This window comes from Setaria italica, chromosome VII (genome assembly GCF_000263155.2).
Source record: "Setaria italica strain Yugu1 chromosome VII, Setaria_italica_v2.0, whole genome shotgun sequence".
In the NCBI taxonomy this organism is placed as follows: domain Eukaryota; kingdom Viridiplantae; phylum Streptophyta; class Magnoliopsida; order Poales; family Poaceae; genus Setaria; species Setaria italica.
Window position 1 is genome coordinate 20,795,057 of NC_028456.1, and position 70,679 is coordinate 20,865,735.

Genomic DNA, 70,679 nt, shown 5'->3' on the forward strand with positions numbered 1-70,679 from the left:
CCAAATTTACTACCGGGCCGCGCCATGAGGCAGTTGAGAAGAACTTAGTGATGAATTTATTTTTCTTTAGTGAGGTTAGAGTGATGAATTTCTACGAGCAGCTATATTGTAACCTGACAAACATCTAGTATGTACTTAGTGCCGTCTAGTACTGTGGCTGCATGACAGTTTTCCGCTTGCATTGCAGATTTGGACATTTGGATTGGCCACACGTGCTTCTTGAAGCTTCATTGTGATTAACTGCTTGTCCATTTATTGATTCGCCTTTCCTGGAGTGAAGATACTTTAACTAAACAACTTGATTTGCTTGTTTCTGTTATGCACTAAAACTCATTCTTCAGTTTTCTTTTAATATTTTCATTTATGAAATTTTCGTTTTTTCTTTTCTGATTTATTAGTTTTCGTATTTCTATTATACACTCAAACTCATTTCTGATTGTCATTTATGGTTTGATTAGCCATACATTCAGACTTTTAGACTGAACCGTAGAGCAGTTAACAATTATACTAGGGTACTGTTTGGATCCACCAGCTAAACTTTAGCTAGCTAAATTTAACTACTATGAATCCAAAAAGAACCTAGCTAAATTTTAGTTGGATAAAGATTCCTTTAGCTAGTTGAACTTAGCTAAACCCAGCTAAAGTGATAAAAGACTAAACTGCCCCTCCACCTTCCTTGGGAAAAGTATTTAAAGTGGGAGTGAGGGATAGGATAGACAAATAACTTTTTCAACTACCATTTAGTTAGAGGATCCAAATACCCTTTAGCTAGCTAAACTTTAGTTGGGTGGATCCAAACAGGGACTAGATAGAGAAAAATTGTACCAGTTGCAATTGATGTTTTTCAGTGATTACTAGTTTTCAAGATTCCTCTTAACTGAAGATAAATTGAACTGAATCAAGCGAAGGAATTGATCATAGAACACAGAAACTCTACCATCCGCAAGTCCTACTGAGGAGAAAACACAGTAATCCTACTGTTCTGCCGTCGACTTAATGGTGGTGAGTGGTGACGGTGCAAGCTGGTGCTCGAGACGTTGCAACACATGAAAATCTGCCATTACCACCATCATTAATGAAGGCAAACTTAGACTGATAATTTATTTAGATGAAATCTTAAATGATAAAAAAAATGGTTGAATGATAACAAACTAGATCTGCTATAGGGATGAATCTCCTAGTCTCCTAGATCGTTTGTAACTGCAGCTGAACAAAGAGGAAGAGAGAGGACCAGAGATTGCGTGGGACGCTAGGGCTGCGGTGATCTTTGCCGCTATCGAGCTGACGCGGACACAGGTTGGACATCGTTGTTGGTGCCCGACTTCTTCAACAGCACGTACGGCACGGCTTCTTCTTCTCCAACTATTTGGCCGCGCCGGCAAGCAATTTTCCGTGAGACGAGCAGCGGGACGAAGCGAAGCGACAGCGAATGAAGAGACATTTTCCGTGACAGGGAGCACTGCGGATGACAAAGCGACAGTGAGGTGACCTTCGCCACGCCATCTCCATCTCGCTCGACCGAACAGGTAGACACTGACACGATGCCTTGCTTGCTTGGGGAGCTACAGTACGGTAGGACAAGTAGGTACGATATCCTTTTCTGGATAAAGTGATCGACAGAGTCACGGAAGTACAGCATCTATCTGCGACGATACCGACTAGAGCCTATAGAGGACTAGCGCCCGTACTCTAGCTGAGTGTTTGCTCGGTGACTGAGGGCCCTTTGCTTATTTTTAAGCAAGTGTCACATTAATGTTTAGATACTAATTAGGAGTATTAAAGGTAGGCTATTTACAAAACCCATTACATAAGTGAAGGCTAAACAGCGAGACGAACCTATTAAGCCTAATTAATCCATCATTAGCAAATGTTTACTGTAGCAACACATTATCAAATCATGGACTAATTAGGCTTAATAGATTCGTCTCGCCGTTTAGCCTCCACTTATATAATCGGTTTTGTAAATAGTCTACGTTTAATACTCCTAATTAGTATCTAAACATTCGATGTGATGGGTGCTTAAATTTAAGCAAGGGAACCAAACCAGGCCTGACGATGCACGCAGGTTCCCGGGCGGCCCTGAACTTTATGATGCGACGGATCCACCTAGCTTCGTGTGTCACCCCATCTGAAGTCGCCGGCGACCCGCAGCCGGATCGGAACGAATCCAAAGGCCTTCTAAACAGTACGTACCTATCACATCGGATGTTTGAATACTAATTAGGAGTATTAAATATAATCTAATTACAAAACTAATTGCACAGATGGAGTCAAATTCGCGAGACGAATCTATTAAGTTTAATTAGTCAATGATTTGACAATATGGTGCTACAGTAACCATTTGCTAATGATGGATTAATTAGGCTTAATAGATTCGTCTCGCGAATTAGTATAGGAGTTCCGCAGTTAGTTTTATAATTAGCTCATGTTTAGTCTTTCTAATTAGTGTCCGAACATCCGATGTGATCCTGACCCTCCTAAAGTTTAGCACCTCATATCCAAACACCCCAAGACAAGAGCCAACGACGCCGACGTTACGATGAATCGATAAGCGGGTGGCCCGTCAGTGAACTCCTCGCGAAACCCTGCCATCCCTGGTCGCACCCGCCGCGAACTCCTCCGGGGCGACGACGAGCGCGTCACGGACCACGTACGGAGCGCCGGAGGGGCCTCTGCCTCCTGGACAGCACGCGCGTCTTCACCACCTGCCGTGCCGTGCCTTCGTGTGGGATTGTGGGACACGATCTCTCGGCCAATGCAAACTGCCGGAGAGCCTGCTGCCTGCATCATGTCGCAATGTCTTTGCCTGCTTCCATCGTCCGTTCGGGTTGTTGTCCTAGCCCTAATCTGATGAGGAGGGCATAACTAACCTTCGTTTTTGTCTCTCATAGGATAGGCAGCGTCAATATAAGGCATCTTCACAATTACTCCGTAGTCCACGATACAAGAGAACAGGCCGTACGTGTAAACGGCATTATCACGGTGATTTCTATAGCCACCGTTGCTTTGCCGTACGTGTAAACGGCATTATCACGGTGATTTCTATAGCCACCGTTGCTTTTTCCTCGTAATGACCTTGCCACGTTATTAAAATTGTTGATATGGTATGTTATTTAATGATCATAAAATCTTGGATGAAACCAATACTGACATTAGTACTACACAGCAGGTCTAAGAGTATGCCGTTCCAACCGGTAGTAGTCGAGCGGGCAACGATCAAGGCCTACGCTGTTAAAGTGCGCCATGAACTCTTGTGCCGTGACACTCCTGTAGAGCGGGGGGCGGCGGCCATCCGTGATGGGGCCATACAGCCTCGTCGATCTCTTGAGGTCCGTGTTGAAGAAGGACGCCACTGAGACCCTCGCCGGGTCTTTGCTCTTGATCGCCGGGACCCGGTGCTCCACGCTCCTGAACCGGTCATTGCTGACAAGCTGCTCATCACGGGCAAGTTAAGGCATAACAACAACCGGCGTCAGGTTATCACATGTATAATTTGGAGCGAAATGGATAATTCCAGACAAGATGGAGGGTGGATGCCTGAAGAAGGTCGCCGATGTTCACGGTCAGAGAGCCAGGCAGGGGCGGGACGTCCACCCAGGTCCGGCGGTGCCCGCCGCCGCGATCGACGAGCACCTGCAGGCCGCCCGTGCTGCCGTCCTGCAGGAGGACGGTGAAGAAGGCCGGGTCGGTGTGGCTCTTGATGCCGAAGGTGAGGTGCGGCTCCGGGCATGGCGGGTAGTACTGGCACACCGCGTGGAGGCTCTCCATGCAGCCCATCTCGCGCAGGTGGCCGCTGCTCAGGCCGAGGGACTCCGACAGCAGCTCGGACACGCGCAGCCCCAGCTTCATCACCGCGTCGCCGTACTCCATGATCACGTTCCTTTTTGTGTTCAAATCGATTATGTGCTAGCATTGCCTATGAATCAGATATCCATGATCATCAGATCATGTATGCTGCTGTGTGTTCTTCATACCTGAGAACCTCGGGTAGCTCCTCCGGCAGTGGCGGATCCGGAGCCAGGTCGCAGAAGAGGGTGTCGCGCCAGTTGGCCGCCGCGGACTGGAAGAGGTCGAAGTTGGAGCCGAAACGCACCTTGCGAGCTTGGTCCCTGCTGTACAGGGCCCGCTTCGCCTCGGCGGGCCCCTCGTTGAACCGCCGCGCCCCGGCGAGCATGCCGGCCATGAGCCCCTCCGGCACGCCGTGGTTTACCACATGGAAGAAGCCCACCGTCCCGGCGGCGTGCCTCACCTGGGCGACCACGTCCTCGCGCCGCGCGTCGGCTGACAGGTCGACGACCGGGATGGCGAACGCGCCGTCGGTGCAGGAGGGTGGAGACGTCGTGGTGTCCTCGAGGGATTCTGGCGGGTGGTGGAAGATGGACGGGATGGCCGTGACGCCGGCGTCGACGAGGCCCTTGACGCCCGCCTTGGTGTCATCGAACGCCTGCAGCTCGCGCCGGCGGTCGTAGCCTGAGGCCACTCCGGCGGCGGATCCGGTGGCGGACATCGATGATCTCAATTATGCTGTGCCCGCTGCAATCGTACGCGTTAGCAATACCACGTCAGGACTAGGACTAGGAGTGCTGCTCCAGCCGGATATATATGGTCGTCGTTGACGCCGCCATCGGTGATGGGATCACCAAACCTCATGGTCTCCTTTGTACTGTACACCGTCACGTCATTACGGCAGCAGGCCGGTGCGGCATCTTCCTCCGTGAACAGGATGATGAGCCATAGCGTCAACTGGCGCTGCCAGGTGATCTGCACATGCTATCTTCATCAATCTTCATCGTCAATCTAATTTTTCTATACATCTAAATATATATCATATCCAGATATATAGCAAAATCTATGTATTTAGAAAAGCTAAACGACCTATATTTTGAAATGGAGGAGTATTTGCTAAGGAATTAGATATTGTATTTGTCCACTCCTACTACCTTTTTATTTACAGCTAACGTGGGAAAAGGCGGAACTTTGCAACTATTAAGAACCAACGTGAGTAAAGGAAAATCCGAGCCCTCGTGACATGGATGGATGAAGAGATTTAACTAATTAACGTGTGATTTTCCTTTGAGTCTGTGATTATCAAGAAAAAGGTTCAGTTTAGAAAGATAAAGATTTGAGCATGTTTTGTGTCAGCTGGCTTCACACTAATGCATAGTACTATACTTATCATACTTACATGACTATTTCTATTACTTATCCAAAACCTATATATTTCTTTACTGATAGGATTATTTAACATGGAGAAGAAGATTGAAGACTCCTGTGAAGACATTATAAAGTGCATGGACATGGCTAGAGATGGGATATATACATGCAATGCTTATGGTTTTTTCAGCTACATCTCGGTTTTCTCATGAAGATGAGAAAACAATTGAGGCAATTAAAATGTTTTTTGGTGGCACAATCATTGACCACTTGATATTAGTGTTCACAAATGGAGATAGAATAGGGGAGAACAATTGGAAGAAAATGCTAAGTGATGATAATTTCCCAAAGTATCTCCAGGTATATTTCATCTATATATGTCCAATTTATACTACACACAAAGTTTCTTCAAGAAAATACATTTGATCCAATGAGATCATATATATCCTAATGATAGTTTAAGTGTGGTATGCATTGGTTACTTAGTTGCTACTTGATTTGTGCTGTTTTATGCACACAGGACGTGCTCAAGCAATGCAAAAATAGGGCCGTACTCTTTGGTAATGAGACCAATGACAAGAAGAAATGTGATGCACAGCTTAAGGAACTGCTTGATTTGGTTGACTCCGTTGTCTCGATCAAGTGTGGGAAACCATTTTCAAACCAGATGTTTGCTCGCATTAATGTACATGAGATAGGAAAAAAAACTATCCAAACCAGGTGCTAGCCTTTTGTTTTTTCTGTTTGTGGATATTTTTTTCCTTCTCTCATTGTTTTTAACATTCATTCTCAGATAGCACATGAACAGAAGGAGCTCCATGCAAAGGGAAGTTCTACTGAACAATTATCTGAATTAAAGAAAGAGAGATCATATGATGAATACTTTGCACAAGTTACCAGGATGGTAAGAGATTCCTTTAATTAAGTTATAAGCTTGTTCTCTTAATAAATATGTAAATGGAATAATCATGTTTACTAAATTCTGGCAACATGGTAGTTAGCACACTCTTGTGTGCTAATAGCCTAATAGGATGTTTCCACTTGCAGTTTTGACAACTACGACATGTCATCCTCTCTCTTTTTTCTCCCTTTTGAAAGTCATTCTCTAATTGAGAAATATCTACATTTGTTCAATAGTTATTTTATTCTTTTTTAGATGTATTTTTCGTGTTTAAGTGTTGTGTAGTTGTTGAATCGTACCTATGATCCCACCCACATCATATTGACTTCAATCATATGTTAATCATGTCTATATGATCTCCAATAGAATCGAGGTAGGATTATGGTTAGAACATGAAAAGGTCTTCTCATATTTTGTGATGTTGAATGACAGATACACGATAGTGGGTAACGCAGATTTGATAGTCTTGAGGATTAATTAATCCGATAACAATTATCTGATATCTGTAGTGGCATGGTTGTTGAAATCGCTATCGTAGTATTGGAATATGCCAAATGCTGGGTGATCAAAGTTATTTTATTCTATTCAAGAATTTGGCCCTATATGGTAGCATAAACAATGCCACCACTATTTGCAAAACCATTTGCAAAGCCACTATTTGTAAACACATTGACATTACAAGTTTGTAACAGGTGGAAGAAAAACTAAATAAAACAATTGAGATGATGGGAAAACAGCTCCGTGAAGAAAAGACAGCAAGGCAGAAGGCGGAGGAAAAGGTGACAGAAGCGGTGTCCAAATCGCAAGATCAAATGAGAAGACTCAGGTTGAGCCTAGCGAAGGCGCAAGAAGAGAGTGATAAGGTTCGAGAAGAAAATAAGAAATACAGGGAATCAGAAAAGGTTAGAAGAGAAAAGGAGGAAAAGACAAAAGAGGAGATTGAAGATCTTAAAGATAAACTGAACAACATGGAAAGGGAGCAGCAGAACATGAAGAACAGCAATAGTTGCAACATTTTGTAAGTCGTTTTTCAGATGGGAAATTTGCCCCATGGTCAAATGGAGGTTGTTGTGTGCATTGTCAAATTGTCCTTCAGAAAACTAGTTATTATTACCAAATGAACATTTTGCCTAGTGCTACCTATATGCATTGCTACTATCAAGTGTCCGTGTAGTAGTTGAAGACATGAACAATGTCCTTTTGGTTACCCTGCTCGTGCTGTCTTACTATACCTTGAGAGGTCAGTTATGGTGTGTGTATCATAGGTAGTTCCGTAGTTACTATATATGAGTTCATATACTCTGAAAATATATTTTAATTCCTGTTTAAGCAGAATGGGTTCATATGTCTTGACTCATCAAGTATCTTGGCATCGCCTTGTCGCCCACTCTGAATTTCCTTTTGCTGAGTACTGTGTCCAGATGAACTTGCCTAAGAAGTTATATGATTTGCACTGCGGAACTAGCATAATGTATTGCAGTTTTCTTGAGCTGTTACTATGATGCTGCAACCTGACCGGAGGCAGCTGTGCATGAGAACCATCTCCACCGGGGTGGCGAAGTTGTAAGTTGTAACACACCCCACACAGCTGGTGAGTGGTAACAGAAGTTGAGCACGCTAGCAGAAGTGTAGAACATGCCCTACCCTGTACTTGTTCAGGTCGTCGTTGTCAACAGGGCAGCCGCCAGCCGCCGTGACCCAGTTGACTAGCGAGACGAGATCCGAGCTTTCAGTGTTCACCCCTGTGACCCTGTTTACGCATGAGCTGTAGGCGGCCAACGAGCCAAGTCGAGATCCGGAGAGTTGTTATCCTGTTAGGTGATAGATCCAAAGAGGTGGGCAGGTGGCACCTTGGCAGTGTAAAAGGTGAAGCGGAAATGCGTTGTTTACCATCCTCTCACACAACGACATGCTGAAGCTCGTCTAATATTCGATCTGCCATCTGTGTTGTGAACAGGCGGACGAAGTAGTGAAGATCAGTTCGAAAGAATCGCCTGTGATCTTCGCTACAATCAGGTCATATACTCATATGCCGTGCCGTCATCGGCAATTGCAGAGACGTAAAGGTCCTGATGAAATTCCATGGAATGCTCTTTCAAGCTACATATGTGCAATATTCAGTTCTTCTCACATCAAAACACTAGTGCACGCGTAGGCAGAGCTCCTGGCAGCTCTTTTTTTAGAAAAATTAAAAGCTGTAATATGCATGGGTCTGATTCACCAATATAAATGTAGTAAGTTCGGCTGCCAAATGTGTGGAGCAACATTTTGAAATATAGAAAACAAAAAAAAAACTAGTTCTCATTGGCTGACAGGCTGAGGGCAATGGAAGTGGACATACTACTACATTTCACATTTCAGGCGATAAAAACATGAAACCAAGAAGGTACTGAGATGAGATACTTCAAACTTCGACAAATAGCCTTCAAGCTTGAACCATTTCCTTTCACTCTAGATAAATATCTTTCTGCATTTTCCAGAATTTTTGCTGAAACACTATGTACCTTTTGGTGGTAGGAAACAAGATTGATACGGGTGCCAAAATGAAAAGCTTGCTTAACTTTGTAGTTGCATTACAAGCAACCAATAAATGTCCTACGGTACATGTGTTGGCCATCCTCGCACGCGCGCGCGCGCACACTAAAAAATTTTGCACTAGGAACCAAAGCTTTGCATGACGCTATATAGTTTTGAATGAGAAACTCAAGTAGGTGGTCTATTGTTTTTCCTTTCAGCAATAGCTCAAAAATTATAAGAACAAGGAAAATGCAAAAGCACATCCCAACTTCACTGGATAAACAAAAAAAGATTGGAGCAGCAAAAGGCATTTTAAAATCATAATATATGATTCTTCCTGAACCGAAGGCCCTCAACGAACACCAATGTAACAGCCAAGGTCCTATTAGTGCTGGTCTAATAAAAGTAAAATCATGGTATCAATATATACTACATGATGTAATCAATGTTGTTGCCTCTGATGGAAACACATTTGCAGCCAAACATCACAATAATAATCACCAACAGGCCGTCCTAGTTAGTCCATGTTGAGTTTGTCCTTAATTCCTGCATATATAATGGAACAGAGATAGTATTAGAATCAACATGTAGTTGTATTGATGTTTTAATTTCTTTCAAATATTTGTATATTTTCAATACAAATATAACAGCATGGAGTTAATGAGCCCATTGACTAGTAATTTATAGCTAAGAATTGGATAGGAAACTACCTACGCTTCTTGGGTAAGCTGGCAATAAGCACGTCATTTGGATACCGTTTTTCACTTATTTTGTCCGTAAGCTCGATTTAAGCTGTTTTGATTTAAGCTGTTTCAAAAAAAACCTAACTATGACTATGAACAGTGGCAAACAAATCTCAAAATTTTAGATTGGGGAAGATGAATAATAAACTTAGGGCTTGTTTAGTTTGTCTTTGCATGTTACATACAGGACCTTAAAATGAAGGAGAAAACATATGTGCATAATGTTCTTTTAATATATGTATAACTGCAACCATACAATTTAGGCTCAATCTAAATTATGATGGGTGTGTTTGGTTGCTTGGGTTAGTTATAGCCGGGCTAATAATTATGCATGGCCCAATGTAGCCTGTGTTAGTGTAGCTAGAGCCCATCTGTTTGGTTGGGTGGCTAATCTGGGTCAGACCAAGATGAATTCGTGTTTGGTTGATTGGCTAACAGTCCGGCCTGCATAACAATGGGCTTTGCATAATGTTTGGTTGGACTGGCCAAGCCCAGTCACTAGTGTCAAACACACGCCTGCAGTAGACGGCAGCAGCCATTCACAACTGAATACTTCTCACTTGAAATATCTCAATCGCTCAGAACTCAACAGAAAACACCGTTGTCAACCTACTTTGGCTTAAAAGACAAGGAACAAAACTAGCAATTCAGCCAAATCTGGTTCAAGTTGCACGATGATGCTACATGTTCCAAAGAAGCTCAAAACTGAATCATTCTAATGAGTAATAGCATATAGGTAGCACCGATAAACCAAATAACTGAGTACATCGACCGCACAACTGTGTTTGCAAGTGACCAATTGAACTGATGATGAAACCTGAGTGCCAAGGGCCCAGGACATAGAAGTTCAGTTTCACCAGTACGCTATGCCTAGTAAGACTCTCTTTACTCAGGAAGTTTGCCTAGTATTGACTCTCTTTCCTAGCGACACAATAAGCGATTGCTCAGGAAGTTTGCCATTACAGGAGAACGGGAACGGGATGCGCTTCTGCTCCTGGGGCTTCTGCTTGCAGATCTTCCACGAGAAGGCTGCAAAAGAGTTAAATGAACTGCATTTGAACAAGCCATTTCATGGTGTAGCTGAGTAATGAGAAGCTTGGAACTTACAGAAGAGACAGGGGATCGGGATCTAGATAGCGATCTGCAGAAGGTTCCAGAAACAAAATTTGTTACTTGATGATGCGTTAATAGAACCAATATAAAATTGTATCATAACTAACATACCATTTGAAATATCTCGTTTCAATTTCCAACACTGATTACATGACATTCATAGACATTCTTAGGAAGCACACCGTTTTCCAATCACCCAAGGACTTGTCCTTCAGGAAGGGTCTCTAGTGATCACTGACACAGGCTACTACTAACAAAAGTTTATACAGACACAGGCTACTACTATTACTAACAAAAGTTCAGAGGTAAGCAATCACCCAATGACAAGTAGTAGTAGCATATAGCAGCAGCATATAGCATCAATTTTTTGTCTATATCTCTACAAAACATATGTAAAGCTAATAGGCTGCAATTCTTCAGCAACTGAACCTTGGAAAAGGGTGTCATATCTCAAGCTGACAACATGCAGAAAGAACATGTAACACCCTAAAACTGTGTAAAGCTAATGAGTTAAAGCTAAAGCTAAAGCATTATTGACAGTGTAAAGCTAAAGCATTAATGAAATAAGCTAAAGCTGTAGCAATGATGGTGTAACAAACATGACAATGTCTAATGCATTATTGCATGTCATATATAATATACCAGAAATGTAACCATAACAAGTCATATGACAAATATTCAGTGTAAGCATAAGGAGAGTAATTCTCAGAAGATAACTTACTTTAGAACATAGTGCTGGTAGACATTACTGTTGTATCAAAGAAGTTCATCTCCTACTTAAGCTGCATCTTATGATCACAGAAGGTTATTGTCTTCCAGGTAGGTTCTCATCCACAGGTCTCTATCTTCTGGTGACATCTTCACAAACTGAATAGCACTAGCTTTGTTTGCGGTCATGTGGTTCCAAGCTTTCATCAATAGAGGTCTTAGAAAACCTGGAGTGTTCATGCATGCTTCATATGTTCCAGGGTACACTTCAGCATGAGCAGCGTCTTGCACAGCAGCTGCAAATCCCCAGATAGCATCAGTCATTGCATGCATCAGTGAAGCATCGTCTTCGCTTACCATCCTCTTCCTCTTCCCCCCGCCAACCTTGCCTCCAGAGCTTGAAGCATCCTTTGTTCCTTCAGTTGGTGCCGCTGTTGCTGGAGCATCTACCTCCACATCCATTGTCTCAGGCACAACAAATGGTTGTCCAAGGGCTTCATTTGATCCCATTGCAAACCTTCCTGTAGCAACACCACTTCCAAAGATCATCTGCATCTGAACAAAGTTCTTGATTGGGATGTTGAGGTACTCCGCATCCTTAGGGTGGTCCTGCAAATACTAATATTGCTTAAACATTGCTGGCAGTAATGCTTAAATCAGTAGTGTTATCATGTAGACAGCAAGTTCAACAACTCACCTTGATGTGCCCTTTGTAGTGCTCTGGTGCTAGTGTTATCATGTAGTTCTCTTCATCCCAGTTGGACCCGCTAAGCTCCTTCAGTTTGCTGATTTTCACCCATTTGGCCCGCCATTTGCGAAGATGATTGTACACCTGAGTTCCGCTAACCTCCAACCCTGTAAACTCACGCAGATCACTAGCCACACTATTCAGATGTACCTCTTTAAAACCTTTGTCGGTCTTTAGTCCCTCCCCAACCATCTCAGTGAACCTCCTTAGGACAAATGCAGACATTACTTCTGTCCACACTAGTCTTGCAGGCCCCTGCCCACCATTTCCCTGCCCACCACCTCCTTGTCCACCATTTCCCTGCCCACCGTTACCCCCAAATCCCTCAAAGATACCCTCAAAGATACCATCATCCATCCCTGACTATGTAAGATAAGTATGTAAGACATATTGTAGTCAGAGATTTGAATCTAGCAAGAAATGAAGAGTTACAGTTAGAGATTTGAATCCAGCAAGAAATGAAGTGTAGAAATGTAAGACATATTGTAGACATATTGTAGTCAGACAGCTTGAAGTAACTGTTAAGTAACTGGAACTAAACAAAATAGCAAGAGTTACAGTGATGATGATCTACAGAGCACACATTTTAGAATCTAAAATGTAAGACATATTGTAGAAATGTAAGACATATTGTAGACATATTGTAGTCAGACAGCTTGAAGTAACTGTTAAGTACTGAAATGTAACAGATCAAGATAATTGAGGTGTAACAGATCAAGATAATTGAAATGATAAGTGTAGAAATGTAACTAAAATGTAACTGATGATCCTTTGATCAAGATAATAACAGAAAAATATTTTAGAATCTAAGCAGTTGAGGTGTAACAGCAGTTGAGGGAGGTTGGATCATCTCCTGTCTAAGCTCACCAACAGCATAAAGGACCTCCTGAAAGTGCCTGCTAATGGTTTCAAATGACCTCCTAAAGGATAAATTGATTACCCTAAACCTTTGGTTGTGACCAACTACATGCAAGAACATTGCCACCTGCTCTTCCACATTACAGTGCATTGTATCCTTCAGCAGCTCTCTTGTGCGGAGAAGGTCACACAGTTGGAAGAAGGGTGCTCTTTTCATTCTAAGGAGGTCAACACACCTAGTGTCATCAGCTTGATAAATGTAACTGAGATTGTTCTGCCTCTGTTCCTCTCTAGCACTCATGGGGGCATATGTGATGGGTGGTCTGGTGAGACAACGGCGCCTGAACCTAACAAACATCCAAGTTGTGACTACAACAACAAGTGATGCACCCCTCAAAATCAGCCATCGGGCGTCTTTCAGCACCATCCATCCTCTAGAACAAAGCATCACATATATCAGAATACTACTATTTCATCAGTTGTGCTACAACATTTGAAAAGAAATGGATGCAAGTCACGGCTGCGACACCCAGACAGATGCGCCTCCCAGTGACAACCATCAAGAACCGTGCACTGCTACTCAGATAAGTTTAACTAAAACAATCAGCCAGACATGAAAAATTAGAAATTTGTCATCATTGACCTTGCTGCACCGCTCATATGTAGGTAACAAGAGTAACAATTTAAGCATTACTGCCAGATCTACAAAATCAGTCATATTGTACCATTTCATCAAGTAGATCTAATATTTCAAGAACATGAGAGCACAAATTCACAAATCAAGACACCAGTAACAAGCATCAAGAACTATGCACCGCTACTCATAAAACAATCGGCCAGACATGAAATTTATCATCATTGACCTTGCTGCACCGCTCATATGTAGGTAACAAGGTACCAATTTAAGCATTACTGCCAGATCTACAACAAAATCAATCTCGCAAGAATAAGCAAATCAAAAACATCTCATAGGAAAGCATCACACGCAGAAGGGAAACCATGCGGGAGTGACAAGTCTTGAGAGGAACTTGCTCACAAACCAGTCCAAGGAGCCGCTAGGCAAGCGATCTTACCGGATCGAAGAAGCTTTCAACCTTGCTACGGGAGGAGGAAGACGAACGGGAGGAGGAAGACGAACGGGGGGAGGCGACGGCGAACGGGGGGAGGCGACGGCGAACGGGAGGAGGAAGACGAACGGGGGGAGACGAACGGGAGGAGGACCCCGATTGCGGCGCAAATGGGGAGGGCAAGCGGTAACCTAGCGGCCACCTGCGTCAAGGAGCTGCACAAGTCAGGCCATCGATCTGCACAAGTCAGGCCTGGCTGGTTGGAAACGGCCGAATCAGCCGTATTAGCTGGGCCTAGCTATGCCCCCTCGGGTGGCTTGGGCTAGGCTGGCTAAGTCCTCTAGCCAGGCAACCAAACTAGTGCATCTTGTATTGGGCTGGCCTGGTTAGGGGGATAGCCACCCAACCAAACACATTCGATATATCTAGAAAATAAAGTTCCTAGCAGTAAGGTAGCAGAAATTGTCGAGTTATCAGGGGCTGCAACATTACAAAGCATGGCTGGAACCTAGTGACGGATGGACGAACGAAGGATGGCCGCACTCTGCATACATGAGCTTAAAAGAAGGAAACACACGTGCATAACATTCTTCTAGTGGATAACTACAGCCATAAAAATTAGGGTCAATCTAAACATTGAAGTAACATTAAATTATGATGTATCTACACGATAAAGTTCCTAGAAGCATAAACAGTGGAGTGAAGGAAATTTTCGAGCTATCAGGGCTGCAACATCATACAGCAAAATGGCTGAAACCTATTAACGGACAGACGGACGCATGGCCACATGAAAGACCTACGTGGCGGCTTCCACATTATGAAGATAATAAGGATGGTCCCTCCCTCAACATTTTCTTTTTCCTTCCACAACAGTTCCTTTTTTGAGAAAATCAGAATACTATAACTTGGAAAGTATGATAGTGTTATCCTCTTAACTTCGTCCTGATAGCCATCCTGACGTGCGTGTTTCGGAATTAATACGTACATCTCGATGGCTAAATCTCCACAACTCATGAGCTGTGACGTTGCAGAGACTGCCGAGGAGCGCGAACATATTCCTGTCCACGAACCAGAAATATAATCTTCACAACTGACGGTACGGTGATCGATGCTTGCAAACGGGAACCGCCGCCGGCTGCTCCTCCATTCACCGAGAACGCATCCTGACGTTCGTGTTTCGGAAAGATCAGCCGAAAGGAAGCCAGCGCGGGCGCCGTGACAGTCCGCGACACAACCGAAGACGGAGAGCACTGGCAACACTCGATGACCAAGCTCTTGAGAGTGGAGGAGAAGATCTCCTGAAAGATGCAGTCGCATCTCGTGAGCACGAGGTCTTCCAGGACGGGGCACCCTGACCGGAGATGCTCGGCGAAGCCGCCGGCCAAGCGCACGCGGCGGAGGTGCATCCTCGTCAGGCGGCAAGCGGTGGCAGGTACCAGAGAAGGTGTGAACCAATAACCGCAGGAATCTGCCATCGTGATCTCGAGCGCGGCGGGGCGGTACCTGGTCCCGCGGCGGATCCAGCTGTTGACGGCGTCGCCGGAAAGATATGGACCGACGTGTAGCTGGAACCTGTCAAGGATCGGAGCGCCGTGGCTCCCGAACAGGTTGGACATGAACTCAAGAAGCTTCCTCCATGTCACCTCGTTCGGGGACGGGCCGGAGTGACCGGAGGTGGCGGCGCCGCCGCCGCCGCTGGCCGTGGCGAACTCACGGTAGTCGATGTCGAGGTTCGGCGTGGCGCCAGAGGCGCCTCCACCGCCGAGAAAGCACGCTGGTCTGCACGATCTGCCGCGCCATGAGGAGGGACATGATGGAGTGGATGAGCTCGTCGGGGAGGGCGCTCAGCCGGTCGCCGCAGTCGGCAGCGGCGACACTCTTGCTCATGGAGGCCTCAGCTATTTGGTGGCCTTGGCGTGCTCGTCGGATGCGGGTGACAAGCAAAGATGGCCGGCGGCTGCGTGAAGATCCGAGGAAGTTTTAGGGTTGGAGCCTTGGAGGTTTGGGTAATGGGTAGATCTTACTGAACTCTGGAAGAGGTGGGAATGGGATCGCGACGACGATTGCTAGTTGGAGGAAATTTAGCTCTTGTTTCTTAAAAGGATCATTAGAGATTGTAGTTGCTTAATTAGCAAAATAATTATGGCACATGACTTACAATCAATCTTCAATTACCCATTACCCAATTTAGCGGCTCATCTTTCATCTGTGGCAAACAAAGTAGCGCAGATATGTTTATAAGATTTGCTAATGGCCATCAGCCCATCAATCATCAGTCATCACCACAATCAGGTCATAGGCCACAACCGTTCATTTCTAAAAAGTAAAGGTGCTTCTTACGATATTCCACTAGAGTTTTTCCTTTCTTGCAAGAAGCAACACATGCAACATTGGGTACCGAAAAGGGTTTACTTCCCTCCAATACATAGTCACATAGATGTGGTAAGCACGGTTGCAAATTTGACATCTAGAAAAACCACTCAAAACAAGTTGCTTGGAAAGATAGCGGGAGATGATAAAGGGCATGCTACATTTCAAAGAAACTATAGGCCAGAAGCATTGCAAAAGGTACTGGGTTTAGATACTTCAAGCTTTAGTAAGCATGATGGTAGTCTTCTGTAGGTTCCTCCAAATGCCAGACAAAAGGCCAAACAGCTGGTGTACGTCATCTTCTTTATACTTGATTTCGGTCAACTTCAAGTTCGGGCACTGGAAAGTTATTGTGTCATGACATTTTATAGATATCCTCTTTGGATTTTGCATTCTTTTCCTTTTCTTGGAACCTTCTGAAAGCTATTGACAGTGAAAAATGTTCATGGCAAGTTGTCAGAAAGATAGCGAAGCAAGAGTGTGCAACATGGTAGATCAAGAAAGGCAAAAAAAAATACCTTGCAGTGTTCCAGAGTAAGCTTCTCTAAACTATAGCTGTTGTTCAGAAAGCATCCAAGCATCCCGAAGTCATCACTCAGATCACATCCATTGAACAGCAAGGTTCTGAGATTAGAAAATGTTGGGAAAGTATCCGATGTCCCACGAAGTATCGACTGCAACACAGTAACAAAAAAACAACAGAGTGTATCCTCTAATTTTAGGGGATGGGTTTATCTTGATGCATAGCAGGGTATCAATTTAATTTGGTCCGTTTGTACCATATATGTACATGACGATTCTTGGTGTAGATAGGGAACATCAGTACTTCCCTTCATGAATGAGCCATTACAAGTATAAAAAGACTAATATATATAGATACTACAGACAGTTTAAGAATCTATGTTGATCAACAATACAAGAGAATGATCGATACTATTAAAATGATACCATAGGAGTAACAGAAGAAACATACCAATGTTTCTAAACCAGATAACTCCAAATTTCTCACGTTAGTCAGACTGCAAAGAAGCTTGCATGGTCCTTCTGGTGAGCTGCTTTCCAAACAAACCTTTGCTTTTACAAGGGCTGGCATCTCATTCACCAAAACACCATAATCCGAGTTCCATTCAACAACAGTAATGACCAGGTAAAAAGAAACTAGCGCTGGAGCTGTGATGGTCAGCACACGACCACTGTAAGTTGTACAACCCGTGATTATCAAGTTCTTCAGGGTGTAAGACTTGATTTCTGGAGAATGAAGATGGCATTTGTTGAGCTCCAAATCTTCTAGGACAGGGCAGCCAGAAGGAAGCTGCTGAGTGAAACTCTCGTCCAGAGAAATAGCAACAAGATGCAGCTTTTTGAGGCGACAGGCACTGGAACCCAAATGAGGTAATCTATGAAAGAGACCACTAGAAGAGTATATCTCCATCACTGCAGGGCAGCACTTCATTGCACGGCGGATCCATCGCTCAACGACTTTAAACTGATAGCCGCATGCAAAACGAAACCGGAACATATCCAACGATGTGGCACTGTGAAACATCAACAGGTTGTTGACAAATTCCTCAAACTGACTACCTCCCCTTGCCTTGAACTCCGGTTGATCGATGTTGAGACATGGCATGGAGCACCAGAGGTGCTCCCACCTTCGTGACAGCACACATGTCTGCACAGCCTGCCGCACCGGGAGGAACGACATGATGGCGTGAAGGAGGTCGGTCCGGCAACGAGCTCAGCCGGTCTCCTGCAGCCACAGGAAACCTGCTGGAGCTCCTCCCCATTGGTGGCCTTGGGGCCATCATCTCTGCATTATCAGTCTATCACGATGCACTGCAGAAACATAAGCACAGACAAATTATCAGTTCTAAGCTGAAAACATTGAACCATTAACAATACTGAGCATTGAAAGAGGCAGGCACACAACCATTAAGGCATTAACACACCAGATTAAGGGTTGCTTGATTTAGGGGCTCACCAGTCGCTGCCAAAATTTGGAGGTGCCAAAGCAATTTGATCTAACTGTTTGGGGTGTTTGCAAAACTTGGTACTACAGTACTTCCCAAACTTTGATATGGCCCCAATCCAGGACAACTAAACTACACCAAAATGTTAGCAGGCCCCTCTCTTGCATCCGCCGCGGAGGTCAAGAGATCACCGGGGGAAAGCCCGCAAAGTTCTAATTTCTAAACCCAAACTCTAGCCTCGCCGTGGATGGTGAAAGGGTCTCGGGTGAAACGTGAGGCGTTTGCGTAAGCAGATGAGCCCAGGGAGGAGGTGGTCGGCGGTGAGATTACGTACCTCCCGTCCGTTTCTGGTGGGGGAGATGGCGATCGTCGGGTGGGGAAGACCGTACGGACTGCGGAGGTGGGGAGAGCCAGAGCCGCTGGATGTGAGTAGGCAGAGCGCTCTCGAGCGAGTCAAGTGGGGTGAGTGAGAAGGGCGGAGGCGGACAGGATGACACGCCACATGTACGAGTCCGGCGGAATGGCGAATGTTCTCGATCCCTGTTGTGGCCGAATCGCAAGCCCGGCCCACAACTCATCTATATCTACAGTTTGACTTACCCATACTTGGGCTCATTCAGTTTTTTCATTATTTGTACTACTAGTTCTTACCTCAGCTACTACTGAATTTCATGAAGAAGAAATACTCAATGTCGAGGGGCAAGAACCTGCTTAGAACATATACCCGAGGCTAAAAAACGAGGCGGACAAAACTTGTATATGGCCGATTGTAAATTGCAATATATGGTGCAAAACGCGTAAATCACTTTGCGTCATTTTTAAGTTAAATGCGTCATTAGTATATAAACTTGGTAAGTGGGTGCACTTAGCTAGATACACCATTTCTCAAATGCTCATTCGGGAACAACAAATTTAGCAGCTAGGATGACACGTGGATATAAAAATACCATGCAGGCTGTGACATCCTGGTTCAAGGCTTAATAGGATTGATAGAATACTCATGCCAACAAGTTGCAACTTCTTTTCCGGAAGCTCATCCTCAAAGAACTCCGGGATTAAGCATGCTTGGCCCAGAGCAATTTTAGGAGGGAATTCTTAATATCCTAGATAGCTGCCAGGTATAAGCGGGCCCGACCTGAGGGGCGGGATGCCACACAGGCAGCTTACACGTAGCCAATGTTCTTTTTTTAAAAAGAAAAAAAGAATCCTCGCTAATCCTACCATTTATTTAAGTTGCATTCGTTTTTAGTTTTGTTCCCACTTCTTTTAGCTCGGAATGTTGTTAAACCTTTGAGTAAAATGTATGGTCGGTTGTGCGACTGTGTCACTTAGGTTCTCGTACTCTCAAAATGCACATTTGGCTCACTAAACTTGAGCTCGAGTGTCATTAAGATCTCTATACTCTCAGAATGCATATCTAGCCCTCTAAACTTGCTTCGGATGTCATTTAGGTCCATATACTCTCTAAAAGCATTGTCATCTTAATTAAATTAATTAAAACTTATTTTTACATAGATATAATTTAATTATAGCCAAATAAAGTGAATTTCAGCTCAACATGTGTGGAGAATATTGATGTGCTAAATCCAGAAAGATTGATAATCTTTTACTTTGGAAGCAATATATTAACTTGCTAGGTGCGCATGACAAGTGTGCTCTATTATTCTTGAAAGATTGTTAAAATTTGAATAACTCTTGATTGCACTTACTAAACTAAAATCGGGGGTTTATAAGATGAATTACTGGATAAATATTAGGAGAAGCTGAAGGGAAATAAAACATGTCAAAAAATGTGCCAATGAAAGTAACGGTTTGCTTATCATGTTCTATTAGTGGGATGATACTGCATTTCAACTAGAGTTGAGGGATCTATATGACACCCAAAGCCAAAAGTAAGATATGCATTTTGAGAGTACATGAACCTAAGTGACACCCGAGCTCAAGTTTAGGGAGCTAGAGACGCAGGCCAGCCATACACTTTACTCTAAAATATTTATAAAAAAATCATAGATTTCATGGAAAATAGCCAAAAATTTTATAAGGTGGAATAAAAATATTGTAAAGAACAAAGAATGTGTTTCTTGTTCGGGCATCGTACAATCACAAAATATTGACATTTTGATTTGTAGCTCAATGGAAGGTCAAAAATTGTGGGCCGCATAGAGCTCCTCAAAATTCCTTCCGTTTGTCAAAATTCCTTCCGTTTGACTACTCACCTGTAGTTTTGAACCTCAAATCATGAAGTTACGCGTAGATAAAATTTGGTCGGTAGAAATAATTCAAAACGTGACAGAACTAGAAGTGGATCGATTCCACCCCTCTCCTACTCCCTCTTTCTGTGTTTATCCATAGCACACACCTTCGGCAATATAAGTTACCTACATGAGAACATCTACACGAAATTCCATTTATAAAAAGGAGCAAATAAATAAAGAGCTAATTTGCAATAGTGTTACCCACGGTTTATTTACACGTAAGCGCTAATTGTACGTATAAGCTACCTACATGGTATTTTTTCGCTCACGTGTCATCCTGGTGACCCATCTCTACCCACATGCTAAGTTGTTGTTCTCAAATGAGCAATTTGAGAGATGACGTAGCTAAACACACCCCAAGTTTATGTAGCATTTAACTCTTTTTTTCTTATTTTGTATTAGCTATGTCGAATTATTTGCAAGGCTAATAGCTAATTTGCACCAAGCGTGCACGCTAGGATGTACTAGGTGATGTCATGTTTGTACCCTATTGCACCCCACTTAAAATTCAAGCATTCCCTTGTGGTCTCTAAGGCAATGAAATTGTAGCATCCGATAATCTGGGGAAAAAGACATAGGCAAGGTCTTACCATGTGCTGAGGTAGTACTCACGATTGTGTTGTGACTTTGTGAGTACCCAGTGTGTAACGGGGCCAGCTCAAAGAATGGTTTTTAACTTCTCTTACCCAAACTCCAAAAGGCGGAAAGGGCTCCTATGTGCTGAGGTACTCAAACTCAGAACTTGATGATGCGGACGCGAAGGAATCCATCAAAAAAAAATTTCGGCAACAAGATTGTCGACCACATGATACTAGGTTTCACACATGGAGATCTAGTAGGAGAGAGCTCCTGGAAAAAATTGCTAACGTAAGGGCGCAAGATATCTGCTGGTATACATTCTTCACCTCTGTCGATTTAGAATTACAGAACAATTAATGTTTTATCGGACTCAGTTGTCATGTTTATGAGTGGGCTTTTATACCTGCTCGGTATTTTCCGCAGGACAAGTTAGACCAATGCGCAAAGAGTGTTGTAATCTTTGTCAACAAGACCAGTGATGTGCATCACCGACAGAAACAACTCGATAAACTCCTTGAGACAGTGGACATTCTGATATCACGCCATGGTGGCAAGCAGTTCACGAACCGGATGTTCACTCAGATTCAGTTTGTTAAATAAAATTCAACTTTGAGTGACCCATATCCCCTTTCTAATTTGTAATGCCTATGATTCAGATAAGATTACCGAAAAGTAGAAACGAATAATGTGGGCCAGGTAGCATTTGACATCTAAAAGTAGAAACACAAGCCAGCATGCAAACAGCTTTGTCCTATCAACAAATACAAAGTAGCATAGCCAACGATGGCAATTATAGGGATGCAACATTTCAGGAGTGTTAAACCAAGAAGCATTGCAGAACGGCTGATGCCAATCTCTCAGGCTTTGGTAAGCGTGATGGTACTCTTCTGTAAGTTCTTCCATACGCCAGACAAATGGCCAAACAGTTCGTCGAAATCGCCTTCTCTGTACCTGATTTCAGTAAACCTCAAATTTGGACACTCGAAAGCTGGTGCGTGTGCATCCTGAGGTCATTCTGGAGACACATCATCTTCGGATTTGCAATTCTTTTCCGTTTCTTGGAAACTTCTGCAAGCTTCGGGAAGTGAACAGTATCTAGTGTCAGAATATTGTGTGTGAAATCAAGAGTAGGAAACATGGTAGGTCAAGGAATGGAAAGCACCTTGCAGTACTGCAGAGTGAGCTTCTCCAAACTGGTGGCGTTGTTCAGAAAGCATTCCAGTATGAAGTTGTCGCTCGTATCACATCTGTTGAACACCAAGGTTCTAAAGTTAGGAAATGTTGGAAAGGTATCCAATCCCTCATGAAGATTCCACTGAAGAAAATGAATAAATAGAATTGAATTTATCCTCTCGGTGCATAGAAAAATATAATTTACTTTCTGTTGTCTGTACCACATCATCGAACCACACTACACAGTTTAGGAATCTATGTTGAATTGTTGATCAATAAACTCATAAAAACAATCATATTTTAAATGGTGATATAAAACATATTAAAACATACCAGCGTCTCTGAACCAGATAGCTCCAAATATCTCATGTTAAATAGGCTGCAAAGAAGCTTGAATGGACCTTTGTGTGGGATCCTTCCAGTACACATGTGGTACTTTAAAGAAATTGATGCTTTGATAAGGGATGGCATCTCATCCACTAAGATACCATTCCAGTACCATCCAGTGGGGATAATGACAAAGATGAAACGAAATGAGAGCTGGAGTTGTGACAGTCAGCACATGACCCCAGTGAGTTCTACAATCGATGATTATTGCCAAGTTCTTTAGAGTGGCAGACATGATTTTTGGGTAAGCAATAAGGCATCCCTCAAGCTCCAAATCTTCCAAGGCAGGGCAGCCAGAACGGAGGTGCAGCGTGAAATCCTTGTCCAGATAAAATTCAACAAGATGTAACCCTTCTCAAGCGACATGAACCGGAACCCAAAGGAGGTAGTTCATAGTCATCGTAGTAAGAACAACATAACTCCAGCACTTCGGGGCAGCATTCGATGCCACGCCGGAGATATCGGTGCGCGGCTGCATGCCCATGCCAGTTGCTAACACAGAACCTGAACGTATTCAGTGATTCGGCCCTGTGAAACACCAACAGCTTGTCCACGAAATTCAGGAATCTAACAGTTTCGGGCGTTTTGTCAGCAGTCCAGTCCTCTGGTTCGTCTGTGGCACTGAACTCCCGTTGATCAATGTTGAGGCACGGCACGGTGCGCCAGAGGCCCACCCACCTCCAAGACCCCTTTTCGCGCGCGCCGCCGCCGTCTAGGTCTAGGGTTTCCCGTGGCATCCAAATCGTCAGCTCCTGAAAGGATTCGGAGGAACGGCCGGCCGTGCAGAAGAAACAAGGAAAAGAAACGCCGAGCACGGGAGGAGGGTTTTTAACTCTAGCTGGGCCTGAAGGAAAGGCCCAACACACCACCAGCCCAATGTAGATCAGAATAACGAAGTGGCCCTCGGCACGGCCCCCCATCGCCCGCCGCCTCGTCTTCCCAACCCCCTCCACCTGTCTGCATTCAACTTGCAGCAGTGCGTGGCTCCTGGGATTCTCCACCAACTTCGTGTTTCTCCTCCAGTTCTTCTTGGCTGCCTTGGCTTGCATCTTCAGCTTCAGGTAACCAAACTCTCTTCTCCTTTCCTCTCGTCCCGGCTGCTGTGATCTTTGTTTAATTTTGGACGCGCTGCTATATCGTGGTGTCTTCTTTCTCGATCGCCAGGTGCTAGATCAAGGTGACCCTGCAGTTCGTCCTGACGATGGGTGGCGGCGGCGTCGACGACTGTTTGCTGCGCTGCCCTTGTTCTCGTCGGAAAGGTTGGCTCCGGCAAGAGCGCCACCGCCAATACCATCCTGGGATACAACGCGTTCGAGTCGGAGTACTCCTACATCAGCGTCACGGCGACGTGCCAGATGAGGAGCACGACGCGTAGCTTTGGCGACGCGGCGGCGCCGCGCGCCGTCAACGTTATCGACACGCCTGGTAAGTGGTAACATCTCTCACCTCGGTAGCGTTACAGACGCTTCTGGTCCTCGTACAAGTCTACAACTGTACCCGAAAAATTGTGTTTTGAATCATGTGAATCTGGTCCTCATACAAGTCTGCAACTGCACACGAAAATTTGTGTTTTTGTCTCATGTGAATAACTTGTTTTAGTGTGGCGTACCTAGTCCAGTGGCAACACTTTTTGGCTGAATCAAACTAACTAGTTCTCTTTTCTTTGGTAGGGCTGTATGACATTAACGTGACAACAGAAGACGCTCGTAAGGAGATTGCCAAGTGCCTGGACATGTCCAGGGATGGCATACACGCCATGCTCATGGTTTTCTCAGCTGCTAGTAGGTTTACTCCCGAAGATGCGGATACAATCTAGTCCATCAAAATGTTTTTTGGGGACAAGATTGTTGACCATATGATACCTGTAGGAAGATGCTAACTGACGAGAACGCCAGATATCTGCAGGTTCTATCCGGTCTTACTTCCAAATGTTCGCTCAAATATATTTCCCAAGTTCAGATCAAGCTTTGTTCTGTGTTTGGAGCTTAAATTTATATGCTATTTCCCCACAGGACACAGTTCAGGCATGTGGAGAAAGGGTCCTTCTCTTTGACAACAAGTCCAATGATGAGCTGCAACTACAGAAACAACTAGCAGAACTGTTTGATGCAGTGGACTCTGTAATAGCACGCAATAGAGGGAAACCCTTCACAAACCAGATGTTCACTCAGATTCAGGTGGTTATATTTCAGTGTATCTTGTTCTCATTGGTTTTTGTATGTTTCAACCAATTCATTAATTTTATGTTTCGCTTTCTTACTGCAGGAAGTTTATGCTACAAAAGAAGAGATTCGAGGCGAGGAATTTTCAGCTGAAAAACTATTGAAATCTCAGAAAGAGCTATATGATGGGCATATTATGCAGATTGCAAAGATGGTAATATTAATTTCAACTTTTAACACATAAATACATTGTGTGATAAAATATCTTATTGAGTAAATTGTGGAATCAAGTTTAAATGGGCTAGCAGATTTTCGCCAACTATATGTATGGATGTATATGAACAAAATGTGTAGCTGTCTGTTTGATCCTATGCAGATGAGCTTTGTTATTTCATTTTGGGAAACATCTTGGTGTTTTAATAAAAAACGCATGATGAATTGTACTCATAGCTACACATATAGTACACATCCTCATAGTTTTAGGACTAACAGATTGTGAAAAACTTGGGAGGTTTGCTAGTGATGTCATCAGTTCCCCCCTTCCCCTTATTTGCAAAACTAGAGTTGAAAATGCAATTGTATTTATGAGTTGCAAGACATGTGATTAGCATATATACCTTTCTCTTTTATCTCTTCATTGATGAGAATCATTTCCTCCCTTTAGTTTTTTTATATATGTTGCTTACGCAAATCATAAATAGGTTGAGGAAAAGCTTAACAGTACAATAGAGAGTCTGCAACAACAACTAAGGGAAGAGCAGAAAGCAAGACAGAAAGCCGAGAAGAAGGTGGCAGAAGCAGTTCTGCGATCAAAGGAGGAGACCAAAAGACTAAGGAAGGACCTAGAGAAGACCCAACAGGACAGCGACAAAGCGCGTCAGTTTTATGAGAAATTCAAATGATGGAGTGCACCATTATGTGATCGTCTTCAAATGGGAAAATGTTCAGCAGGGTTTGCATGGAGGATTTCTATCTGCTTTCTTGATTGGAGACTTGGCGCCAGCCATTACTAGATGAACTTTTGCCTCACGTTATCTATATGCTCTTAATCTTAAGTACTCTGTAGTAGTTGAATACTTGAACCATATGTTCTTCAGACTGAGCTGTTCTTGCTACTGTATTGTACGTCGTGTGGTATCAGTGGTCATCTAGCTAGTTATGAATTCATCTATCCAGAAAACCTTGTTGAGTTCCTGTTTCATTAAATTGTTGCAAATTTGATGCCATGCATTTGTCAGAAATGTTCTTGTACTAGATCCCCCCCCCCACACCCCACCCCTCTCTGTGTTTTAATTTATTATACAATTGCCCTGCTGTCCACTCTGAACTTCCTGTCTGAATGAAATTGCCTAAAACCTATGCTTTTCTACAGAAAGCATGGAATGTCACAGGATTCCACAAGACAAAAGTTGTCCTTTCGAGCAACATATGCAATTTTCTGTGCTAGTATGAGCTTAACATGACTTTTCTTCTGCCATTACAAAGTGAGTTCTTATGTCTGCACCATTGTGGACACTGGAAAACAAAACGCAAGCAAGCATTCCAATTTCTCCTATATGGGCCAAATTGCAAGGCTCGCGAACCGGCCCACTAGCAGAGCAGCAGGCGAATCGCTGCTCCTCGGGATTCCGGGAACGCGACCAACGATCAGCGTGGCAGCGTCGGCGTCGCCCGCCGCCTCGTCTTCCTCCCTGCCTGCATTTAACTTGCAGCAGTCTGCCTCCTGGCGCTTGGGACTCTGTTGCTGCTGCTGCTGCTGCTGCTATTTCTTCGCAGCTGTTCTTCTTCCCCGGATGCTCCATCCGTCCGCAAAACAGTAAACAGGTTAGGTGCTTGGACCTCCACTTCTGGTTTCTTCAGTTGCTTGCTTCTTCTTATAAGAAAAATATCTGTTTTTGCTCGGTTTTCTGGATCAAGGTCCAGGTCGTTCCTGCGGTTCGTTCTGGCAATGGGCGGCGGCGACGGCGGCTCGGTGCCACACTGCAGATGCCACGCCGATGTGACTTTGTTCTTGTCGGAAAGGTTGGCTCCGGGAAGAGCGCCACCGCGAGACCTGCCAGATGAAGCGCACGACGTTTCGCGATGGCTCTTCATGCGATCTTTGGCCCTTCACTGAGCGTCATGAATATTTTTTTTACGCAAAATGCAACTATCACTTTGATGAAAGATCATGTTACAGAATTGCATGCGGTGTGCACCATGTCACGTTTTAACCCATCACCATGTCACCATAATTTCAGGTGAAAAGCACGTTACAAAATCTCAGGGATTTACACCATGTCACGTTAACAAAAGCGACATATGAAATTTGTCAGATCTGCTTTAACGTGAAACTGTCGTGATAGGCTGGATCCTTTACATCTAACAGCATCAGATCTAATTGACGAAAGATATTTTGCATTTTTTTATCATATTTTCTAAATTAAAAATTATTCAAATATATATTCCTTCTATTACCTCCTAGGAGGTAATGGTTATCCAAATCTAACCAAATGGACGGTCCACATTCATTTGAGAGTACCTTAGCAAAACCCTTGTATCACTCATCAGACCTGACAGTGTAAAACTCCTCTTTACTAATAAAATACTTGTAATTTTCATTTTCTTGATAGTAAAGTACAGGATATTTGTTCTAATAAATGATTCATAACCACTTCCGATTTTCCATTAGTGTACTCCGAAAATTCATACTGCTTGTAGCTTTTTATTTATTCAAAACATTGAATTGGAACCAAAGTAGTACTATAGCTTTGTATGGGTACTTGTACTTGTTTCCATGCTGCATATGAACAAAATGTATGACTTCTTTACCGAAGACTTCTTACACTCTTTTTTTTTGAACATAGGGTTATTTGACATGAACGCTAGTACAACAGAAGATGCCCGTAAGGAGATCGCTAAGTGTATGGATTTGTCCAAGGACGGGATACATGCGATGCTTCTGGTGTTTTCAGCTGCCACTCGGTTTTTGGATGAAGATGTGAATACAGTCGAGTCCATCAAAATATTTTTCGGTGATAGTATCTCCAACCACATGATATTAGTTTTCACTAATGGGGATCAAGTAGGGGAGAGCACCTTCAAGAAAATGCTATCCAATAAGCGGGCAAGATATCTGCAGGTCATTTTCATTTCTATCCAATATTGTTTAACATGTACCTTTTAGTGTCTCTCATTGGGTCAGATTCTGAGGACTCCAATTATTCATGATCTTTTTGTCTGTGATTTATGTTTGGCGCTCTATTTTTCACAGGAGCTGGTGAGGCTATGTGCACATAGGGTTGTCCTCTTCGATAACAGGACCAGTGATGCAGCATGCCAACAACAACAACTCAAGAAATTGCTCGAGGCTGTTGACTCTGTTATATCAGACACTGACGTCCACCATTCTCCAATCAAATGTTCACTCAGATTAAGGTGTGGTTAAACTAAACTTCTACCGTGTTTTTGGAATTTGTTTTAGTTCTCATGTGTATATTTTGCTCTATTGTTGCAGGAAGTGCATGGGAGGCAGAAAGAGATAGATGTTGAGGGATATACTGCTGAAGAAATGTCCCAGTCAAAGAAAGATATGTACGACCAATACCTTATGCTCATCACAAAGATGGTAATATAATTCTTTTGGTATATGGTTGATTTGTTAATGTTTAGCATTACAGTCTGATTTAGTATATCTATCTTTTACTGATAACAAGATTTTTTAGATCTCTATTTGTAAATGTCCATACAAGAATGTCAATAATTTGCTCTCTTCTGGATGCTGTTTTGCTCTTTGCTTTATGGGAAATCTATTGGTGCCTTTTAAAACTGCTATACTAACTGCACATTGCGAGAAGCTTGAGCTTGATTATGTTCTCTGCCTCATTTTTCTTTGAAAACAAGCAAATCTTATCCATAATCATGGTTTCTATTATTCAAACTAGCTGAGGGAACTGTAGTCTATTATTCAAACTAGCTGAGGGAACTGCTATACTAATGTTGTGTGGCTACATTTGAATATTCCACTTTTATTCACTAACTGTAGTTTATGCTACCATATGTTTCTCTGTTTATTTTCCTTCTGAGTACTCAGCAATTTTCTAGGATTTTTTTCCTTTTATCTGATTTACTGGTTTATTGAGGTGTCATGAATCCCACAAGTTTGTTTCTAATAGTTTGAATATAAATATATATCATTAATAGGTGGAAGAAAAGCTTAACAGTTCGATCGGGAAGCTACAAAACCAGCTAATGGAAGAACAGAAAGCAAGACAGAAGGTGGAGAGTGAGGTAGCAGAAGCAAAGTTGAGGTCTGAGGAGGAGATCCGGAAACTCAGGGAGAGCCTAGAGAAGGCTCATCAGGAAAATGACAAAGCTCGGCGGTTTTATGAGAAGTTCAGATGGGTGGATGAGAAGTGCTCCATAATGTGATCAATGTTTGAATGCAGAAATGTACAGCATTGTTGCACGGAGGATTGTTGTCTGCTTTTGTTGAATGGAGTGCGCTACCATCCACTCTTAACTAGTTGTTGAAGACTCCAACCATATGTTCTTCTGATTACCTGTTCTTGCTACTTTATTGTGACAATTAAACGTAGTGTGTTTTCATTTGGCATCCGTATTTGTTTCCTGTCAGCGGCTTAATTCGTCGTGTCTTTGCCTTGTTTCCCTACTCGAGTTTTTATTTCCTTTTGCTGAATGTTTTGTCCAGATAAAGTTGGCCTGAAAGCTTGCTTCACCGCAAAACCATCATACATTTTACACTTTACCCAGTAACCATTTTCTCATCACTTTCCCATACATGTATATATACATATACCTATACGCATATATATATTCAGTTTCTGGACAACATGTGGGATAGAATCCACACCTTCTTCGTTAAAATTAGCGTGCCGCGACGGAGCAGGAGTATGACAATCGTGGCCTTGATCACGGACGCGCCAACAGAACAGCACGAGGAATAATATGTTATACTGTGCGGCTGGGAGAGAGGAAAGGCAGCATGCAGGGCCTACGCAAAGGTGTTATTACCATCAATCTGCAAGACCGTTTCATATGCGTGCTCCAAATGAATCGAGAAAAGACCAAATGAAAATGAGTTAGTAGTTGAGATATGGCTGTTTATTTCAAATGGAAAATTAGAACCATTGAAGTTTGTTTGATCGAGCATCCCTATTTGTGTAAGGTGTCGTTAGCTACAAAGAGAATGTCATGCATGGCCCTTATATATCCATGACGGGTAAACACTACCGGCCGTTAGCTAGATTGATTGTTTCTTACTTGTCTTCAATGTTTTAAATAATAGGTCAAGGGATTTAGCAGCAAGACTCTAAAACAGCTAATAACGAAGCTAAATGAGGTTATAGCGGGCTATAGTGGCTAAATTGTGTGTGAGAACAAATAGCTAGCGGTGTCCTGGCTGTTGCGGACCATAGAGACAGCTATAACGGGAGATTTAAAACCTTGCTTGTCTTTGATTGATGCGGCTCTTCTTTTTTGTATAAAGAGGTTTATTACTTGACTCCTAACAAACTAGGATAATCCTTAACTTCCTGATCCTCCCTCTTGCACCATGTATTAACAAAAGTAAGTGACAAAAATAGTAGATCATCAATGCACCAAACGAATGACGAGATCACAGCAAGGTTAGCTAAAATGGCATATTATATATATATATATCCATTGAAATAGTAGTAATTTAATATTTGTCTTAGGAGAGATCAAATATTTTAGTTTTGTTCAAGGATGATTGCTTGGCTGGAGGGCTTCCTGCGGGTCCACCCATCAATCAATCCTAGCTTAATATAATCGACAAGCTTAATCATGGGCTTAACCACAATCTGGAAAAGGATCGCGGATGCCATCACCTCCAGCTTGAGTGGATTTCCTGCGATACACTGAAAATTACAGATTTGCCTGTATTTTAATGGTCTCAATCACAAGGAACACAGCAGAGTGCACAAGCAAGGGGTCTGTGGTAGGACAGGATTTGGAGAACACTGAGCAACCAAGAAGTACATTATCCTAATTAATGTACGAATGCTAGAGCCCGTAGTTCTGTGTCAATAATGCTTTCAATTCAAGTTGAAATGTCCGTTTTTCAATTGGCATCGTCTTTGACTTTTTATGTTTCTTGACATCCATGAGACTTGAACAACTTTTTTTCTATGACATTATTTTTTTTACATATATACATCCTAACAAAACCATTCTTTTATGGAATTAATTTCAAAGACAAATGTAGTAATATAACTAGCTAATAATCTTAGTAGCTCTATAAATTCTTATGGTTAAATTGAATAAGAGAATGGCAGAGAACTAGTCCGAGGATATGAATAAAAATGAGAAGAGGAAGTAATTCATCATATACCTAAACAGTGTAGACATGTACTAGTGCAGGGTGATATCTTTCTATTTTTAATCTAATTTGATGCATTGGCATTACTATCTATAACACCTATAAGAAACAATTATTGTTTGTCTTCCAATCAAGTGCTTTGAAAAGGTATATGAGTTTGTCACTAGGATTCTTACGCATGGCAACAACAAAAAACCATCGTCTAGCTAACCACCACAAGGAGCACAAAATATTTCATAGCTATTGTTGCGATGTCGCTATCATTGCGCTCCAACTCAAGCTCCATTACCGCCCCGCATGCATGATGCATGCACTCAAAAATTGGTAAAATTCCTTACAGTAATGCACGAATTTGGGTAGTAATTAAATTGATAGCTAGTTACATGCCACTGTGTGTTTTTTTTTCATATCCTGCAATGTTTCTTTCAATTTTCTTTTCATGCTATTACTAGCTAGTTGACATTTTTAGCTTTTTAGAAACTCATAAATCTGATTTTTTTAGTGAAATTTGCACCATTTTCAACTGAATTCCCCCCAGAAACTCTTGCTTCCTAGATCTCCATGAGATTTGGATATGGTGAGAGTCACACCAACTCTAAACGATAAAGCCAAATGACACAATAATATATAACCTTTTAGAAAGTAACACATGATAGATTGATAGTGTAGCAGCTATATCTCTCACCGTAGAGCGTGCATGGCACTCATGCATCGAGCCGCACTTTGTACAGCGCTCAGCACGTGATTTTTCACTTGACCTACATGCATGGATCAACGGCTTAATATAAAAATGTTGGTTAGTGGATTTTATCCCAGTAGTATATTACAGTAAAAGAACACGTACACAACAGCTGAAAGATTAGAGGCACCATAAAGCAAGCTTGCATTAGAGCAACTCCAGCACATACTCTAAATAGCCATCTACCCTAAATTTAGAGGGCAAGCAAAAAAGAGAACTTTAGTAGGCCCTCCATTTTAGGGAAATCTTCAAAATTCCCTCACACCCTCCGTTCGGGGGATCTAGGGAGCCTTCTATCCATGGAGGCTGTTTAGATAGTATTGCTGCTTCTCAGCGTGAAAAAGCATAAGCTCAAACAAACAGTGAACTTCTCGTGCAGCTTTCGGAAAATCAGAAGCTCAAAAAAGCTGAGTTCTATGAAAAGCTAAAAAAGCTTAGTTTTCTAAGTTTTTCATATTTTTTTAAGCCCAGAAAGATAAAAACATCTTGTAAAATTATTGTTGACAAGCCAGCCGCAGTTTTCCAAAAAAAAGCTCTGAAAGCTGCAAGTCAAACAAATAGGCCCTTAGTAGGTAGCTACATGGAAAGATAGATATATAGGGTGCGTTAGGCAGAGCTCTCATACAACTTCTAGGCTGAATCCAGGAGGAGCACTGCCAAACAATTTTCTAGGTAGAAGTGATTCTGTGCTAATTCTATGAGGTGCTCTGAAATGAACTAGAGGGGTGGGAGCTGAGAAAACTAGTGTCTCCTGATTCACTTCTCGCACACAAAATATTTATCCATAAAGTTTATTATAGAGATTCAAAGAGAATCACTTTCAACCACATAGTCACTTCTCTTAGAGAATCTACTCTCATAGAGAATCAAAATCACGTGAAGCTCTACCAAACAAGTTCATACTTGGACCTATGTGAAAAGCAAAAGCAAAGTGAGATGTTTATTACGTTATTTCTCTGACTAAGTTAGAAATTGAAAATTCACCGAATTTCTCAACGACATCCTCCAGGGCTTGACAATGAAGCTTTATGGTGTGCTGCTTCTTCTTCGGGGCTAGTGCAATGTGGCGGTGAAAATTTCCAGCGCCGTCTGCGATGCCAACGCAGGAGCCGAAGATGGACGTCGCGCCTACTTCGAACGCGACGATTGGCTTGATGATGACTTGGGCCATCGAGTTCGCCAGTGGATTTTCAGTGAGATCCCCTACCTGACGCACCAGCTGTCGGTGTTTAGACCCGATAACCTACCAAGGGAGGGTGCCCGATGTAGTGTTTAGTGCGTGGGGCTCGCCAAGATCAGGAACTCGAAGGTGAACTCGAACACATGATTTGGACAAGTTTTGGCTGTTAGATTGTGTAATACCCTACATCCTGTGTATTTGTTAGATTTAATTGCTTTGGAAGGGGTTCCTGACTCGCTTTATATTGCTAGGGGTAGGGTTACAGGTTGGTTGATTACCAAGAATACTAGTTGGATTCAATTAGACAAGTCCTACTCTAATTGCTACGAATAGTTTTCCTAATCATCGACTAGTTCCTATCCTGCCATCTATACCGTAGCCTCCATATTTGACATGTCTCAGTGTCTAGCCCTATATCTAGGACTGTCCAAACTTTCTGGTGGACCCATAGATGTATGTACGACACTTGGTTCATATTATATCCAATAACAATGGAATTATTCTTAGGCATGCAGATGTGCACAATATATGAAAGTAATAAACTCACCCTCGCGTAACGCATTAATTAGGCTTGTGTCAAGCATATTGAAAAAAAATAAGATTTGGAGCCTAGCTTTTTATTAGATCCCACTACTAGAGAACTGAGTATTGGTCCTAGCCCTTAGTATCGGTTGGTTTTTGACCTAGTACTAATGTGAGCATTAGTACCGGGTCTAACGGCTAGTTCGTCAGAAGCCCCCCTCTCCAACCGGTACTAAAGGTCACCCATTAGTAACGGGTGGTGGGTGGAGCCTTCACCTGGTACTAATATGCCTAAGGGCCTTTATTAACAGGTGGAGGCTCCATCCGGTACTAATGGGTGACCTTTAGTACCGGTTGGAGCTCCCAACATTTAGTACCCCGTTGCCCCATCCGCCTTATCCACTCCCCCACGTACCCGCTCCCGTCCTCTCTCTCCGCCCCCATCTTTTCTCTCTCTCTCTACACCGCTGTCTGGATCCCATCCTCCTCTAGCGTGACAGGCTGAAGGTGCGAGGCTGCTGCCCCTCTCCTCCCCCCTCCACTCGCCCCTCACTGCGATGACGAAAGGCGGCGGGAGGAGGTGTGGAGGCAGCGCTAGGCAAGGCGATGGCCGGAGGATGCAGCGCAGGATGAGGAGCAGTGGCACGGGTGGAGGATGCGGTGTAGGACTAGGAGTGATGGTGCGGGTGGAGGATGCGGCATCTGACGCAGGGGAGCCGTGGGGTGAGGCATGGCAGGCCGACGAGGTAAGGGGCTCACCCTCTCTCTCTGTGATAGGGGCAAGGGTGGCGGCCTCTCTCTTTCTTGGTGACTGGGGCAATGGCAGCAGCAGGAGGCAAGGGTGGCGACGGGGGCTTCCCTCTATCCCCCTTGCCGGACCTGCCCCTCTCCCAGCCACATCCTGCCGGCTGCGCCCAGCTGCCCCTCCCTCGCGACCCGCTGGCCACCCGTGCGCCTCAGAGGTCCGGCGAGGAGGAGCGGCAGGCGACCGGGAAGAAGGGGTGGCCGGCGGGTCGCGGGGGAGGGGCAACCGACGCCGACGAGGCGCGGTGGCGAGGCAGCCGGGCACAGCCGGCGGGATGCGGGGCTGGGTGCTGTTAATTTTTTAAATACATCTTTAGTACCGGCTATTTAACCTGGTACTAAAAGTCCTCTTAGTACCGAAGTAGCAATACCGGTTGCATAACCGGTACTGAGGGGTTAGTAACCAGTACTCGCTTTACCCAGCAGTGTTCAAGTTGCGGGCGTACTGGAGGCCAAGACAAGGACAGGAGGACACCTGACCTCGTTGAATATATCGCATGCCCATGCATACGCACAAACACATAAAGTAAGATGTTAGGAATATTTTTTGGCACCTAGAGAGGCCAGCTTTACCGGGCCAGCATCTTTCAGCATAAAAAAAATAAATGTATTGGCTTCACTTGATGCAGCGAGCTACCAGCTCCGATCCAGCGACAGTGAGCGGACTTGACAAACAAGGCAAGTACGTCGACCTCAGCAGGGGGCAGGGGCGGACCCAACCAAGATTTGATAGGGGGCACTCCTCAAGAAAACATAAACATAATTTTTGTGAATTTTGTACATGGTGGAAATTTACTAATTGCCTTTGCTTTAAAAATTTGAGTGAGGGGTAGTGGACTGGATGTATCACAATATCACATTACTAAATAGAGAGGGCTCTTGATTTAGAGTTAAATCGAGAGCCCATGTGTTACTTCTTCATCAGAGGAAATAAAATAGCAAAAAGTAAGTCCATGGCCGGCTCGCCGGACTCGGAGAACACAATCAGATTAGGATTAGGGTTCAAAGGTTCCAGGTTATCGGGGAGGGCTCTATGGCCGACTGGATTAGAGGGATGACCGCCGGTGGCGGCAGGCCCGACATAGGTGGTGGGGTGTGGGAAGTAAGGCCGGGTGGTGATGGTGCTGCCAGTCGGGTGGTGGAGGATGTAGACTAGTGGTTAGGAAGGGTGAGGAAGAGTGGTGATTAGGAGAGGGGAGAGACTGCGGTGGAATGGGAGCGGACGGTGCAGCGGCGAGGTCACCGCTGGCTGCGAGCGGTGGTGGAGGCTAACGTGGCGGGGGTGTGCGTCGGAGAGGAAGAAGGCCAAGCAGGCGTGGACTCTCGCTAGAGACACTGGTGATGACGAAAGCATCATGATCTCTGTAGATTTGGATAGAGATGAAGGATTGGGAGGGGAAGGGAGGGGTGGATCGAGGTTGGGCAGTCCTTGCTGTGTCAGAGGCGATGCCAGTGAGGCAGAGGATGGCAGCGGGGAGGATTGAGTGGAGGGGCGCGTGTGTCAGGATGATTTGTTTTTTTTTCTTTTTTCGCGTACTGAGCGGGTGGTGCCTCGGGCGTTCTCAACGGATGGCAATCCGAAGAGCCCCCTTCAGCTCCACCATATATTTCTCAATCCTACACTGTTTAACCTAGGTCATATGATGGGAGACATTTTTCCTGTACAGATGAGGAGGCCATAGACCATGAAATTCAGCAGCAGACATATGTCCTCCTATTTGTTCATAAAAATGGCAGGCTTTTCAGGCACCGGTGGAAAAGTGAGCATTAATCCCGACTGGAGAGACACATAGATCTCGAAAATCCAACCGAGACTAATATATCAAGACTAAAGGCTCCCGTCTTTAGTCCCGGGAATTTTACCTGGGACTAAAGACCTACCAAGCGGGACTATAAAGGTTAAAAAAAATGGGCCATCCGCCACTCACCCATGCGCGCCAGCAGCCGGGAGCCCACCGGAGGTGGGCCCGTGCCGCTCGTGCCCCCCGCCACTTCACCGGGAAGAAAGGGTGAGTAGGAGAGAAGATAAGGAATAAAGACTGCATGTGCGAGATAAGGGAGGGGAGAGGAGGAGAGAAGATAAGGTAGATAGGGGGGACTAAAGGTCCGGGGAGGTGTTTAGTACCGATTGAAAACACAAGCGGGACTAAAACCCCCCTTTAGTCTTGGTTGGAATTACTAACTGGGACTAAAGGGGGGCATTTAGTACCGGTTGGTATTTTCAACCGGGAATAAACGCCTCTCCAGATTCCCTCATTCCACTAGCTGTTACAACCGGGACTAAAGGGTCTCTTTAGTCCCAATTGATATTATCAACCAGGACTAAAGCTCCCGTCGATGGCCACGACGGTGGCCATCAGTGGTGGTGTTTGACCCGGTAGTCCCGGGTCCAAAAACGACCGGGACTAAAAACGCTAGACGGTAGGTCTCTTCTAGTATAAACTAGTGAGGATTAGAAATTTTAATATGCTCCATCTGTCTACGTATGGAGTATTTAATTTGTATGTTACGTATCAATCTATATTTTAGAACGACCTACGTTTTAGGACAAAAGCAAAATGGCCACATTGATCCACGTGGGTCATGATGAACATGAGCGTCGTTACAACAACAGAACTGTTACTGTGAGGTATTATATGTCAACCGATTCACTACAAACCTGGCCAAGTATGACCTGCCTGATCTCGATTTGATAGGTGGCCAGATGTTAAACGAGCATACCATGAAATTGTTTGCATTTATTATTTATACGTCATGAATCACATTCGAGGAGCAAATATAATGTCTTTTTCACTTGATACAGGCCACAACAAGAATCTCAAGCGAGCAAAACAAAAAAAAAACAAACAAACATTATAGAGACAAGGAGGGCCCCGGCATAACAAGTGGTGCTGCTATAATAATACCTATAAAAAGGAGGACTCTCTCCCGGCCCATGCATGGTCATTTGGCTGTTATTTTAGCAGAGGCAATTAGCAATATCAAGCCGTCATTTGCAAGGTAATTAACTACGAGCTCTCCTCCATAATACATTTGCAGTCATATAGCCCTCCTTGATCTTATTGTGCAGATTCTTCCTTCTTTTATGAGCGTTAAGACCTAGCTTTAGTTTGGTCTCTACTTTCATATCTACCCTTGTCTACTCCTTAATCTTGCTTTTCTAGGAAGTGGATTTCAAAAGGTTCCTTAGCTATTAATGTCGTGTAATCATACACTACTACGCTTTGACTAAATGAGAGATGAGAGACGAGACTGCAACAATCATTTATTTACAAATTACAATCCATATGCTTGCTTATAGTTGGCTGTCCCAAGTTGCCATTTTTTAAGATACATGCTTCTTGCTGTGAATTAGTCAAGATATCAATCATTAATTTGCTGCAGGGTAGATCGACCTAGCGATCTGAAAACATGGAGGACTACTCGGGCCTGTTCTTGCAGTGGGCGATGGATAGGCCGCAGCAGGAGCATCTGGCGGCAGCCCCTGTCGACGGTGAGTGCGGTGAGGTGGCTACCTTCCCCTCGCTCCAAGCGCTCCGCGAGGCCTCGCAAGCTGAAGAAATGGTCCAGGAGCTGATCGGGCAGCCCCACCCGGCAAACAGCTGGAGCCCAGGCGATGGGTACATCATCGACGGCAGCAGCATCGGCAAGAACGCAGATCCCGCACTGAGCAGAAGCACGAGCTGGAATTTCGGCGCCGCCTCAGCGCCGCCGCCGGGTCCTCGCGACGGCGGCATGTCTGGGGCCGCCGCCACACGCAGCCTGCCGGAGCTGACGTGCGGGCCACCGCCGACGAGAAGAGCCGTCTTGAAGAGCGTGGGATCCATGTATGCGCAGGACCACATCATCGCGGAGAGAAAAAGGAGGGAGAAGATCAACCAACGCTTCATCGAGCTCTCCACCGTCATCCCCGGCCTCAAGAAGGTCCTGATCCGCTAACTAAATTCCTGCAATTCTTCTACTCATCTCTACACCAGTTCCTGACAAAAAAAAATTGCACCGTGCAACGGTTCATTTCGGATCAGATGGACAAAGCGACGATCCTTTCTGACGCGACGAGATACATGAAGGAGCTCCAAGAAAAGATCAAGGCACTGGAAGATGGCAGCAGCGACCGCAGCATCGAGTCCTGGGTCCTCGTCAAGAATCCGTGCATCGCGGTGCCCGACGAGGGTAGCTCCCAGTCGTGGACCTCGTCGGGGACGCCGGCGATGTCGAGGAATCCGCTGCCGGAGATAGAAGCCCGGTTCTTGGAGAAGAGCGTGATGGTGAGGATCCACTGCGAGGATGGCAAGGGGGTGGCTGCGAGGGTGCTCACCGAGGTCGACGAGCTCCACCTCAGCATCATCCACGCAAATGTCACGCCATTCCCGGCTAGCACTCTGATCATAACCATCACGGCAAAGGCAAGTTTTCATTACCCTTTAATTTTATCTAAATAAATAATCAGCACTCTGATTAGAATTACCTAAAACTGCATTTCTTAATTAAGAACACTACTGATGGACTTCTTCGGTATACACAAATGCATAAAAAACTATGCTTGTTCAGAATTCCTAATAATAAATAATAAACTAGTCAAACACAAATCGCTAATACTACTTTTAAGCTTGTTATTATAATCCATCTGTTTCACTATCTTCCATGTTATCTGGATACTTTTTATACGTAAATCAAAGACAAACTGCATGGTTAAACTTTAACTTTTTATTTCATGAAAAGGTTGAGAGAGAGAAAAAAAGGGTAACTCTATTCACCGACCACTTAATGGGCAGTTCAATGTACCTCTATATGGAATGTCTCTGTGAACGAAGAAAAACTTTAGCACATGTATCTTTAAGTTCTTCACGATGCACATAGTTATCTTTGTGTGCTAGAAAATATTTTAAAAGTTCTTACGCGCTATGGAGAACCAATCTTTTCTTTGAACTCTCTAGAACTCATGGATAAATGATCTAGCCAACCTCATCGGCATGTCCTATCATGCCTCAAACATCTAAAAAAATTCATAGATAATAGTAATGAATGATGGCTCAAATAGCATCTCTAAATAAAAGATAACATATATTTCAAAGTGTGACCGAAACAATGATTTTCATATAGAAATTTTACAAAATGCTTAAAACCAATGTGCTGTTGCAATCCAGGTTACACGTTCTCTTCCTAAACATCGATCACACAAATAGTATCTACACATATGTTGTTAGAGGCATCCTCTAAAGTGCGACAAAGAGGTGTCCTTTTGCAATATACCTGCATAAAATGTCAAGTATAAGATATATATCTGAGTCTCTAGATATGCCTTTTTGTAGTGGCGTTATTACATAGAAATACCACTGTACTCTCAAAAATAAAAAGACACAAAGTCACTGGATTGTCCTCCGCAAACTAGCTAATTATATACCGGCCAACTAAAGGATTTAACGACACAGGTTGGTTCTTATTATTGTTGTACATATATATGTGGCCAACCACTTCGAACCATTGTGTGGAAAATTTCCCTTGTTGATGGGGAAAATTGTCCACTTAATTACATTTGGAATTTAAATTAGTGATAGCTTTTGTATTTTCCAAAATGTATCTTTGATTATGTATTTATTTTGTCTTATTTTAGTTTGAAGATTTGTGTATGCTTGATGCAATTTCACTAGTTCGTGTTGCAGCCTATTTTGATGAGGTATAAAAATACATTACCCTAGTCTCAGGATGTAAAATGTGGCACCATCACACAATGGTATGATTGATTTCGTCCATCATTTTTTGGAATGGTCTATCATCCCATTTTAATCATTTTATAGACCTCGAGACCTAATTTTATTTAGGGAAATTTTTTACAGTACACTAAAAAAACAACAATGTAGATCCAGTATCCTATAGAGACAAAAAAAATAGTGTGCTACAGGAAAAAAACACGTAAATGTAGCGTGCCCTAATAAATTTCCCTTTTATTTAGGAGCCCTATGCTTTAGCATAAGTTGACACAGCAAGCATTTTTTTATCTTGTATTATGGCAAAGTGTAGGGCCATGGAATATGAATGTCTTCTTAGAAGAGGGACTTTGAATTAGAATTTTAAATTTACGTGCTAGTACTGCCTAGCTTCAAACTCTCACACATCAAATTTTAATATGATCATGTTTCAGATTTTGTCTCTGAGGCGAACATGATAGTTAAGATTCTAACAGCAAGAAGGTTCATGTAAACGTTAATCAGCTGTTTCTTTTTTAATATGATCAGGTGGAGGAGGGCTTCACCGTCACAGCGGACGAGATCCTTGGCAGACTCAACTCTGCATTGCTGCATAGTAGCAGCTGCAACAGCCCTGAAGAAACAGGAAACTAGTTATAAAGGCAACTCACATGTCAGTATTCGACAGTATGTTGTGGTATGCATGAGTGTTGCTTTTTTTTCCCTTTCCTTTTGTAAAGAATCTGCGCCGTGGCCAATGACTTTCGTCGGTGCGACACTGCTATTTGGCATTTGGCATGAAAACATCGACACCAGTGCACACGGATCTGCTGCTCGATCGCTATTGTTGTCGCGGAAAAGCACTGAAGAAAAGTCAGTCAGGTGGTCGGTTCTGACGAAATATATAGCTAAGTAAAACATGATAGTGATCAATATGTACGGCGGCCTGCAATGCAAGTTGCATTAAGTTATATATTTGTGCTGAGCTTTCCATGATTATAGTAAAATATATGTACTCTTGTACTAATACTCCTGTTCATGATGCTAGTTGTCTAGTCGACTACTGAACTATATTATACTCATGCAAGTACAACTGCTGAGCTTGTAAGCTTGCTCTGCGAGTTGTGCGATTACTCTGTTGCCGCGTTGCACGAGCTGAGCTGTGGCCTCGTTATCTCCGTATCGGGGTATGAGCATTGTTAAAAGATTGATAGAAGCGATTGCTACGAGTGGAGTGGTATGTTCTTGAGCCTGAACTGCGTCGAAAGCTCTTTCAAGGTTTGTGATGGAAATATTTGTAGCCATCATCTGCCGTCGCTCAGCCCGAGTAGCATTGCGCATCCTTCTTTGGTTCCTTTGATCGGAGGTTTCATTTTGTGAGGTGTCAGCTGTAGACTCGTCTTCTGAGATGTTGTCGAGTTGTGCTAATCGCCTGGGGTTTCTGTTCTGGCTAGTACCCGAGTTGTTATTTTGAGTAATAACAAAGACTTCCCTGTCTGGGTAGTAGCTTCCGGAGCTTGATGTAGCAATCTCTGTGGAACTTTCCTTGCGGTTTGAAGTGAGTGGGACACCTTCCTGGTATGGGAGGTTGTCTATGTGAGCGACAAGGCATGACTCGTAGTCGCGGACAAGGGATGGTAGCATTCCTGGCCAGTGAACGAATCTGCCTTGTGATGTTGTAGTTATTACAAGACCCTGGGTTGGTCCTGATAATGGTATCTCTGGGAGATAAATCGAGTCGGAGTCGTCGTCTTCGTCGTTCCCGAGTTCGAGTTGAATTTGAGTGAGGAAACTCTAGTGGGCTTCGGCTGCATTTCGGAGTCCGTTGGGAAACCGTTTTGGAGTCGAAGTCGATTTGAGAAGCGACTGGGACCGACTAGTCCGAACCGAAGTCGAGTCCGATGCGTAGTCGAACTCGAGGTTGTTGACTTTGAAATCTTGGTTTTTTCTGACCGAATCCTCCGATTTCTTGTCCTGGGCGTTGACGATCCCCCTAGGTGGTCTTTTATGCGGTAAGGACCGTCGAGAATCAAGGAATCAATGATGACGCAAGGAACACGATTTAGACAGGTTCGGGCCGCTAGATCACGTAATACCCTACGTCCTGTGTGTTTGTTTGTATTGATCTTGGATATACTTGGAGTTGTTCTTTTTTAGGGGGGTCCCTGCCCGCCCTTATATACACGGGAGGGTAGGGTTACAAGTCCGAGTCCTAGTCGAGTACAATTACAGAGTTCTACTCGGTATGGCCCGAGTAGTTTTCCATATGCATACTTGACTAGTCTGAGTGGGATAAGCCTAGCCCTTTGTCCTGATCACATCCGAGTACGTCCCTTAGTGGGTTGTCCAAGGTCTACTCGTGGGCCTAGGGTGCATACCCGACACTCACTGTAACACTTCCAATTGCCTTTTGACTTCGTTTAGCATTGCTAGCTTGTTGGCTGCTTCTCTTTGAGCTTGTAACTGCTGCGTGAACTGTTCCTTTTGCCTTCTCATTTCCTCGAGCTGCCTCAGGACCGAAGCTAACTCGTCCTCTGAGTCACTTGGGGGTTCATCTTCGGTATCTGTTGCGGCTGATCTTCATCAGAGGCACCCTGCATGGCGTTTGCTTTTACTGCCTTTGCTCTTAGGACCCTTTCGACTCTCCTGTGTTTTTCCTCCTTGTCCATCTCAATTTGCTGTGTTGGCTCAGACGAAACAAGCTGCCCTTCCTCTGTGGTGGCTCTCTTCTTTTTCTGTGGTAGCATCGTGGGTTTCTTGGTGGCTTAGACCACGGTGGGCGCCAAATGTTGGGTCCTAGCTTCTTGCAAAGGCAAGACGCAACGAGGTTGGTGGAGAGAAAAGGAATACGAACCATTCCTTCAATGAATGTAGAACGTAAAAAATTACAACGGGGTGAGGCCCCCTTTTATAGTGTCCAGAGCACCTCTGCACTTTACACATTTACCCTCGCTCAACTGCTACATCCTCAGTATATTCTTTACATTTAGGTCATTTGTGAGTCATGTTTTTCAAGCTACCTGATAACTCCACAATTCCCGCTCTCACAGGACTCCGTGATTTGTGCTTCCATGTCGTTCACGTCTTTGTGCTCCTCGGCTTCGCGCTCGAAGCTTGCCCAGCTTCGGGCATCCGAGCTATCTTGAGTTTCTGCGCACCTTCTGCATGTACTTCAAGTCTTCTCTGGTGCCTTCGTCTTCGGGGTAGGAGGTTGAGGTGAGCTTCGGGAGTCACGTCGTCCCCAGCCGCTCGCCCCGAGCTTGCTCAGCTTCGGTTGCGCTTGCACAGTAGGGAAAAGGTTACCGGGTTAGGGAAACATCAAGGACTCACCTTACCTTTGGCCTCGACCCAATCTTTGGGATGCTTGCTCTTTGTAGCGTACCCGAAGCCATGAAGTTACCCACGAAGCTAGGTACCCTGCAGGAACTCGTGGTATGGTTCAATTCGAGCGACCTCGAGGGTGACCGTATTATTGGGCGATCCTCAACACTTAAAACCAATGTGCTGTTGCAATCCAGGTTACACGTTCTCTTCCTAAACATCGATCACACAAATAGTATCTACACATATGTTGTTAGAGGCATCCTCTAAAGTGCGACAAAGAGGTGTCCTTTTGCAATATACCTGCATAAAATGTCAAGTATAAGATATATATCTGAGTCTCTAGATATGCCTTTTTGTAGTGGCGTTATTACATAGAAATACCACTGTACTCTCAAAAATAAAAAGATACAAAGTCACTGGATTGTCCTCCGCAAACTAGCTAATTATATACCGGCCAACTAAAGGATTTAACGACACAGGTTGGTTCTTATTATTGTTGTACATATATATGTGGCCAACCACTTCGAACCATTGTGTGGAAAATTTCCCTTGTTGATGGGGAAAATTGTCCACTTAATTACATTTGGAATTTAAATTAGTGATAGCTTTTGTATTTTCCAAAATGTATCTTTGATTATGTATTTATTTTGTCTTATTTTAGTTTGAAGATTTGTGTATGCTTGATGCAATTTCACTAGTTCGTGTTGCAGCCTATTTTGATGAGGTATAAAAATACATTACCCTAGTCTCAGGATGTAAAATGTGGCACCATCACACAATGGTATGATTGATTTCGTCCATCATTTTTTGGAATGGTCTATCATCCCATTTTAATCATTTTATAGACCTCGAGACCTAATTTTATTTAGGGAAATTTTTTACAGTACACTAAAAAAACAACAATGTAGATCCAGTATCCTATAGAGACAAAAAAAAAATAGTGTGCTACAGGAAAAAACACGTAAATGTAGCGTCCCTAATAAATTTCCCTTTTATTTAGGAGCCCTATGCTTTAGCATAAGTTGACACAGCAAGCAATTTTTTATCTTGTATTATGGCAAAGTGTAGGGCCATGGAATATGAATGTTTTCTTAGAAGAGGGACTTTGAATTAGAATTTTAAATTTACGTGCTAGTACTGCCTAGCTTCAAACTCCCACACATCGACACCAGTGCACACGGATCTGCTGCTCGCTATTGTTGTCGCGGAAAAGCACTGAAGAAAAGTCAGTCAGTTGGTCGGTTCTGACGAAATATATAAAACATGATAGTGATCAATATGTACGGCGGCCTGCAATGCAAGTTGCATTAAGTTATATATTTGTGCTGAGCTTTCCATGATTATAGTAAAATATATGTACTCTTGTACTAATACTCCTGTTCATGATGCTAGTTGTCTAGTCGACTATTGAACTATATTATACTCATGCAAGTACAACTACTGACCACTGTCGTACATTTCGGTCCGGAAAACGGTTCGGTATGTAGGTTAAGTGACGAATAAGTAAATTTAAAAAATGCTACGAATTTACACCAAATGCACACTTTAATGGACTAGATTTGATACAAACAAGTTACACATTTAAGTGAATGTATAAAAGCTACACATGTATATACCTGTACATGTCACAAAAGAAATACACACAGCATGATTTGAGTCACCCTTTTAAATTGGTACCTTTTATACATATATAGCTCAAAACATTTGTGGTTCTATGTGATGGGGTCTCGCTAAATGTTCTCTATACACTTACTTAAATCTGTAATTTTTTAGACATATCACTACTGGAAACCACTTTTACGCTGCGTCCGGCTATTTTTTTTGACGGTACCACGAAGACTCACAGGAAATGCAAATTTCCCTGTCGGGTTGGTTAACTCTCGGGAAAATAGTGATTTTCTCGTCCATTTCAAGGGAACTCACAAAGAAATTGGCTCAGAGTATTTGCCTAGCGCAACAGGTGAACCAAACCCGCGACGTCAACCAAAGAAGCGTTCCTACCACCCTGAACCACTAAGCTATTCGTTGGATTAAGCCAATCCTCGGCTGAAAGTTATATATATTTTGAAGTAAGGTCAAAGAAGTAGAGCTAAAAAATTGGTGCAGAAGGTGGAACTCGAACCTGTGTCCTCCATCATCTAGAGAATGAGAAGCCTCAACACTGAACTCCAAATACTCAATTTTCAATTGAGCGCTAGTATTTTTTTTTTCTATAACGAAATAGCCACAACAGTTTGTTTGGGATGAAAAGCACATACATAGTTCATCTTTCTCCTTTTAATCTAAAATTAAAATTTGTAACTAGTATTTCTCCGTCATAAGAGATCGAAATTTGATGCTTCTTTTTTCTACCTTTTTCTAAAATCACTTTCTTTCATTTAATACCATTTGTTTGTTTGTTAATTGCTATTTCGTGGATCTTTTTCATATAGTTTGTTTTCTTACACCTTAGTGAAGAATAAAAAACATGTGTTTTGCATAACAACTATTAATGTAACTTCATATTTTCTAATGTTATGGTAAGCATAAAGTTGTGTCCAAATTTAAGATGCATAGGAATTCAAAAATCATATAAGCTATTCAAATCTCAAAATTCGACTTGAGTTATAAGAAACTATACAAGAGATGTATCCATCTGTGAATAATGTATGGTCTCACTTTATAAAAATTATTTAATTTTTTAGATCAAGATATGAACCAAAAATATGTTGCCATTGTCACATTATAGAATTTTCTGACCAATTTAGATATTATTATAATTATTATGTGGTAATTTGAAAACAAAAGTTTGAATTGTCCCTAGAAGATAATTGAATTTTTCATCTGTCTCTAGTACATGGGTTAGAATTGAACGTATGAGCCTAAATATAACTTTTGTTTAATTTTTTGTATCTTATTTGATGCACACATAATTCAATTTGGAATTAATATCGATAGCCATGTAGAAATTTATTAACATACGAAAAATAATAAATCAGTTCTAAAATTCTTGAAACTTCTATGAGACAACTTATATGTAGTCTATTACATATATAAAATATATTGGTGTATATAGGATAATTCTTTTTGCGTGTTACTAACATTGGTGCCATAAGTGCAATAAAACAAAAAAGAAAAACTGGGCATGGGCTGTTTGTCATCTCAAACACCAGGCCTGCGTGGACCAATTCTTTGTGACCGTCCATCTCCGATTCGACGGTTCAGATCTCGTTTGTGTAGTATAAAATTATCTCGCCGACCCCCAGACCCTATTTACTCCTCCTCGTTCTTTGTCGCGGCGGCGGCGGTGTTTCACCTGCCTGCACGGCCGCACCACTCGCCATCGTGTCTCACCCGTCTGCACTGCTCGCCACCACCTGTACTGGCAGCGGCTGCCTCGCCTGCCAATACGTACCACCTTCAGCTCCACAGAGGAGCTGGACCGGGGAACGACGGTGGATCCCTTCGCATCCAGCACGGGGACGACTACTTGTGCCCCCACGATGAGGCATTCGGAGGCTATCGCGGGTGGAGGATGGGCCTTCTCCTTGACGGCAGCGCACGTTAGCGATTGCCTGCGCCATGGATCTGTTGCCTGTTCCTCGAGTTCGAGTTCTGCCCCCTCCGTCCTCGCTAAGGCTAGGATGTTGACCATACATCCCCGGGCCCACCAGAAGGTCTGTACGGACCCACTCAAGGGGACGTACTCGAGACATATCAGGACATGAAGACTACGCTACAGGGCAACGTAGACTGCATGGAACTCCTGAAAAACTAGTCGGAATACAAGGAAACTACTCTGCCGAGTTAGAGTAGGACTCTATAGTCTTGTCTGACTGGTACTCATGTACCAAAGACTACTTTGTAACCCTACTCCCCCGATATATAAGGGCGAGGACCCCCTCAAAACAAGTTCAATCGAATACAAGCATACAACACCTAGGACGTAGGGTATTACGCGATCTAGCAGCCCAAACCTGTCTAAATCGTGCCCCTGCGTCACCATCGACTCCTTGATTTCGGCGACACCCACCAACCAAAACACTATCTCGGGTACTCTCTTGATAGGTTGCCGGGTTAAAACACTGACACAAGAGAATCATCCAGGAGTCCAATGTAAGGTCACATCCCTCTTATACCCTTCCCGATTCGGTTCCATTCGAAATCAGTAGAGGAAAACCTAGCTAAGGTTTGCAGCTAACAAGCCTATTTGATTGCTTGCTTTCATCCCGCTGATCTCGTTTTTACCGCATCCAAGATCGTTTCCCTCGTCAATGTCAGTCCAGCAAGGACACGGAAGGCCTCTAGATCTAATACTACCTCGTCCAGGTTTGCTCTCAACCCCCTAGACCCCTCACAGCTACCTGTATTGCTTGATTGTCTGTTGTGGCCCTCAAGAATTTTGATGACACTGAACTGAATACAGACACATCTGTGCTGTGAAAAAAATGTTTCTGTGGCGCATTCTCTGATGCCAAATGCGAAAAAATTGTTTCTATATGGTCGAAGATTGTGGCATATAAGGAGTTCTAATAGTTTGTTGAGCTGCTGACATAATTTTGGAAGTGCCAGTTAGGTGGATCTTGTTTTGTACTCTGCATAAAAAATGGCAGAACAGCTATATTTTTCTTGGCATTTGTCCACTTGTAACTCCGTCAGACTGTACTTCTCTGACTGATAGATAGTACAATGATATCATTTTAATCTGCACTGCAACATGCCTTCATGTGAATCTTATTTATCTGTTTCTATGGCTTTCTCTTGCAATGGTTTGCAGATCTATAGTTCTTGATTGGTGTTCTAGCTATTAGTAGCAAGTCGAGATTTTATGAGGTACCTGTATTGATGAGGTATTGATCGGAAATCCGGTTCTGTTTTCCAGGAAAAGCATGAGACTATATGAGAAGAATGAGTAACTGAAGGAGCAGATGGTTGCTTTGTCCACTTCTTTCCTGTCCATGAAGGTACACTCACTATTTACACTCTTACTTCGAGATGTGCCTGAGTGTAATCAGTAGTCTACTGATGAAATTTGCTCGTTGCATCGGACTGAATGTACAGGTAGACTTGCTCTTGCAGAGAGTCGGAAAACAGCCTTGCAATTTGGTGTGGCGGGTGCAGCAGCAACAACGGTGATAGCTATGATGGTTGCTTTGTAATTTGGTAGAACCTCCACTATATGGTTAATTTCTATGTTTGGCTATTCTGTGATGCTAAACACTAAACAATGTTGATTGCATTGTAAATTGGTGGGAACTTCTAATTTGTATGCTACCAATCAATGTGACCTGTACAATGTTGGGCATCTAATGCTGGAATGTGGATTTGTAATCCTAAAACTGCCTAAAATAAAATCGAATTGATAACATTAGAACCTGTTACACTGGTGATGGTTTGGAAGTTTCTCTGTCGGTTGTATAAAATAGCACAATGTCACCGTTAGGGAAATGAGATGTTTCTCTGACGGCCAACCGACAAAGTAAGGTCTTCTCCGATGGTCGATGACGTGAAAATTTCCTGTCGAGGAACCAACAGAAAATTAGCATCGGAAAAATTGTTTCTGTCGGGAAACCGACAGGCAATTTTTAGTTCTCTGTCATTTTATCCCTGTCGGGATTTGCCTGTCGATCAAATATATTTCTGATGGTTGGCTGACAGGAAATATATTTCTAATGGTTATGCGCTATATCTCTGACGGTTTTAGTCACACAGGGTAATTTCCGTTTCCAGTAGTGTATGCCAAAGAAGTTGTAGCTTTTGCAATTTACTCAAAGCTAATATATTAATGAAATGGAATTATGTCTTTGGATTCAACCATATTGACTATTCTAATAACTACTACTTCCTTTATACTATGTCCAGCTTTTTCAGGTGTTCTAAAAGGGATAAATTTTGAAAACGAGGGAACAATTTATACATGCAAATACATCAGTAGTGAATACAGAGTATGTGCTGTGATGAAATGGAACGGTGGCTTTAATTTGGTCATTCTACCATAATGAAACAACTAAAGCTACTTTCTTTTTACTATGTTTTTTTTTGGCAGGGATTCTAAAAAGGATTAAATTTTAAAAATTATGGCACAATACGTTCACGCAAATAGATAAGTCAATGTGTATGCAGATGTGTGCATCTATGGGCCACTCCTCCCAATCGTCATGGAATATGCAAGTATAATAATCTCGCAATCAAGAAAAGGTGCTCACAAAAAAAAATAAGGTACGGTGTTCGGATAGCAGATAAATAATTTAACCAAGGACCCACATTGGTTGAGTGAACACCAACTTCGGCAAACCCCAGAACCAGTCTGATGATATAATACTGCTCTTTTTATATATAATTGCCAGACAGGAGTACTATTCTTGCAGAATGGTGAGCATTCATAATTGAAACCCTGACATCAGCAGACAGCACAATCTCTATTGATGTGATCTAACTTTAGGTTATATTATTTTTAAGTGTAGCTAACTTTTTGTTCACACAAATTGGTAGGAGAACTAAATAAAAGCATAGACGGTGAACACTCCCCCCTTCTGAATGTTAAAGAATGAAAGGTGGAATGGTTGTATTGACAGAGGGAGTCTGTACAACAGACAGGAAGTGGCCCCTTCAAGATGACTGTTCATGAAGGGGCACCCCTTGGGGTGGCAGTTCCCTGCTTGGTAGTTATCCACTAATTAACTAATTAATTCAATAACTATAATAATTGATCACTAATTATGTGTTTCACAACACTCCCCCTTGATCAATTGTTTCTTGTAAGCTTCATGTAATCCTTGTTCAATCATCTTTAATTATCATATGGGAAAAACTCCTCCAAAAATCATATGGGAAAAATATTAAGGAGAAACCAACTTGTATGTCCATATGCCATTAAAACTCCTTTAAAACCCAGTGGAAAAATATAAGGAGAAAATGATATGGCATATTTTAGATTATTGTCTCATTGCAAACTCATATGAGAAAAACCTTGAAAAGGAAAAACTCATAAGTAAGTTTGGAGATCAATAATATTATGATCTGAGGATCATATTCGAATCACCTTCCCCAAAACCCAATGGGAAAATATGAGAAGGAATTGTATATCTTATATATCTCCTTAAAAACTCTTGTAGAGAAAACAGAAGATATGACATAATATGTCTTGAATACCACCTTTAAAAACCTCGGTGGGGAAAATAGGTGATATGACATATATTCTTGTATTGATATTGCCTCATTAAAACCTTTTAAGAGAAACTTTTCTGAGGAAAAACTCATATAGGAAAAGGAGTACAATATGATGACAGGTTAGGGAGTCTCCCCTGAGCCTTGAAAAAATTAAGTTTTCATTCACCACTTACCATGAACACCATTCTATGATGTAGTGGTGGATAAGTACATTAGTGATCATATTTTGCAAGTTGTTTATTCCCTTGTAAAAATGAGGATAAAACATTTTGAGCAATATGATGTTGCTGATATGTAACCTTGTTCCGTCCAAGCAATACAAGTTGCATTATCATTTATGGATAATGTTAGTGATTATATGGAATCATATTTTATCATTCATCGGAGTCACACATATACATGTGATGCTTCAGAATGATAGATAAAAGTTACCATTAGAGTCAATTTTGATGACTCGCGTGAAAACTTTATTATCAATATCAATCTATGATCTGGCAATATGGGGATTAGTAAGCCAGTATCTTGATATCCCACTTTGTCATGTCTTGAAATTAATCAAGATCTTTTAGTACCATTTAAATATCTGTAGATATCTGTTTTTGGACTCCCACTAGTATGGTGTTGTTAGAGTTGCACTAATTTGCACAATAGCAATGTATTTACAAAAGCAGTATCAGGCATGTTGCATTGAGTGCTTTTGTTGGCACTAAGTTTACCATCCCAGGGTCTAAATGGATATTGATTCATCTTTAGGGACTGAATGACCATAAGTATTGATGGATATGCTTGTCCAATATTATTTGAATATTTTTATACATATCAATTGAATATTAATAGACTGATATATATGCATAAGTTGTAAACTTAAGCATAGTTTGGTTTTACCCAAATTTCCATCTCAAATTCCATCATAAAAAGATTGCTTGTTTGTTTGTGTGTTGAGATGATGGAAAATCCAATTCGGGATTTATTTGTGAACACACATATGCAATCATTGTGATTGGAGTAATCCTTCTAAGGAAGATACTCTCTTAGTCAGTTGTACCACAACCAACTTGACTATTTCAAGCCATGTAGTGACTTGAGTTATACACAATATATGTTGCGATTTATATTTAGATTTAGAATGTGAAGTCTGATGGTGACTTGTATATCCAAATCTATCAAAATTATTATACCTGCCAATGATTAAATATAGGAACAAAATTTTCACATATACCATGAGGGTATGTTGCTCGGTCTCTGCATGAAACCATTGCTATAATCTCTCATTATATCACCACCTTACTTTCATAAAGAATGCATTTGTGAGAACATGTATTACTGTGGTAAATACCTCTCACCAGTGAACGAGAGAAATTCTCCATAATTGCCACCTTTGCTTTGACCCAATTTGAGTGTTGATATACTCTGCCTAGGACTTTTTGACTAGATCCAGTTTAAGGTGTATAACAATTTTGAGGAGCATATGTCGACAATTTGTAGTCTTTGTATAATTGATTCAATGGAACCAATATAGCATGTGAAATATTAATCCTTTAAAACTCTTATCTCATTTCCCATGATGATAGAGTTACGGTGTTCTAATGACCCAGTGCCTAAATTTATGTGCAAATGTACTGGGCTTTTGAATGCTGAACATTCATAGGCTTTGGATTTGAATATTCGTAAAGTGTTTAACAACATGCATGATGTTGATTTGCATTTACTATCTTGGAGGATGTCTCCCCCTATTTCCACGGATGCTCATAATAACCTATATCCCTAGTGACCATACTTCTCTCCCTCTTATTTTAATTTGGGAGTTGAGCGATCTTGTTAGATCATCACTTTTCTGGCACACTAATTGTAGGGATTGAATATGATGAAACTTTTGGTAAGCAAATGCATTTGGCAGACTATTTATAATGTGTTACAAATATAAGATGTTCTAAACTGTTGATTCAGATATTCTTTGGTATGTACATGGATGTGAGGATTGAATATGTGTAACATTCATTTTAGATTCCTAGCATTCTATGTGTGGTATTAATCTCCCCCTAATGCCTGGAATTGTCCTCAAAGTGTTATCAACATATGGGCTTGTGTGTAAATCCCCATATAAGACCTAAGGTATTATATGAATGACGGATAATAATACCTTTTGTGGGTCCCTAATGCCCATGATGTATGTTGCGGTGGTGATATTGGTATGTGTAAAACATTACCAACAGGCAGATGGGAAATATTTGGTTGTGGCCAAGTTTTCATGTACTAAATGCAACGGAGGGAGCCGTATGATTGCAATTTTACGAATTTAGGTTATGCAGTGTGTAAGTCCACATATTACCAACTTGATGTTGGTAAATTGAAGTCTATTTGATGATCATGCAAATAAGTTATCTCGATAAGAGATTCAGTTAAGCCATAATTGATATGAACATATGGTACTTAATGATATAGTTCCCAAAACAAAATAATTCCATATGAATGGATGTGATCTTGTGTTCAGGAAAATTTTTGCTCCAAATTGAAAATTTGAGCAATGAATTTGGTAAGAATTGTGGTGCCTTCTGATCAGTAAGGAACACATGTGGGACTATTTGCAAATACATGCATGAGTACTTTAGAGTGCCCATATAGTCCATAAATGGCTTAATATGGCCAACATATCTTGAATGCATTCAAGAAATTTGGTGGCTTGTTATTTGGAATTTTAAGGTAAGAGGACCTTAAAATTAATTCTCTTGTGGCACATGCGATGCACAAAATCTGAGGATTTTGAGAATGTATGCTATGACCAATATAATTGATAATATTTTTCTTATCATTCATGAGTTAGAATGATCAAGGCTATCATGCCAATTCATGATATGACCAAGATTGAAAATTTATTTTATACACAACATGTCATACGGGATTGATGTATGCACATATAACATATCCCAGATGATATGAAAGGAATTATATGAATATTGAATTTCCATGTCCATCGTACCAAGTTGAGTGCTGATATTTTATCATTACTCTTAATAATAGGTTTCGATATGAAACCATACAAATGGATATCATGAAATTGGGGTATTTGTAGAATACATGAGTGCATCTACAATGAATAATTAGATACCTATGAGGAGAGTATATATTTCTCACAATTGTGATAGTGGTGATCCACTTAATGAAATTCATTTTCTTTCTTGTTTGATCCCGAATGAATACCATGTACGAGGTACATGATATTAATGATGGACAATATAGTACATGTAGTAATATAGTGTTGAACTAATGATAATTCCATAAATTATATGGAAATATATGGAGATCTAATTTATTAAAGTGTGCTTCAAATTGATCTCCTTGAACTCACTTTCCTCTAATGGAGTGGAGGTATTGTTTGAACCAAATATTTGATTTGGAAATCATGTGTACATGAATGTACAACCACACTTGAGACAAATGTGAGATTTGTCATTATGGTCACTTTTATGGAAAGATGTTTGAGATCCATTGTGTTGTAAATTCCATGAACTGAAAGTTCTATTATTTGTTGATAACTCTACTAGGATTTCAAAGAATAAATGGATCTTGCTCCTTTGGATACTCAGACTTGTAAAAATCTGAATGGAGGAAATGTAGTAACACACAAAGGTGCATGTGTGGTAATGTAAATAATGGATTGGGTACTTTGATTAGGGTAGAACTATGGTTCCATTGGTGCCATGGATCTCCCAATGATATCGTTGATATCAAGTGCCCATGCTGGATAGTAAATCCCATCCAATTCGAATTTAGAAAATTCCATTTTTGGAAACATCAGTCATGTCCTACATGAGTAAGTCATGTTGTTTAATGAATTTACTCGAGGAGTAAATTATATAGCATGAATATATTGAGATGCAAAATATATTTAAATCAAGTTGATACTTGATTATAAGTGGACTATTCTATAATTGACAAGCGACAGAAGTCGTTGCACATGTTTTGCACTCCATTCTTGTGAGAATGGATGATCTGATGATCATTGCCAAAACATAGTCTATGTATATATGACATAAGATAGTCACTTAAATATGTTGCACTTTTCTTCTATTTATTTAAGCAAAAGTTGATGCTTAATTTTGAATTCAAGATAAGTCTTGAATTATTCTATGCAAAATCTTGTACATTCAAAATGTGGCTTGAATTACAAGTAATGTTGACATAATATTTGATAGGCGATGAAATCATTGTTATTATCGAGTGCGACTCGATTATCATGTACTAGTCAGTTAACACACGAAAAGGTAATCACCATAATGGTGTAAACTTTGAAGTAGTGGATGAGGAACTCATTGCTATAGGCATAGTTTGCATGATTGCAATAAATGCTTTAGAGTCCACTCATATGTGTTACACTAGTAATATTAGGTCATCATATGAAGAGTAATCCCCATGTTGGTGTTATGATTATGCAAAAATAGTGAAGGCAAGATGATTCTTGCAAAAAAATAAGGTATATATCAATGGGTAGTGCAATTGCTGTAAATATATTATTTATATTCATGTGGGAATAAATGACTTGATAGTCATAATTAATACAGATTTTTTTAAAATTTGTATGAAATTTTGGATATACACATTGAAGGTAATTATCATAAAGATGTAGACCTCTTAGTGATGAGTAAAAAGCTGCCTAAAAGTACGGTCTTTGGGCAAATAAATTCTTTGACAAGAACTTATCATAGCCAGTGCCTAGGTCGCATCACCTTGTGTTATTCCAAAATTATATTGATATACATTAATTTAAATTTTGCATCACCTTCTACATGATGTAGAATATTGATTAAGTATTAATTATGCAAACAAAATAGATTGCATATGTAAAGATTGTTCAACACCGATGAAAAGATATGCGGATCATGATGATGCTCAATTACTGTGGTAAGTTTGGCATCCTTATTACATTGGTGCTAATACTGGATGGTATACATAGATAATTTACAAGGGAACTCGTAAATCAGAACAATCAAGGGAACTCATAAATCAGAACAATCAAGTGTCTGAATAGTAATATTCAGAACAATAGACATGCTAGACCATGTAAACAAGTAGAAACCAGGAGAGCTATTTATTGAAATTGGGGGCAACTTGGGTTGCACTGAAATGGGATGTAACCCCTCCTCATCCTGTTGTGCAGTACGGACCATACGATGTATGAGGAATGTGGGACTCCAGTGGTAGAACGAGGGAGCCTTGTCCATGGTGAGCATTCCAATGCCCACGGTGATGGTAGCCACCAAAACGGCAGTGACCACGACGACCACGATCTGGCGTTGCCGTAGAGACGCATGAAGGCGCTTGTGGTTGTGAGCCGCAGCTGTTGTCGCGGTGGCCATTGCAAGGTGTGTTGTTCTGTCTGGGAGCAGCAAGCGGAACACGTGGCTGCTTGCGAGCACCAGCGGACTACACAGATTTGTGTCTACGGAGAGCGTGCAGAGGCACTGGCACATGATGACAGGAGGAGTCCTACGTGGTGGCCAGCATGCACCAGTAGCTTAGGAGGATTTGCACCTGCCATTTTCTAGAGCAACATATGAACTTGTTCATCTTTTATCATTGCTCATAGATGCAGTGAAACCTCTTGCCCATCTATGTGAAATTGAAGGCTTGCATGTCTGTTGAGTAGCGTGTGCCTCTGTACTTACAATGATAATCACGCAGAGGACGATGATGGAGGGAAAGCACCCTAGTTAAAGTCAATCCCATATTGCAGAGGCAAGCAAGTTTGTGTTGTTAGCCAAACTCAATGGAAGGATAGAGCAAACGTGGCTGATAACGTGTTAAGGAATGAAAAGTGGAATGGATTGAATGGAAAGGTTATATTGATAGAGGGAGTCTGTACGTATTTATACTCTACCAACAGACAGGAAGTGGCCCCTTCAAGATGATTGTTCATGCCTTGGGCTGGCAGTTCCCCTCTTGGTAGTTATCCACTAATTAACTAATTAATTCAATAACTATAATAATTGATCACTAATTATGTGTTTCACAACACATAATTTCATGGTGTGGTTTCATAGGATCAAAATCGCATTTAATTTCATGACTCATGGAGAGTGGTATTCGCGTAGAGTTGGTTTCATCCGGATGAAACTAGTACTCTCTCTCTCTTCTTTAATTTCATGCCATGTCATCAAAAAATCCTATGTAGTATACTAATTAATGAGAATGAAACTTCATGAAACACCCCATTGGGAGTAGCCTAATTATATTAGCATGACATGTCATCAAAATTGTTGATGTGTCGCATCATTAAATGAGAATGAAACTCCTATGAAACCGCCATTAGGTAATAGGCTAAAACTATTGGTGGTAACGACGTTGCATAGATAATTTTTATGTGACTATAAGTTAAATAAGTAGCATTTATTAGTTTCAATCTATGTTGGACTCCATAATTTTTTTCGAGAAGTGGTCTTTGTTTTTTGAGGTGATTAGAAATCAAAGGTGTTAATTTATGAAGGGCATTTTTACTTGAAAATATTTCATGCTATAGCTAGCTAGGTATAGTTCACAGAGATTAAAAGGTTGATTTTCGTATTATAGGTGTGTTTGGTTGAGCTGCGGCTTTTGAAAAGTAGCTGTGAGCTGTGAGCTATAGGCTGTGAAAAAGCCATTTGGTGGAACAACTGTGGCTTTTGAAAAAAGTAGCATACGGACCCACATGTCATTCATAGTCCCTCTCTCCCTCTCTCACTCACGAGCGGACCGCTCGTCAGCTCCTTCTTCTTCCTCCAGTCTCTCCACTGCTCCACCCTACCTCCCCTGCTCCTCCTCCTCCTCCCTCTCCACGGCGTCGCGGTGGTGGGCGCGGAGAGAGGCGCCACCGCAGCTGGCCGGGAGGGTGCCGATGACGCCGGCTGGGAGAAAAGGAGGAGGGCCACCGCAATCGGGAGAAGAGGAGGGGGCGCCGCCGCCGCCGCCGGCAGGGAGAGGAGTAGGAGGTGCGCCGCCGCCGACCGGCCGGGAGAGGAGGAGGAGGGGTGCCGATGCCGCCAGCCAGGAGAGGAGGAGGGCTACCGCCGCAGGCCGGGAGAGGAGGAGGGGTGCGCCGCCCGGGAGAGAAGGAGGAGGGGTCTGGGCACCGCGTCGGGGATGGGAGAGGAGGAGGCGTCGAGGAAGACCGAGGAAAAGAAAACGAACCGGTACCTCATAACTAGTGGCAGGTCGGTAATTTTTTAGAAATTACCATTCCACAGCCGGAGGAAGAAGCAGGGGCGAGCGGCTGTGGATTTTGTACTAAGAAGGAAGCTGCTTTTGCCCAAAGCACCTATAAGTTGGGTAGCCCTTTGGTTAGCTTTTGGCTTTTGAGAAAGTCCAACCAAAGGCACCCAATACGGTTTTGTGTTTTCAAGCGGCTTTTAATTAATTACAGACTAATTAGATATTCTCTTGGTTTGAAATTATAGAGTCCGTTTCATTTCATATGACAAGCCTTTAACCCACTATTACTCTATTAATAAATTATTTTTAATTCAATTTTGTTGTGGTGGATTCAAATTCAAAATACTTTCCAAAGAGTATATCATAGAAATAAAATATTAAATAGAGTGGCTCTTTCATTAGGGCTGTGATGGCAATCCTTCATCGCTCATCACACCACTTTCCGCGGGAACACGCATGACCAATGCCCGACCACCCTCTTCTTTTTGTGTTGTGTATGTTTACATGATTAGTAACCACTAATGACGTTAGCATGATTAGGTTCCCACGTTCGTCAAATGTACGTACTCTTGAACTGTACAAATCGGTTAAAAATGACCTAATGTTTAATCGAACCCTAAGGTTTAGCTGACATGGCAGCGACTCAAATTAACTTAAATTTTCATCACGTCTCTCTCCCCTTCTGCGTACTGATCGGGCTCGTAAGCTGACTCGGCACGTTTTTAGGATTGGCTCAGCTCGACTTTTAAACGATCCGAGCCGAGCCTCAATTTTAGCTCGTTTTCTTAACGAGCTAGCTCGTGAACTGCTCATGAGATGTTCGATTAGCTTATTAGACTTGATAACAATGAAAATACCAGAAATATTTTTCATCAATACAGTTATATTATTATTATTTAGTTAAAATAAACTTGTTGTTCAACTTGTAAGTCAAATCTAAGTATTCTCTGAGTCTCCAAACATCTATATTATCCTAATTTATTAACTTATACTATTTATTTTTATAAGATCATCATAAATTAAACTTTTAAATATTGTTAGTACATTTAAATTATCATATATTAGTAAATGTAATCTCTGATCATAATATTAATGTTCAATAATACTAGGCTCTGGCTCGAACTTCAAACGAACCAAGCCAAACGCAATTTTTTAGCTCGTCAAGCTTAATGAGCCGAGTTGAGCTAGCTCGTTATCAAACAAGCCGAGCCTTAATGATTCGAGCCGTCAGCCACCCCTATTTCCATGCCCTCTCATCTCGAGCAAGTGCACGCAACGAAAGGATATCTGTGTGTGTACCTCCTTATAAAAAAAACAGTGTGTGTACCTTGCTCCATGTGGATCGTGAGTTCGTGACTTGGGTCATGCACATTCCAGTAAAGGCCCATTTCCGGCCCAGTAGTGGGCTACAGAATATGTAGTGTCTGCCATCTTTAATCTGAAATCCCCCTCAAAAAAAAAATCTTTAATCTGAAATAGGTCTCAAAAAAAAATCTTTAATCTGAAATCTTTAAATTGATCCTTGCGCGAATCCTGCTCTCCGCAGAAGGCTTGTAAACATACTGCCTTTTCCACTGTGTTAATATTTTGCAATTCTAGCTGCTCATTAATTTTCTGATGACTATTTCAGTAGGAATGTATATATGTATACATACATCTATACGGATATACAGTTTCAGTGTTCTTGAGTTGTTCAGATGATCTCCTTGCCATCGGCACCCTCTGCTGCCACCTGACCAGAGGCAGCTGCATCAGAGCCATCCACGCCGGCGTTGTACCACCTCGCGCACAGCAAGAAGCAGAAGAAGTTGAGCACGCTGAGAGCGGCCAGCATCCAGTAGAACAGGTCCAGCCTGTCCTTGTTCAGGTCGTTGTCGCCGAGCCAGCCGCCACCGCCGCCTTGCCTGGCCGTGACCCTGTTCACCAGCGACACGAGCAGGGAGCTGAGGTAGAACCCGAACGCGTAGGAGCAGTAGGTGAGTGCCGTGAGGAAGGCCTGCATGCCGCCGGCGCACGCCTGCTTGTAGAAGAACTCGATGAGCCCCACGGCGGTGAACATCTCCGACACGCCGAAGACGAGGAACTGCGGCACGATCCAGAGGACGGACATCTGGTGGCCCCCCGCGGTGGCGGCGTCGCGGCGCCGGCGCTCGACGGCCGCCGCGGCGACCATGGAGAAGGCGACGGTGCCGAGGCCGACGCCGATGCGCTGGAGCGGGGTGATCCCGGACCGCGTGCCCGTGGCGCGCTTCATGAGCGGGACGAGGAGGAGCTCGTAGGCCGGGACGAGCGCCAGGAGCATGGCGTAGGGGATGGCCTGCAGCGACGCGGGCGGGATGCGGAAGGAGGAGCCCGGCGGGAGCGTGGTGTCCATGGCGCTCCCCTGCTGCACCGAGAACGTCTGCAGCTGCGCGAGCACGGTGTTGAAGACGATGGTGCACGCGAAGATGGGCGTCACGGCGAGGAGCGTCTTGGCCTGCTGCACCTCCGCCACCGTGCACAGACGCCACGGGCTCTCCGGCTTCGTGTTGGGACCCTGCGGCGCCACCCGGATGCATGCCTTGTCCAGGAACCTGCAAAAATTGACAATCTTTCCCCTGTCAGGGATCACATCTCGGAGCAGTATGCCGGTATGCGCATTGGCAGCAGCGGCCTGCTCCCTCTGCATGAACAGTGAATACCAATTAGATGTTGACCTGAATTTGTTGCCGTGGCGGAAGTTGCCGGCGGCGGCGCGTGCCGGCTCGCATGCTCCGGCGTTGACAGAATTGGAGCTGGAAGGGCACACTTGCTTCCTCTTGCTGTAGGCGGCAACGAAAACCTGGTGAATTTTGCACCGTTAAGCAGCTATGTCAGGAACTCTGAGCTGAAAACGCTAAGGTAAACCTGATGCTTATGCAAAAATCTGTTCAAAGAAACAGTATATGAACTTAAAAGATTTTTGTGGAAATGAGCTTAAAAGATTTAAATCTAAAAAACATCAACAGGATAAATCAGTAAAGTGTTTTTTTCTGATTCTTGCACTGAATATTTAAGTGCAAATATTGCTCATGTCACAGTTTAAACAAACTGCAGTCAGTTCTGTCGTTATCGCTGTCGTCCAAACCACAGCTGCACAGTACTGACAGCTTAACAGTGCACAAATCATTAGAGCCGTTGCTGACACAGTATCTTACTAGATCAGATCCGTCGACCCAGAACTATGCAGGTTCGTTCCACCTATCATATGATCACAAACGGCCAAACGCCGATGGAGCTGCAGAATATCGCTTGCAGGGGACCGTTCTGACTGAATGGTGACAACCTACTATCTCAAGTATATCTAATGCAATCCTCAAGTACTTAGGTGATGAGTATAAAAATTGATCATACAAATGATCATGACAAAAGGTCTTGCGATCTGCAGTATCTTGGAACTTTCTTAAATCAACGTCTTGATTAGCACAAATCAATGTTTAACATGCATGAACGAGCCACTAGCAAAACAGTCCATACTGCGCGACAAAAACCAAATAGATTAACGCTTTATGTTTGTCAGGATTCATGCAGAGTTTCCTAGCATTTTGATCCTCAATGCGACTGGTTTACCGTACAGAAGAATGAAGATGAACTCAACCGCAACATGGTATCAGTTCAGAAGTTCAGAGCAGCTTGCTTACCCTTGCAATGGGGGTGAAGATGCTGCCCTGCGGGGGCTTATTCCGGTACAGTGCGGCGCCGGAAACGAGGCTGACGAGCCCGGCGGCCATGGCGGCGGCGGAGATGCCGAAGCCGACGTCCATGCCGGAGTGCGTCTGGACCCAGACCAGCGCCGTGAGGGCCACGAGCTCGCCCGCGCAGAAGCTGAAGTAGGCCGAGTTGAAGTAGGTGGAGAGCCTCCCGGCGCCGCCCGGCGCGGCGGTGTCGAACTGGTCGGCGCCGTGCGCGATCATGTTGGGCTTGAGGCAGCCGCTGCCGAGCGCCACCAGGTAGAGCGCGAGGAAGAAGACGGTGGACTTGAAGCCGCTGGCCTTCTCGCAGCTCCCGTCCATGGACGCCATGTTGCACGGCGGCGGCTTCAGCTGCGGCAGGTGCGCTTGCAGCGACAGCAGGATGAAGCCCTGGTAAGTAAAAACATAGCAAGTGATCGTGTCCATCATCAGATCATCACACATACACGAAAAACAACAAAAAATCTTCGTTTTAAAGATTGCTAGGTGATCCAAAAAAATCTTTTGTTAATAGCAGTGTTTAAACTTTTTAAGGGTCACTTGCAACTGCAAAAGGTGATCCAAAAAACCTTCATTTGGTGATGTTGCTTTCAAGTCCCCAACATCATGTTCCGTTTGCACGTGTACCACCCCGAATTCGACTCCGCTTTGGTTGTGGTGGCCGGCCGCGCGTGTACGAACGGCCACGCCGTTTTGCGTTGAATTCAACCTGGTCCCTGGAGCTTTTGGAAACCGGGAACCAAATCTCTGCTGGTCCATGACTGGTGATTGGCGCCTTTTTCAGCTCCATCCATGCACCCATGATCCATGTTTATCGATCTACTACCTCACTTTCGGTGAAAACAACGGTAAACAGGTGAAAACCATTTGGATTTGGATTGGCCTGGTACAAACCACTCTACGGTTTAAGACTTCAAGTAAACACCGAAGTGCGTTTGACTTAAAGAGTACAACATCTATCTTTCCTCGTCAGCTTTAAGCTTTTGGGACGGAGAAAACCGGCGTGTTGGGTGGAACCAACTATTTAGTAGCGAGAGCGTAGAAGCCGCCGTTAGCAGCAGCAGGAACGTACCGAGAGCTCGACGAAGCCGAAGGTGAGCATGGTCCAGAAGCAGCCGAGGTAGGAGTCGGAGAGGAACCCTCCGAGGAGGGAGAGCAAGAAGATGGTGCCGACGAAGTTGGTGACCACGTTGGCCGCCTGCGACAGCGGGAAGTGCATCTCCCCGAACACGTACGTGATAAGGTTGTTCCCCACCGCCGCGATCGCCATGATCTCGAACCCCTGGATCCCTGCAAAGCACACACAAAGGCAGGCCCGTCCCCTGGTCAGCACCAGTCGTCTCTCGCTGCGAGAACTACTAAGCGACGACGACAACCCAATGCGCCCGTGAACACTGCCAGCGGCCGCGCACGCACCTAGGACGAAGACGGCGGCGCGCATGCCGCCGTGCCGGTGCGGCCGGCACGGGCGGCCGCGCCAGTCGACGGCGACCGCCGCCGCCTCCGGCGCCCCCGCGCGGCTCTCCACGTCCATTTCCTCTGGAGCCTCTCTTGTTTCTCCCTCTCTTTCCTGCCGACACAAGTCAACCCGTGTGGTAGGTAGTGGTAGCGACTAGCGAGCTCCGCTGCGGAGGCAATGGCGAGTCGGTCAGCCTGGGCGCGTTATTTATAGGAGGATCGGAGGAAGGCAACGAGCCGAGGAGAGGAAACAGGCGTGTGTGATTGGGCTCCTGCTCGGCAACCCGCCGCTACGCGCACGTACGCAGGGAGCTGAGCGCCAGTCACTAGTTCTGAACGCCGAAAGGAGCCGAGCCGGCGCGGCAGGTAGCTTGCTTGCCAAGTGCGGCCGGGCCTACCCCTTTCACGTCGTCGGAAAAACTCGAAGGTCCACGCCGACGCGTAGTGCTGCGTCACTGTATGCCCCCGCTCTGCTGCTGCCGTAGTGCTGCGTAGAAAGATACGCGCTCGGACACTGCACTCCATGCCTGTTGTTTAATCATCAGTGCGCCGTGGATGGACTGACGAGTTGGTAGTGGCCAGAGACGACTCTGAACTCTGGAGTCAGATTGGTGGCTGGGCTGGGTGTGTTGGTGGCCTGCTTTGACACCCGGCCTAATATGGATAGGATTCGGTAGTGGTCTATAAGGTCAGGGGTGTATGTTAGTACCATTGAATAAGGGTGGAATCAATTTATAAGTTTTTGTCCACCAGCTATAACATCTTTAGATTAACCTTTTTACACGAAATGATAATGAAAGTGTAAGTAGAGTACCATATGTACATGTGTCCATCCCTCGGAAGGGTTGGACGGGCCTGACCTATTTCAGTTTTGCAGGTAACTGAACCGGCCAAAAGGAGCTCAGCTGTAAACTACTGTTTGTTTGACTAGAATTTTGTGCATGCGGTGGTGAGAACTGAAATGAGATGTGAATCTGTTGCGATGGCTTTAGTTTAGTTTTATCAGTGGGTTGTTTCAGATCGACTTTCAGCAGCAAGCGACTAAGCTAATCCATCCGGACACGACAAGTCATCTACGTTGCCACCTCAAAAGGTCAACGACGTGCGATCCAGTGGGGCGCGTTTACTTCTCTCGTTTTCAGGAGCAGAGGCCAGACGGACAGCGACGCCGGCCGGGAAATTTTTCAGCTGGAATGAAGAAGAGCGAGACGTTTTGTTCTTGGGAGATCGATCGGATCGACCTGCAGCGTCCAGCCTCGATCGATCTTTCCTTTTTTTGCTCGCCGAATGTCAATCGCAACAGGACTGTAGGACTGTAGGAGTAGAGGACAATCTGTCCATCTCTGCGTACGCATCGTCGCCTCAATGCTGCGCCCCTGCAGACAGATTGACACACGTCAACCACGAACCGTTGTTATGCTGATTCGGCGAGAACTGGATTTGTATCCTCGCTAGATTTGGCGGCGACATGCCGGCGCGTGCTAGGCCACAGACGTTGCAGGCCTAGGAGCTTCCCTATGCGGCAGGCCAGGATGGCCCCGGATTCGTTGCGTGCTCCTCCAAAAGACGGCGGTGGCAGCAGCCTTTCTCCATGCAGTAGTCAGGTCTTGTTTAGTTCCCAATTTGGGAGTGCCAAAATTGACATTTTGCCATAAATGCGCAATTGTAACGTTTCGTTTGTATTTGTAAATTATTGTCCAAATATTGACTAATTAGGCTCAAAAGAATCGTCTCGTAAAGTACAACAAAACTGTGCAATTAGTTTTTGATTTCATCTACATTTAGTACTCCATGTATGTACCGCAAGTTTGATGTGATGGGGAATCTTCTTTTTGCATAGTGTCAAAGTTGGGAGTTTGGAGGGAACTAAACATAGCCTCAGTGTGCAGAGATCTTTGCAGCTGCAGGGAGCAGGGGAGGTGAGTGACCCATATTCGGCCCTGCTTTGACACTATGCAAAAAGAAAAAATTTCATCACATCAAACTTGCGGTATATGCATAGAGTATTAAATGTAAACTAAATCAAAAACTAATTGAACAGTTTTGTTGTACTTTGCGAGATGAATCTTTTGAGCCTAATTAGTCAATATTTGGATAATAATTCACAAATACAAACGAAACGCTACAGTATGTTACAGTGCTACAATAGTAATTTTGCATCTCCAAACTTTGAGCAACGGCCGAAATCTGATCTGAGCTTCAAACTGACTCCCCAGCTTTGACTCCCCAGCTTCTGAAAGGCTCGTCGTGGCTCTTCTTTAATTTTATCTTTCCGCTGCAAATGTCACAAGGCACAGATTCCGCCGTCACGTGCGTGCTACAGTGCCCAATAGTAAAGGTTATTAGAGTACAAGTTCTAGACATGGTTGCTGATGATGGAAAATATAAGTTCTTCTAAGATTGCCCTAAATCACAAGTCAAACTATTTCTTTTGGAAAAGTCAATTTTAATCTCCTCACCTATTTACTTTGTTCACTTAACCCCTAAGAAAAATTCAGGCTTACTTTACTCCCCCAAACTATTTACTCCCCCAAACTATTTCATTTAGTCCAATCTACCCACTAGTTAGATTTTTCTTTTTTGTTTCTTTACGTACAAATTGAATTTTAATTTCTAACTTTGTCAGTTGACTCATAACGTTATGCTCTATGTTAGAATTCATGATTATTTTTTTACAGTTCTGTATATCTAAGATAAATTTCATATTAAATATTCCTAACCTATGAAAATAACCATGAAAAATTCTTAGTATAATTTTCTAACATAAGGCATCCTTTTTTGTATATGCTCACAAAATTTGAACTTAGAATTCAACTCATACAAGAGGAAAAAAAATAAGAGAAATCTAATTAGAGGTAGATCGGACCAAATGAAATAGTTCAGGGGAGTAAAGTGAACCAAAACTTTGTTCAAGGGGTTAAGTGGATAAAGTGGATAGGTTTAGGGAGTAAAATGCACTTTTTTCTTCTTTTTTTGACCATGATATGTAAAACTTTATATAAATGATAACATAACATTAGCATTACTAGATTCCGTATGAAGAATGGAATACTTTCAGAATGTACAACCCTTCTTCATTTTATATGATACTAAGTATATTTTTATAGATATTGCTAGTCAAAATATGATCTTCAAGATTATGCAGATATCCTAATAGACTTGTATTTCCAATCGAAGGCAGAGGAAGCACGTGTATCACCTAAAATTTTACGGTGTATGCATGTTTAGGTCAGCGCAAGTGCAGATTCTAAAATCTATCTAGTTCCTTTGTCATCTAAAACACCATCTCGAGATGCAAAACTAAACAACCATGTGTAAACATCTCGAGAGCTACATATGGGCACCTAACAACAAGAAGTATGAAATGCGTGTGCTGCCGAAAAGATTCCGGTGGTCAGCCACACGCTTCTTGATGGTACACGATTACGCACGACGGACAACCGGCCGGCCGGCAGGCAGGGGTCTCAAACAACGCGAGAAACGGCCGGCGAACAGGCCAAAACAGCTCCTCGCGGCGATCCGCGGGCTTGTACCGTTCTTCCCAGAAAACACGGACCAAATCTTGAAAAAGGGACTAAGGGAGCGGCGCCGCTGGCCGCTGCAGCCTGACCCGGGTCCGGTGAATGAACGAGTACGAGTGGACCAACGGATCGCCGTCGCCGGCCGGGCCCCGGCGTTGGGCTCCTCATCCCCGTCGCCCGTCGGTGATCGGCGACGATCATGGGCGCATGATGCCCTGACGACCCTGACGGGTGATGAAAAGGAGTGGAATTTTCTCTGCAATCATGCGCGCGGCGGCGTGATAATGCGGTGGAAAAGCGTGGCGCCTTTGTGTCGTGTTTCTTTGGGTCTCGGCCTTCGGAGTTGGGGTTGGGCGGGGGGCCATGGGTCCATGGCTTAGCTCGGCTGCCTGCTTTTGGTTCAGGGTCTCTGGACTGGACGACCTCAGAGCAGAGCAGGGGTAGTGACGTGCGTGCAGTGCAGGACGCTGTAGTGTGTGCCCAGCTGTTGACTGGCTACTGGCGTGGGCTACAACTCCCGGCCCAGACAAGCACTCCAAGAATGAGGACTCTTCACTAGACCATGATCACGGATCATCATGATATTAAGAATTTAAGCACAATAAAAACGCTGGCACCCCCGGATGTCGATGGAGGAACCGGAGACCAATGCCTAGTAGTGGTAGTAGTAGTAGTAAAATATTTGTAGACTTCTTGTAGTCGTAGGCTGCAGGCACTAGCATGGCATGCAATCCTACCTCCCCGACGATAGAAACAACACGTTGACAACATGTTTTCGCGGGTGGCCGAAAACATGAAAAGGAAGATAAGAGAAACACGTGTGCCGCGTCGCGGTGAAACGCCGATCGTGCTCCGCAGGTAGCCGCCATGGATCATTGCGGCTTTCCGCCCGTCTCGCTGCAGCCTGCAGGAACACACGGCGGCCCGGGTCGTTTTCCACGCCGCGTCGGCGGCCAGTCTACAAGTGGCGGCCGGCCGCGGCCCGCGGGCTCCCTGCAGCCAGCGGCTGGCCTCCACTTCCCCGCACGCGCACGGCGCACCCCAGCCACCAGCCGAGGCCAGGCCCCCCACCACCCCGCTTCTCGCACGATGATATGTGCGCCGCGACGTCGCGTCGGCGGAAAGGCGCGCGCGCGCGCGGCGGCCGGGGGTTTATGCCACGAAAACGCAGGGAGCCGGGGGTTTCCAGCCGCGGTGAGAGCCTGAGGGGATAGCGATGGCATCTCCCGGCCCTGAGCTCGCTTTGCTCGCTCGTTCGTCTTGCTGGTTGCTGTTGCGCGTGGTAGCCATGTCATGCCGAGGTCAAACGGTGGGCTTAACACCGGTGCCCGGGAGGCCGGGACACGGGGATCGGACGATTGGGAACGGCGTAGCCGGCTAGCTAGCTAGCCATGGCGTGGCCAACACCGGGCGCACCCAAAGCCAAGGAGGACCAAGGATCAGGACGCAGTGAAAACACCACCACCGCCCATACGGAGTCAAGGTGCAGCAGTGGCAATCGTGGTATGGCTTTGTAGCAAACAGCGCCCGGCACTGAAGGTGGATGGTTACGCCACAAATCACGGGCCTGGGAACATTATTCTCTCCTCCTTTTAGGTGATCGAGCGATCGTTTTCTTAATTCAAGGGGCTTGCTGTTCAATCCAAATATCTCACCTTCGAAATCTTGCTTCAAGATTATTAGCGCCCAGGATGTTGCAACAGCATAGTGATGAGCAAGAGATACAGAAATTGCGATGCTGCCAAGGCTCCTCGTTACTCCTCTTGCTGCGCTCCTTCCTTTCCCGGGAATTCTTTGGGGTTCACTGATCCAACGAGCCTCAAAAATGGAGGAGGAGAAATGGTGGCAAGGATGAGATGGACTGGATGTACAGGGTTTGGCTTGGTAACGCAATACGGAAACTAGAGTTTTCTCATATATTATTAGTGATGCATGGATCAAAATTTATAAACTTGCAGGGAATAAAGGGTAGAAGATTATGATTTGTAATAATATGGAAATGTTACTATTAAATTTATCATGACTAATACGTTAAAATGACTACATTTTCAATAAATTTTAACAAAACTTCTAAGAAAAAGTAATGGTAAAAATACTTTATTATTATTTGTATCCAATGATACTTTCTTATGATTATACTTTTGTGTCACATAAATGAAATCTTAATGGAGTATTTTTCCTTTATCATAATCTCGTCCTAACTAAACCAAGTACGCCCTGTAAGAAAAAATGAGGGAGTAATTTATCTGTGACTAAGTGAGTATATTACTACATTAGTAGATACGCCTAAATTTCTTTACCTCATAGGGAAGTTAATTTGATTAACATAAGCAGTCCCTAAAATGCTTGTTTACTTTGCGGAGTTTATAGTGCGCTAGTGTTTATTTTACTGTCACGCATTTACGTGCTTTCTTCGTTTGCTTGGGGGTCCGGAGTCAATTAACATGTCACGAAATTCACGCGGCGGTGAAAAGGAGCCGACACTGCATCCTCCTTTGTAAAAAAATAATAATAATTAAAAAAGAGCAAACAGAAGTGGCCATCAACAAACCACGAGATTACATGCTTTTGGGAACCGCACGAGCACTCCAATCGGATCAGACGTCAAGCAAAAGCAGCGACAAAAACAGCCACAATTGCAGCAGCAGGGGACAAGAAGCTGACTGGGCAGAAATTTTCCGCAAAAGAAGTTGAAAACTTTTCAACCCTGCACCGTCATTTCTGCACTTGCCGACGGCCCATTTGTCAAAAGGAAACCTGTTTCTGTTTGCTTCACATAAGAAAAGGCTCTGAAGAATTAACCAGAGAACCCATAGAATAGAATGCCTCGACAGATACAGGACGCCACTCCAGAAAAGAATCCACGTCGAAAGGATCGGAGCATGTTCCTTTGCTTATTGCGGTCTCGCTTGACATGCCCTGGTTAGCACAGGCAGCAGGCGGCATTTTCTATAGCTGTCACACAAAGGAATGCACGCAAAAGAGAGCTGCATTTTTGACCTCTTGATCACTGGAAGTGCTCTTGGTTTGCCACCAGTTGCGGTAGATTATTAGGGACGATTCTTGCACGGCCGAACCATTACTTTATTGGAGATGTTAAGGTTTGGTGTCATCGGTGGTTCTTCTGTGTCCACATAAAACAAAACCAAAAGGTAAAAGAGGCCGGGGTCGATGAGTATCTTAAGCGAAAGGAAAATTCCATTTGCTTGATGCTCGGTGGCCAGGGCACAACCAACATTCAGACCCCCTTATCCACAGACATTGCAATGTACTACTGAAAATTGCATGATCTCTCAGCTTTGGATCACTTCTTTTTCATCTTCGGTGCCCGAATCTGAAGAAGGAAAATAGCGTGCAAAATGCATGCGCGCGCACACGCACGCGCGCACCTCTTGCATCGACAAAACAAAACTAAGAAATGGAAAGGGGCTATGAGAGTCCCTGCTACAGAGACACAGAGCGTTAGTGCTCAGGAGCAAAGTCTCTCTTCCTTTCCGCCCCGGCACAGGATTTTCCCAATTTAGCATGACAATTTGGACTTGGAGAGCCGGCTCAGTGGCTGGTTCATGGACCGCCATGAAAGGTTGAGGTTGTTGAGGGCTTTGAGAGCCCACTTGCGGCTGCATCAGTAACCTGTTTCGGCCTACTGCCTAGTCAGCTTTTGCGAGCAACTGGAAAACCAGTGTGTGTGTGTGTGTGTGTGTGTGTGTGTGTGACATTGTTGGTGGTGGCGAGGGAATCCGGCATTTGACGAGAGAACAGTGAGAGGGCTCGGGAGTCGGGGTTGATTTGACACCCGGTGGCAGTGGGGTGCAGCATCGGTGAATCCGTTGACACATCAAATCCATCCATAGCGGATCGGAATCTGCACAATTCATTTCAAGTTACAGGAAAAATTGCATTGGGGCTCAAATATATTCAGCCTTCTTTTACGGATGGCTCATGCAGCCATGCAGATTTTATCTGCGTGTGCTACGGATCATGTTGAGGCCAGATTTATGTTTCGAAAAAAATGTTGAGGCCAGAAACCCGGTGTCCTTCCAACAATACGAGAAAGAAAATGCTGGTGTTGATGGAGCCACGGCTATTACGTCCAAGACATCAAATCAAATGGACGATTTGCACGAATCCTTGTGCGTACGAGGTGCCCTCCGAAAGTTTTTCGTGTCGTGGTGACAGCATTTTCCGACTAACATGCAATCAGTCCCCCATTTAGCCCCCTCGCCGGGACACGATAAGAGATCTCGCTAACGCCCCCATGATCGGCATAAAATTTTGTCCTCACCTCGGACACATCACAGTTTGGCGTAGTGTGCCAAGACCTCTCATGCTTGCTAGCAACTTCTCTTTTCTTTTCTTTT

The 70,679-nt window shown here is 43.6% G+C and overlaps 6 protein-coding genes and 1 pseudogene across 6 annotated transcripts; 4 read left to right on the forward strand and 3 right to left on the reverse strand.

Annotated features, from left to right (window-relative positions):
- Positions 1-3,100: 3,100 nt before the first annotated feature.
- Positions 3,101-4,548, reverse strand: LOC101778204 (DIBOA-glucoside dioxygenase BX6). Its single transcript, XM_004977961.4, has 3 exons — positions 3,975-4,548; positions 3,538-3,880; positions 3,101-3,431 (listed from the first exon to the last, which is right to left on the reverse strand). The coding sequence occupies exons 1-3, from the start codon at positions 4,505-4,507 to the stop codon at positions 3,159-3,161; spliced, it is 1,149 nt and encodes a 382-aa protein (XP_004978018.1). The 5' UTR covers positions 4,508-4,548; the 3' UTR covers positions 3,101-3,158.
- Positions 4,549-4,630: 82 nt separating this feature from the next.
- On the forward strand, positions 4,631-7,077 carry LOC105914769 (immune-associated nucleotide-binding protein 9). The gene is made up of 4 exons (XM_012847441.1): positions 4,631-4,756; positions 5,675-5,839; positions 5,948-6,058; positions 6,748-7,077. Exons 1-4 carry the CDS (start codon positions 4,631-4,633, stop codon positions 7,075-7,077), a joined length of 732 nt encoding a protein of 243 aa, XP_012702895.1.
- Positions 7,078-16,059: 8,982 nt separating this feature from the next.
- LOC111258033 (putative FBD-associated F-box protein At5g38570) lies at positions 16,060-18,613 on the reverse strand. Its single transcript, XM_022828749.1, has 4 exons — positions 18,481-18,613; positions 17,153-18,012; positions 16,698-16,853; positions 16,060-16,602 (listed from the first exon to the last, which is right to left on the reverse strand). The coding sequence occupies exons 2-4, from the start codon at positions 17,879-17,881 to the stop codon at positions 16,396-16,398; spliced, it is 1,092 nt and encodes a 363-aa protein (XP_022684484.1). The 5' UTR covers positions 17,882-18,012; positions 18,481-18,613; the 3' UTR covers positions 16,060-16,395.
- Positions 18,614-23,523: 4,910 nt separating this feature from the next.
- Positions 23,524-25,839, forward strand: LOC101779815 (immune-associated nucleotide-binding protein 9-like). The gene is made up of 6 exons (XM_022828796.1): positions 23,524-23,601; positions 23,705-23,965; positions 24,211-24,445; positions 24,553-24,717; positions 24,806-24,916; positions 25,404-25,839. The coding sequence occupies exons 3-6, from the start codon at positions 24,413-24,415 to the stop codon at positions 25,602-25,604; spliced, it is 510 nt and encodes a 169-aa protein (XP_022684531.1). The 5' UTR covers positions 23,524-23,601; positions 23,705-23,965; positions 24,211-24,412; the 3' UTR covers positions 25,605-25,839.
- Positions 25,840-27,456: 1,617 nt separating this feature from the next.
- LOC101780225 lies at positions 27,457-29,112 on the forward strand (annotated as a pseudogene).
- Positions 29,113-37,355: 8,243 nt separating this feature from the next.
- On the forward strand, positions 37,356-40,945 carry LOC101781814 (transcription factor bHLH25). Its single transcript, XM_022828722.1, has 3 exons — positions 37,356-38,211; positions 38,313-38,693; positions 40,524-40,945. Exons 1-3 carry the CDS (start codon positions 37,699-37,701, stop codon positions 40,626-40,628), a joined length of 999 nt encoding a protein of 332 aa, XP_022684457.1. The 5' UTR covers positions 37,356-37,698; the 3' UTR covers positions 40,629-40,945.
- Positions 40,946-59,105: 18,160 nt separating this feature from the next.
- Positions 59,106-63,058, reverse strand: LOC101782216 (protein NRT1/ PTR FAMILY 4.3). Its single transcript, XM_004975632.3, has 5 exons — positions 62,756-63,058; positions 62,412-62,629; positions 61,289-61,729; positions 60,326-60,450; positions 59,106-60,202 (listed from the first exon to the last, which is right to left on the reverse strand). The coding sequence occupies exons 1-5, from the start codon at positions 62,871-62,873 to the stop codon at positions 59,323-59,325; spliced, it is 1,782 nt and encodes a 593-aa protein (XP_004975689.1). The 5' UTR covers positions 62,874-63,058; the 3' UTR covers positions 59,106-59,322.
- Positions 63,059-70,679: the final 7,621 nt, after the last annotated feature.

Coding starts and splice junctions, on each gene's coding strand:
- LOC105914769 (XM_012847441.1), top strand. CDS start 4,631: ATGGGATCACCAAACCTCATGGTCTCCTTTGTACTGTACACCGTCACG. Junction 4,757..5,674: donor GCGTCAACTGGCGCTGCCAG/GTGATCTGCACA, acceptor TTATGCACACAG/GACGTGCTCAAGCAATGCAA. Junction 5,840..5,947: donor AGATGTTTGCTCGCATTAAT/GTACATGAGATA, acceptor ATTCATTCTCAG/ATAGCACATGAACAGAAGGA.
- LOC111258033 (XM_022828749.1), bottom strand. CDS start 17,881: ATGTCGTTCCTCCCGGTGCGGCAGGCTGTGCAGACATGTGTGCTGTCA. Junction 16,854..17,152: donor TATCTGGTTTAGAAACATTG/GTATGTTTCTTC, acceptor ACTGTGTTGCAG/TCGATACTTCGTGGGACATC. Junction 16,603..16,697: donor TTACTCTGGAACACTGCAAG/GTATTTTTTTTT, acceptor CACTGTCAATAG/CTTTCAGAAGGTTCCAAGAA.
- LOC101778204 (XM_004977961.4), bottom strand. CDS start 4,507: ATGTCCGCCACCGGATCCGCCGCCGGAGTGGCCTCAGGCTACGACCGC. Junction 3,881..3,974: donor GAGCTACCCGAGGTTCTCAG/GTATGAAGAACA, acceptor GAACACAAAAAG/GAACGTGATCATGGAGTACG. Junction 3,432..3,537: donor ACATCGGCGACCTTCTTCAG/GCATCCACCCTC, acceptor CGTGATGAGCAG/CTTGTCAGCAATGACCGGTT.
- LOC101782216 (XM_004975632.3), bottom strand. CDS start 62,873: ATGGACGTGGAGAGCCGCGCGGGGGCGCCGGAGGCGGCGGCGGTCGCC. Junction 60,451..61,288: donor TCTTCACCCCCATTGCAAGG/GTAAGCAAGCTG, acceptor AAAATTCACCAG/GTTTTCGTTGCCGCCTACAG. Junction 60,203..60,325: donor CGCCACGGCAACAAATTCAG/GTCAACATCTAA, acceptor CAATTTTTGCAG/GTTCCTGGACAAGGCATGCA.
- LOC101781814 (XM_022828722.1), top strand. CDS start 37,699: ATGGAGGACTACTCGGGCCTGTTCTTGCAGTGGGCGATGGATAGGCCG. Junction 38,212..38,312: donor TCATCCCCGGCCTCAAGAAG/GTCCTGATCCGC, acceptor ATTTCGGATCAG/ATGGACAAAGCGACGATCCT. Junction 38,694..40,523: donor TCATAACCATCACGGCAAAG/GCAAGTTTTCAT, acceptor TAATATGATCAG/GTGGAGGAGGGCTTCACCGT.
- LOC101779815 (XM_022828796.1), top strand. CDS start 24,413: ATGCTAACTGACGAGAACGCCAGATATCTGCAG. Junction 24,446..24,552: donor AGAACGCCAGATATCTGCAG/GTTCTATCCGGT, acceptor ATTTCCCCACAG/GACACAGTTCAGGCATGTGG. Junction 24,917..25,403: donor TTATGCAGATTGCAAAGATG/GTAATATTAATT, acceptor AATCATAAATAG/GTTGAGGAAAAGCTTAACAG.